This window comes from Salmo salar, chromosome ssa09 (genome assembly GCF_905237065.1).
Source record: "Salmo salar chromosome ssa09, Ssal_v3.1, whole genome shotgun sequence".
In the NCBI taxonomy this organism is placed as follows: domain Eukaryota; kingdom Metazoa; phylum Chordata; class Actinopteri; order Salmoniformes; family Salmonidae; genus Salmo; species Salmo salar.
Window position 1 is genome coordinate 21,752,629 of NC_059450.1, and position 71,185 is coordinate 21,823,813.

General features: G+C 42.6%; 4 protein-coding genes and 1 pseudogene across 6 annotated transcripts; 4 read left to right on the plus strand and 1 right to left on the minus strand.

Moving 5' to 3' along the window:
* The window catches only part of LOC106610924 (methylmalonate-semialdehyde dehydrogenase [acylating], mitochondrial-like), a 4,803-nt pseudogene extending 1,806 nt beyond the window's left edge, over positions 1–2,997 (plus strand).
* Positions 2,998–17,669: 14,672 nt separating this feature from the next.
* On the plus strand, positions 17,670–29,641 carry entpd5a (ectonucleoside triphosphate diphosphohydrolase 5a). The gene is made up of 13 exons (XM_014210843.2): positions 17,670–18,514; positions 18,989–19,068; positions 19,380–19,523; positions 19,899–19,974; positions 20,559–20,594; positions 24,067–24,155; positions 24,253–24,332; positions 25,115–25,176; positions 25,369–25,470; positions 26,246–26,389; positions 26,612–26,668; positions 27,770–27,885; positions 27,984–29,641. Exons 1-13 carry the CDS (start codon positions 18,220–18,222, stop codon positions 28,065–28,067), a joined length of 1,365 nt encoding a protein of 454 aa, XP_014066318.1. The 5' UTR covers positions 17,670–18,219; the 3' UTR covers positions 28,068–29,641.
* Positions 29,642–30,671: 1,030 nt separating this feature from the next.
* coq6 (coenzyme Q6 monooxygenase) lies at positions 30,672–41,347 on the minus strand. 2 transcript variants are annotated; one of them, XM_014210590.2, is made up of 12 exons: positions 40,977–41,347; positions 40,481–40,615; positions 37,498–37,556; positions 35,710–35,836; positions 34,338–34,468; positions 34,125–34,232; positions 33,982–34,044; positions 33,778–33,885; positions 32,417–32,619; positions 31,997–32,112; positions 31,475–31,641; positions 30,672–30,813 (listed from the first exon to the last, which is right to left on the minus strand). In XM_014210590.2, the coding sequence occupies exons 1-12, from the start codon at positions 41,173–41,175 to the stop codon at positions 30,784–30,786; spliced, it is 1,446 nt and encodes a 481-aa protein (XP_014066065.1). In that variant the 5' UTR covers positions 41,176–41,347; the 3' UTR covers positions 30,672–30,783.
* Positions 41,348–41,571: 224 nt separating this feature from the next.
* On the plus strand, positions 41,572–45,293 carry fam161b (FAM161 centrosomal protein B). Of its 2 annotated transcripts, none has more exons than XM_014210841.2 (9): positions 41,572–41,774; positions 42,202–42,493; positions 42,600–43,108; positions 43,231–43,568; positions 43,667–43,788; positions 43,896–44,063; positions 44,173–44,272; positions 44,415–44,587; positions 44,854–45,293. In XM_014210841.2, the coding sequence occupies exons 2-9, from the start codon at positions 42,213–42,215 to the stop codon at positions 44,924–44,926; spliced, it is 1,764 nt and encodes a 587-aa protein (XP_014066316.1). In that variant the 5' UTR covers positions 41,572–41,774; positions 42,202–42,212; the 3' UTR covers positions 44,927–45,293. The 2 variants fall into 2 exon arrangements, with proteins under 2 accessions (XP_014066316.1, XP_014066315.1); XM_014210840.2 differs by having other exon boundaries at positions 41,573–41,807.
* A 9,501-nt stretch (positions 45,294–54,794) lies between these two features.
* ngb (neuroglobin) lies at positions 54,795–58,072 on the plus strand. Its single transcript, XM_014210959.2, has 5 exons — positions 54,795–55,037; positions 55,141–55,365; positions 56,338–56,446; positions 56,620–56,739; positions 57,405–58,072. Exons 2-5 carry the CDS (start codon positions 55,268–55,270, stop codon positions 57,555–57,557), a joined length of 480 nt encoding a protein of 159 aa, XP_014066434.1. The 5' UTR covers positions 54,795–55,037; positions 55,141–55,267; the 3' UTR covers positions 57,558–58,072.
* The last annotated feature ends 13,113 nt before the right edge of the window (positions 58,073–71,185 follow it).

Sequence of the window (71,185 nt, forward strand, 5' to 3'; positions counted from 1 at the left end):
AGATTATGAATTGGCCTGTCAGTGCTCAATCTAAAATAAGTCCCTGTCTTTCCCAGCTGTATACCTTAACTGTGATCATCCAGCCATCAGCTTTGTGGGCTCCAACCAAGCTGGAGAGTACATCTATGAGAGGGGATCCAAAAACGGCAAGAGTACAGTCCAACATGGCGAGTCTGACATACATATGGTGTTTCTAGAAATAAACAGAGGGTGGCGGTGTTGGCTTAGAAACGGTTGTTGAAGGATGTCCTCTCTGCTTCTCTTCTCCAATTTGGCTGATTAGCTGTACAGCTGGAACAGGGATTGAGCCAGACAGCCAGTTACACACTTTGTGGAAATTAGTCTAATCTTTTTTAACACATTTCCACAATTATTATCTACAAATGAAATGCACTGATATAATTTAAAACACTTACAATATTGTACTTATTATTGTTTGCTCACTAAAGTTCTTTAAGAGGATGAACTTTCGAGACCATCTCTGTTTGAATCTGCATTCAACCACAATGAAGACATGATGTAATGGGCTTTTACTTGAATTGGATCTCTCTCCTTGGTATTTAGGTCAAGGGACAGGAGGCTAAACATTTCCCCCTTATGCTCTGCTGTAGGGAGCAAAGAACCATGGTGTGGTGATGCCTGATGCCAATAAGGAGAAGACTTTGAACCAGCTGGTGGGTGCAGTGTTCGGGGAACCAGAACAGCGCTGCATGGCCCTCTCCACAGCCATCCTGGTGGGCGAGGCCCTCAGCTGGCTGCCTGAACTGGTGGAACGTGCCAAGGCTCTGCGCGTTAACGCAGGTACCCCACCCTCTCACCCTGCTCACACCTCCCACCCTATCCAGCCCTAATGGGCCCTCTGCTTAGTCCTCTTAAAGCCACCCACGCAGCCCTAACCACGTTTCGTCTCTTTGCTGTACCATAACTTCAGATGGGGCTGAGCTGGGAGAGAGGGCTTGTTGAGTCACTCATGCTGCAAATTTGCGGTGGCATTTGCACCCAACACTTAAGAGTAGCTCAGAGCATCAAGTCTTTGTGAAAGGAAGTTGTTGGGGAGAAGAATGAATGATGCCCCTTATTTGCAATGATATACTCTCTAATTTGTGTGGCTGCATTTAAACAGCCATTTTAGAGGGAGTGCTGCTGGGTGCCCCTCACCCTGGCTGGGCTTTTGAGTGTTTATGTGTGGCTGAAGGGGTATTTGTGTGAATGTGTGTGGCTGTAAGGGAGTTCTCACTGCAGGTTATTTTCGGAAACCCTCTCGGGGGACAAGGTGTGAGTGGACGTGGGGCCCCTGACCTCTCAGGCCAAGGAGAGGGTCAACAGCCTGATCCAGAGTGGGGTGGATGAGGGAGCCCAGCTGCTGCTCGACGGCATGAACGTCAAAGTCGAGGGCTATGAGAACGGCAACTTTTTGGGTCCAACCATCATCGGCATTGTCACAGTAAGTTTTTGTGTGCTTGAAGATGACAAGCTGTAATGCCAAAAATTATGTTCATTTCTGTGCAAATCCTGAATCTGTCATTTTCATTTTCTCTTAGCCCCAGATGAAGTGCTATACTGAGGAGGTCTCTGGACCTGTTCTGGTGGTCCTGGAGGCTGAGTCTTTAGATGATGCCATCAGCCTGGTCAACAGTAACCCCTATGGCAACAGCACAGCTATCTTCACCACAAACGCAGCCACAGCATGCAAATACACTCACGAGGTGGACGTAGGCCAGGTGAGTGGCTGTGGACCCCTGTGTGTGTCCCTATGTCCTGGGAAAATGGAGCCATTCATATCCCTCTGCCATGTCTATACCTTAAACAAGGAGGACATCGCACCTCTGTTCTAAAACATACACTCAACAATAATTATTTTCCATGAAAAGTATAGCCTTGTTTGCTTCTGCTCTAAAACCAACTCTTCTGCCCCTCACCACCTGGCCCCATGTGGACTACAAATAGCTATAGCAAATATGTGCCTTTTTAATCAAAACAGGGGGACATAGAAAGACATTTTCCTGGTAGGATTATAGGAGAGAATCTTAAATTAAACTCAAAAGGGATTCCTTAGGACCTGTTAAATATTTAAAGCATAAATATGGCCCGACTTTACCCTATTTGTTTGCGGGCCTCAGCTATACTCAGTGTTTTCTCTTCACATGACGGAGGATGCCGTGTAGGGCAGGCCATGTGCTGTAATCGCCTACAAACCTTGCTGTAACAAAAGCCTCATCTTTTTTCGCTCCTTCAGCCAAAAGGCTTGACTCCAGTGTCCAAAATTACTCCTGCTTTTTCAAACATTGTCGACCAACCATGCGTTTCCAGTGGCCTCAAAAACAACATGTTTTGTTTAGTACTTCTGTCCCTCTGGCACGCAACTTTTTCAACACTGAACACAAGCAATGGTTTTCGGTTTGATGTAACTAATTTCATGCATTTGGTACACCTTCCTCTCCCAGAGTTACTCATCCAGTTGCTCTGATCCTGTTTGAGTCAACAGCTTGCATTTCCAGTGCAGTAATGAAAGTTTGTGTTTTTCAGATTGGGATAAATGTTCCTATCCCTGTTCCTCTGCCCATGTTCTCCTTCGCTGGCTCACGAGGTTCTTTCAGAGGAGACACAAACTTCTACGGCAAACGAGTATCAGTTGACGTAAGGTAGACAAACAGGAATTTATGCTGGGCAATTTCCACATGAAGGTTGGAGTTTCTGTGGCTGACTAGTGATGTAAACCACTCGGTCCTCTTAACTAATGATAACTGGTCAAAGCCAACTGTCTTCAGTCTAGATTTTCAGCTTCGTTTAATGTTCTCAGTGATGTAATATGGTCATGATGCCACATATATAGTTACAGAGCAGCATATTATAGTTGTCTTCTCTACTTTACATTTACATTACATTACATTTAAGTCATTTAGCAGACGCTCTTATCCAGAGCGACTTACAAATTGGTGCATTCACCTTATGATATCCAGTGGAACAACCACTTTACAATAGTGCATCTAAATCTTTTAAGGGGGGGGTTAGAAGGATTACTTTATCCTATCCTAGGTATTCCTTAAAGAGGTGGGGTTTCAGGTGTCTCCGGAAGGTGGTGATTGACTCCGCTGTCCTGGCGTCGTGAGGGAGCTTGTTCCACCATTGGGGTGCCAGAGCAGCGAACAGTTTTGACTGGGCTGAGCGGGAACTGTGCTTCCTCAGAGGTAGGGGGGCCAGCAGGCCAGAGGTGGATGAACGCAGTGCCCTTGTTTGGGTGTAGGGCCTGATCATAGCCTGAAGGTATGGAGGTGCCGTTCCCTTCACAGCTCCGTAGGCAATCACCATGGTCTTGTAGCGGATGCGAGCTTCAACTGGAAGCCAGTGGAGAGAGCGGAGGAGCGGGGTGACGTGAGAGAACTTGGGAAGGTTGAACACCAGACGGGCTGCGGCGTTCTGGATGAGTTGTAGGGGTTTTTCTACTGGGCATCCAGGTTTACACACAGATCAAAACTGTTCTTCACAATGGAAGGCAGAAGACGCCACTGTGCAAACTCCTTCAGTTTCCATGCCAACCATGGGACGCTAACTGGTCTGGAGGAAAACATTTCCTATGTCTTTTGTGACGCAAAATGTCAAAACTACTGTGCAGTCCCGTCGCCATTAGTTGCTAATTACCCACAGACGTGTGTTTTTTTTCTTCAATGCTATCTCAAGATTCATTCACTCACTAGCTTTTCTTCTATGCAACGTCAGTGTTCAAAATATGATGCCTCAACAGCATTATGATATTGATGAATGTGTAGCTGCTGAATGTGATGCCACTATTAATCATGGATTCAGTTCATCTGGATCTTACAAATGTGTGTTATGCACACATCCTGTGGTGCAGTTATTCCTGCATGTGTCAATATTTCATTACGTTCAGTACAGGTTACATTTTAATAAAAATAAATCCGTTTAAATTTAACCCTTTATCGTTTCTCTGTCCTGAATCCATTAAAAAAGTTAAAGTATGCCTTTTGTAAGCTTTAAATTATGACGATCAGAAAATAACACACAAGTTTTTCACAAAACCATCAACATAATTCTGGAGACTTCATTTGGAGCAGCAAAATTCTCAGCCCGACCGTGACACTAACACCACAGGGGACTGTGGGGGAGCTCATGTGTTCTGGGTATCCGACAGGGCACTGGGGTTGGAGGGCAGGGTATACACAGGCGCCTGGGTGATGGTCGCAAGGGACGGCTCCTCTGTAATTCTGCAAAGCATATGTCATTATGTAACAAAAAATCTACAAGGTCTGATAAATCACTGTCTCACTGCCGGTGTTTAAACATGCTCTATGGGACAAATAAATCTACTGAAGCTTTGTAATTACAAAGAGAAACCAGGACATTCAAGTATTGTTTTTGGTGTCTTACCCGGGATCTGTGTCATTCTGGTTCCTATCTGGGGATGCCAACAACGCCAAAGGTTGGCTCAGATTCCTGCAAAAGGAAGAGTAGATTGAAATGCTGTAGATTTTAAAAAGGACCGGTTTCCCATACTGTGGCAGCTGCTCTCTCTAGCTGTATACTGCAGAAATGCCTTGTAAGAGTCATTATGATTCATACTCTACTGGGTCTCTGTAAATTCATCCTAGGTCGCCAAATGCTCTGTTTGCAAGGCTAGACGCCAGGACAATGTGGACATTGTCATTAACGTACATCTCTGCCCTCCAATACACCCTATACATTCAGATCCCCTGCACTCAACTTGACAATCATGTTGCCAGCTGTTCCCTAACCACAGGCGTTCAAAGAACTAAATAAACTCCTTGTGCACGTGAAGTGGGGCCAAGAGGCTGAAGGCAAATCGGCGTGGCCAGATGTTTGTTTCCAAGCACAGGACTCTGTGGCCGGCCCTATTTTTACTATTGTGCCCAGGCTCTTTCTTCCTTCTTTTTAAGCAGCTGGACGGAAAAGAAAATTGGTTTAAACCTAACTGATGTTTTATGGTATCCTCTTCTGCTGACAAAAGAGCTGTTTAAGACATTTAAAAAGGAGTCACAAATAAAGGCCCTCAAACTGCAGCACGGCTCGTGCTTCTTATGGTATCACTGCGTTTTGATCTCAACTCTTTATTGTGCCAGGGGTTTTGTTTTCATGTTTAATGATTCCAAATTGATGGTATCATCTAAACTGAATGCAGTAGAAATAGAAAAGAGGGAAGCTAACAATGAGCATGTCTGCTGGCAGACAACACAGGACCCACACGTTGTAGTAGCTAGCTGTTACCTTGCTTTCTGTCTGTTCATTTTGGCAGTCTAAGCACTTTCTCCCTCTCCCACGTGAGTTCAGAGATGTCAACCTTGTTGTTCTGGAGATTTGTCCTGAAACACAAGTGTGGTGGAAAAATAGATTTTCTAGTAGGAACAGTCTAGACATTATTTGTCAACTTTTGAACAGTGTACAATGTTTGTTTTGAATAGATGACTGCTGAATCATATACAGCTGACAAGGAGTTGCTAACAGAGAAATGGGGAAATGTACGGTAAGTGGTGGTGATGACCGCAGGCAGGCCTCACCACTTCTCAGCTTCCTCCAGGTCGGTGTAGACACTGTTGGTGCTGTGAGGGGTTTTGGGGAAGGTGTGGATTCAGGAGTACTCCTGCTTGCCTGACCAGGCCTTACTCATCCTCCTACGGGGGGGCTCCTGCCTGTACTGCAGCCGGCAGGCCTGGATCTCATGCTTCACCTTGCCCAGGACCTCCTGGAAGAATCATTCTAGCTCTGTGCGTTGCTACACAATGCTCTGGCTGCCGCTTCACTCGCCCCATCTCCTTCTCCCGCATGGCCAGCAGCTTCTGCAACTTGTCCAACTCCACTTGGCCGGCCTGGATGCTGTCCAGGGCCCGGTGCTGTCTCTCTCAAACTCCCCCACCATGAGCCCTAGGGCCGGCTCCAGGGTCCCCACCTTCCCCCTCAGCGCTGCTATCTCCTGGGCCCTCACCTGGGACACATTCTCCATCAGCTCACTGGTCTTCTAGGGGTGGGAAATATAGGAATGGTTGAGGGGTTAGTCTTAAAATAGGGCTGCGATCATCATGAAAATATACATATGGCTTTCTCCAAAGTAACGTAATTGATTAAAGCCACTAAATGGCATGTTGATGAATGGATAATGTTTTGGGGGGGGGGCTTAATTGCCAAATGGAAGGAATGAGTGTGGGAATGGAAGAAGGTTTGAGCATGGAAGGGAATGGAAGAAGGTTTGAGCATGGAAGAAGGATGGAGCATGGAAGGAGGGTGGAGCATGGAAGGGAATGGATGGAGCATGGAAGGAAATGGAAGGAGGCTGGAACATGGAAGAAGGACTGAGCTGGGGTGACTTCATCCTGTCCTCGCTTTATCATCCTGCATCACTACTCTGGACGGTTCTGACTTAGAATATGTGGACAACTACAAATACTTAGGTGTCTGGTTAGACTGTAAACTCTCCTTCCAGTCTCACATCAAACATCTCCAATCCAAAGTTAAATCAAGAATTGGCTTCCTATTTCGCAACAAAGCACCCTTCACTCATGCTGCCAAATATACCCTAGTAAAACTGACCATCCTACCGATCCTCGACTTCGGCGATGTCATTTACAAACTAGCCTCCAATACCCTACTCAACAAACTGGATGCAGTCTATCACAGTGGCATCCGTTTTGTCACCAAAGCCCCATATACTACCCACCACTGCGACCTGTACGCTCTCGTTGGCTGGCCTTCGCTTCATAATCGTCGCCAAACCCACTGGCTCCAGGTCATCTACAAGACCCTGCTAGGTAAAGTCCCCCCTTATCTCCGCTCACTGGTCACCATAGCAGCACCCACCTGTAGCACGCTCTCCAGCAGGTATATCTCTCTGGTCACCCCCAAAGCCAATTCCTCCTTTGGCCGTCTCTCTTTCCAGTTCTCTGCTGCCAATGACTGGAATGAACTACAAAAATCTCTGAAACTGGAAACACTCATCTCCCTCACTAGCTTTAAGCACCAGCTGTCAGAGCAGCTCACAGATTACTGCACCTGTACATAGCCCATCTATAATTAGCCCAAACAACTACCTCTTCCCCTACTGTATTTATTTTATTTTGCTCCTTTGCACCCCATTATCTCTTTCTACTTTGCACTTTCTTCTACTACAAATCTACCATTCCAGTGTTTTACTTGCTATATTGTATTTACTTTGCCACCATGGACTTTTTTGCCTTTACCTCCCTTATCTCACCTCATTTGCTCACATTGTACATATACTTATTTTTCTACTGTATTATTGACTGTATATTTGTTTTACTCCATGTGTAACTCTGTTGTTGTATGTTGTCGAACTGCTTTGCTTTATCTTGGCCAGGTCACAATTGTAAATGAGAACTTGTTCTCAACTTGCCTACCTGGTTAAATAAAGGTTAAATAAAAAAATAAAATAAAAATTTATCAAAATAATGGGTGAGATTATGGTTTTGCTTTAGAGAAACAGTGCCTGAAAATGCTGGGGGGGGAAGCCACTGACTTGTAACCCAGAAGCCAGTGGAAACTTGCCACAACCACCAGCCACCAGCTCGCACTGTGGAGGTGAGGGGTATGAGGGGCCGCAAGCAAAACAAACATGGGGTCAGCAAATATAAATAAAGGGGAAACACCATCTGAAATATGTCCACTGGAGATCTGCCACGTGTTTAACCATTTAAAAAAGACATGTTATTGAGATAATTCTTCGTCCAGGCACTGCCAGTGCATGAAAATGCCTACAGTTCTGTTTGTGGCGCCATTGGGGCTGGTGTACCTTATACAGTGCCAGGGAGGCGTTTTCCTCAGCCAATGACAGTCATCTTCCTCAGGTTCTCCACTTAGTCTCAGCCAGGCACTAGGCTACCAACGTTGTTCTTGAACATGAAGTGCGATGCATTGTCTAGCTGCCTGACAGTTTTACCTGTCAAGTGCCAAACTCTCCGAGGTATAAATGGCATAAAGGCGGTGCACTGGGTTTGGTGATGGGACAGGGAGTGGTCTGGTGATGTAGTAGAGAAAATCATGAGTGACATCAAATTCCAAGCTTAGAATGCTGGGGAAGATTTTGGTTTTAATTTGCCTTAAGTCACCAAATTGGTCTGAAAACACAGGTTATATTTCTTTCTACAATATAAATCACCAAGAACTGAAGTATAGAAATGGCAATAAAATCTATGAAAAATGCCACCTTCAGTATCAATGTTGAAGATCATTTATAGACTATAAAAGAACAGACTTCAAAGTGTGTGTGTGTATGTATGTGTTATATATATATATATATATATATATATATATAGTACCTAGTCTGTCCTCAGAGGTCTTTCGAACTATACAGTACACAGAGCGGTCTTCCCCACTGTTCCAAACCAGGACCCTCTTCCCTGCAAGGCATTCTGGAACTGCTTGGGATGTCATCATTGGCTTAGGTGATGTACACTATCTTAAGGAAGACAAACTGGTGTGGTCAAGATAATAACCTTGTTTTCCCTCCCATGTTATTTATTTTGCCTCTTTTTTTTTTTCTCCTGGCCTGAAGGTGCAGTTTGAACAGTAAAATTAGCCTGTAATTGGCCAGCGGAGACACTCGCACAACGGCTTCATTGTGGGCCCTCAGGCAGTTGGGCGATCCTCTGCTCTGCCGCCTCCTCTAGGCCAACCTGCAGCGAACACAGTACTCACTGTTCCCCTCGCCCCCCTCTCTATTGCTCAGTAAGGCTTTTCACACCTTAACGTCTTTACCCATTAAATCCAATACTTTTTGATTAGCTCAAGGCTAGTTTTCCCTAAAGTGTATTTGTCATGTACAAAATAATTTGTCCATTTTAAAGTCATCATACCTTTTTCACAGAAGAATGCGTGCTCCATTCTAGCTAGGCTTTACTTGTGCTCCCTCTCTGCAATGTACATGCTTGCTTTAATCTAGAAAATAGAGAGTTGATGATCACTGATAGAACTGTGAAATCATTCACAATCAAGAGTGGTACTTCAGGGTATGAAACAAGGTTTCTGTCCGTCTTGTTTTCACACTACTGAGCTCCTATCCATTCGGGCCTTATTTCTCCCAAACTCCTTGATAGCTGAAATAGCAGCTGCTATTTCAGAAATATAATTGATGCAGATTTTCTGAGAAAAAATTACCATAGCTTCCAGGAACAGGAGGAGAACAACCACTTATAATAGCTGGGAATAAAATCTAAAAGTTCAGATGAAGTATGGCCTTTGCAACCAAACCCAAATTAGTCAAACTGAGGCTGAAATCAGAGCTTAAATGCTGCTGTGTACACTCCAGTCAGAAATGACCAAAGTGGACAAAGTTATGGAAGGCAATCAAAACATTCACCCACAATCAGGTACATGATGACTAAATGATAGGTTAGCAACCATTTGGTTATAATGTTATGCCTAATTGTTATTCTTTAGATTACTTTATGAATGCCATGCTACTTTAGATGCCACTTATTTTGCTATGTGACTGTGTATTCTATAAACTTAGGACAGGGATCAATTCAATTAGCCACAGCTTTCTTTAGAAAGCTTTCATTCTTTCATCAAATGGCCAGATTTGTGCTTAAGAAGTTTAGCATTTCTCTCTTCTCTGTTATCCCCAATGCTGTGTTTTAGTTGCAAAGAAAATATGGCACTGACCCAGTGGAATGACTGGGAAAATGAAAACGGCTAAATATCTTGATGATATTATTGTTTGGTGGCTGACTTTTTCAACATTGTCAGACTACTTTGAAACGAAGGCCATGGAGCTCATGTTCTCTGAGTGCTTTTATGCGATGATTGCCATTAGCTAAGTCAATTTTCAAAATGAACCATTTTATCACTTTACAATGAGCAAAGGGGGTTGAGGGGCATGTCGTGAAATCGCATCATTAGGGTCAACCACAAAAATAGTTTTCCAGAATTAGTGCTACATGAACATATGTGACAATGCCATGCATGTCTAAAATGGGGATGTTTTAAGTTGGTTCAGACCGAGCGTCTTTTATTTCTCAAAAGCTTATTGGGTCCCATTTTTACCAGCATGGATTAGCAAAAGTGGCACATTTCTGCACATTTTGTTGTTTGACCATTCCAATGGCAGTTAGATATTTCAATGATCTTTACTCCAATCAATGTAATGTATTTTTCTCTGTAGAGATCAACTGTCAAAATTAACCCGTAAATAAAGTTGCACACCAGCACAAACAATCCATACGACACATGAGGGAAAGATGCCTTCTTAGGCTATATAAAAACTAGTTTGTATGTTTGAGACCATGCACATTTTAATTACTTTTTTCTTCTGTATCCAAAGGGCATTACCAAAACACAATTTCAGACTATATGGCTGAATGTGTATGGGGTAGGTTCTTAGTTCTGTTTTTCTTTTTTGTTTTCTTTCTTGTACATAAGTTAGCATAGGGACTGCCTAATTAAAAAGAACACTGTTGTTCAGACACAACACAGCACATGTTTTTGATGCAGTACAAACAATGTATACACTTGGTGCTTACAGGACAATTAATATGAATTATTAGGTAGACTACATGCAAATGTTCCTGGTCCATTTCTGCCCTGTAAGATGTAAACTGTCTAGTCACTCCTTGTTCTTTTGAATGTGGCTGTTAGGTAAAAATGATGGAAGACTTACCTGGGAGGTTAGTTACCCAAACTTAATTCACAAAGACTAAATACTTACCAGCTGTTCATTTTCCTCAAGGGCCTGTTTATTTTATTTATTTTTTTAACTTTTTAAATTGGCCCTCCATCCTTGTAATCTGCAAAAAAAAAGTTAGGAAACAGGGGCGTTATGGATATAATTTTTTTGTAATAAAAAAAAAAAATGTTTGTATATCGTTGTATTTTACATTTGATAGTCCCACAAGTGTACCAGTGTTTTGTGTTTTTTTTTTTTTTGTGGACACCAGGAAGAACAGCTGCTGCTTTTGCAAAAGATAAAGAAGAGCAGCATTGACCTTTTCCTTCTCAATGTCACTCTTTATTGGCTTTTGACTCCTGTTTCCTTTTGTAGACACAATTTGGACAAAGAGTTGTAGTAGCTATACCTACACAGACCTTGCCTAACAATAGCTACCTAAAGTTAGCTACCCCCAGTGCGATAGCTAAGTTAGCTGCTGCTAACCTAATTCAAGCCATGACATCAATGCAAAGAAAACATGTCTTACCCTTTAACATGACCATTATTTCCCTTTTTTCACTTCTTCGTGGGCATTGTTTTGGATACGATAATTGAACTGATATGAATGAATGGAGCACTTATAGGCTAGCTAGGTAAGCTTCACTTCAAGCCACTCAGGAACCTGTGTTTTACAATTTTGATGCCATGGAAACCATATGTGGCACGGGCTGTGGACATGCTAGCAGTCTACTTCACAATCACCTGAAGCAGGTAATGTCATATGCACAGTATTCAAAACTAGTCCAGGTAAATTTGACTTAGAATGCAATCACACAAAAACATATTCAAATGAAACAACATAATCATCCTTTGATGGAGATAGGCTACACGCCATAAAGTTAGGCTAGCTACATAATATAACAAATAGGATCTCTGTGCTACAAACAATCAGACCAATAAAATATGGAAACTTACCATCAACATGCATGAATATCAAGAAAGACATGTTCATTTTCTGCTTCTTGATCCTCTTGAAATGTGAATGTGTTAAATATAGCACACGTGACACATTGACACAGATCTGTTTATAGGCCTACATGTGGAATGAGGTGCACCCCCTGGTATGTAACATCATTTGCACCCCTTCTAAGAGGAATATTGTTCTGCGTGTCCTGGGAAGAACCTTGGACCGCTGACACGTTACACAGCCACCAGGATCACACTGTTTTGTTGGATTACACAAATTGCGGCGAAGCCACAAAAGTTCAACAAATTGCAGTTGACTTTGCAGGTTCTGAGTACCTGAACCAACTGAAATAAACAAATGTAAAGTTATTGCGGGTCATTTGAATCCAAAAGCCACTGTCACATTACATGCCCTCACTCAACTGGCTTCCAAATTGTGCTTTATGGAGAAACTGGAAGGTGCCCAAGGAACATTCTTCAACCAAAAGTTGAACAAAAAAGTATATCACAGATGTCAGGGTGTAGTTACTGTGAATTTAAGCATATAGCTTTTTGCACTAGCATCAAGCCTCGAGTTTGGGGACTACATTTAAAGCTAATTGCTATGACAGGGAGTAAAGAAAACTGAAATAACCCTGAGCGTTTTGAAGCTGTCATTATCATTGGAATTGTAATGACATGGTTTAGGTCTCTTCAATAGAGTTTTGTGGTAGGACACCCGCAAACATGAAATTCCTGAGAGTAACATTGCAGCATATTAATAATAGATTGCAAGGCTTGGATAACAAAGCTTGGGTTACCTCTCATGCTTTAAAGCTTTTGGTTAAGATGCAACAAAAGATCAAAAGTTGTATCTAAGATACCACTGAGGATTTATTTTTGGACCTTTGACTAGTATTTGCTGTGTCTTACTGCCACCTAATTTCTATAGGTCTATGCCTCCCTCTGTAAAGCCCTATAGACTAACACAACCTTTCATATATACACTGCTCAAAAAAATAAAGGGAACACTTAAACAACACAATGTAACTCCAAGTCAATCACACTTCTGTGAAATCAAACTGTCCACTTAGGAAGCAACACTGATTGACAATAAATTTCACATGCTGTTGTGCAAATGGAATAGACAACAGGTGGAAATTATAGGCAATTAGCAAGACACCCCCAATAAAGGAGTGGTTCTGCAGGTGGTGACCACAGACCACTTCTCAGTTCCTATGCTTCCTGGCTGATGTTTTTGTCACTTTTGAATGCTGGCGGTGCTTTCACTCTAGTGGTAGCATGAGACGGAGTCTACAACCCACACAAGTGGCTCAGGTAGTGCAGCTCATCCAGGATGGCACATCAATGCGAGCTGTGGCAAGAAGGTTTGCTGTGTCTGTCAGCATAGTGTCCAGAGCATGGAGGCGCTACCAGGAGACAGGCCAGTACATCAGGAGACGTGGAGGAGGCCGTAGGAGGGCAACAACCCGGCAGCAGGACCGCTACCTCCGCCTTTGTGCAAGGAGGAGCAGGAGGAGCACTGCCAGAGCCCTGCAAAATGACCTCCAGCAGGCCACAAATGTGCATGTGTCTGCTCAAATGGTCAGAAACAGACTCCATGAGGGTGGTATGAGGGTCCGACGTCCACAGGTGGGGGTTGTGCTTACAGCCCAACACCGTGCAGGACGTTTGGCATTTGCCAGAGAACACCAAGATTGGCAAATTCGCCACTGGCGCCCTGTGCTCTTCACAGATGAAAGCAGGTTCACACTGAGCACGTGACAGATGTGACAGAGTCTGGAGACGCCGTGGAGAACGTTCTGCTGCCTGCAACATCCTCCAGCATGACCGGTTTGGCGGTGGGTGAGTCATGGTGTGGGGTGGGATTTCTTTGGGGGGCCACACAGCCCTCCATGTGCTCGCCAGAGGTAGCCTGACTGCCATTAGGTACCGAGATGCGATCCTCAGACCCCTTGTGAGACCATATGCTGGTGCGGTTGGCCCTGGGTTCCTCCTAATGCAAGACAATGCTAGACCTCATGTGGCTGGAGTGTGTCAGCAGTTCCTGCAAGAGGAAGGCATTGATGCTATGGACTGGCCCGCCCGTTCCCCAGACCTGAATCCAATTGAGCACATCTGGGACATCATGTCTCGCTCCATCCACCAACGCCACGTTGCACCACAGACTGTCCAGGAGTTGGCGGATGCTTTAGTCCAGGTCTGGGAAGAGATCCCTCAGGAGACCATCCGCCACCTCATCAGGAGCATGCCCAGGCGTTGTAGGGAGGTCATACAGGCACGTGGAGCCTCATTTTGACTTGTTTTAAGGACATTACATCAAAGTTGGATCAGCCTGTAGTGTGGTTTTCCACTTTAATTTTGAGTGTGACTCCAAATCCAGACCTCCATGGGTTGATAAATTGGATTTCCATTGATTATTTTTGTGTGATTTTGTTGTCAGCACATTCAACTATGTAAAGAAAAAAGTATTTAATAAGATTATTTCATTCATTCAGATCTAGGATGTGTTATTTTAGTGTTCCCTTTATTATTTTGAGCAGTGTATATATATGTGTATATATATATTATATTATATTACTTACCAACTAGCTTACATATTCTGAAACGAAGTATGGCTGTGTACAATAAGCAATTACCTTGCTTTACAAAGTTACTTTTGATCTAAACTATTTTCATTTTCAAACTAAACATACTTTTATCATAGTATTCAACCACGACCACTGAACAATATAGTTTGTCTAGTTTCACAGTTTTTAGCTCAGCTCAGAAATTGTCAGACCATGGCAATCTCTAAAATCTTTTTAATCTGATCATGAAGGTTTGGCATGTTTTGACACAATAGGGACTAGTAGTATGATTTGTCCCTTGGAATCTATCAGAACACTGCACATGATCCAAATACATCATTTTCTATAGTAGTACTTACTGTAAGTCATTGTATGTCTGAACGCCAAACTTTAATTATGCAGTAGAATACATTTGTCTTTGTCAGAGCACGATTCTTCTTCTCACAAAGAACCTTGGAGATAGCAGCTGGGGGAAAAGCAGACACGACATCATGGCTTTTGCAAGGACTGGAGTTAGTAACTGTAATATAACATCTTGTGTTTTTTTTGAGTGTGAACAGCCAGCAACCTGTTCAATTGGCTCATATAGCTTCGCTGTTGTCAGATGTCTGTCAATGTGATTTTCCTGTGTTTTATATGCAGTATCAGTCAAAAGTTGACACCTACTCATTCAAGGGTTTTCTTATTTTTTTTAACGATTTTCAACATTGTAGAATAATAGTGAAGACATCAAAACTATGAAATAACACATGGAATCATGTAGTAACCAAAAAAGTGTTCAACAAATCAAAATAGATTTGAGATTCTTCAAAGTAGCCACCCTTTGCCTTGATGAGAGTGTTGCACACTCTTAGCATTCTCTCAACCAGCTTCATAAGGAATGCTTTTTCAACAGTCTTGAAGGAGTTCACAAATATGCTGAGCACTTGTTGGCTGCTTTTCGTTTGCTCTGCGGTCCAACTCATCCTAAACCATTGCAATTGAGTTGAGGTCTGGTGATTGTGGAGGCCAGGTCATCTGATGCAGCACTCCATCACTCTCCTTCCTGGTCAAATAGCCCTTACACAGCCTGGAGGTGTGTTTTGGGTCATTGTCCTGTTGAAAAACAAATGATAGTCCCACTAAGCGCAAACCAGATGGGATGTTGTATCGCTGCAGAATGCGTGGTAGCCATGCTGGTTAAGTGTGCCTTGAATTCTAAATAAATCCCCAACAGTATCACCAGCAAAGCACCCTACATCACGCCTCCTCCATACTTCTCAGTGGGAACCACACATGCAGAGATCATCCGTTCACCAAAATCTCAAATTTGGACTCATCAGACCAAAGGACAGATTTCCACCGAACAGTTTATGTTGAGATGTGTCTATTACTTGAACTCTGTGAAACATTTATTTGGGCTGCAATCTGAGGTGCAGTTAACTCGAATGAACTTATCCTCTGCAGCAGAGGTAACTCTGGGTCTTCCTTTCCTGTGGCGGTCCCCATGAGAACCAGTTTCGTCATAGCGCTTGATTGTTTTTGCGACTGCACTTTAAGAAACTTTCAAAGTTCTTGAAATGTTCCTGATTGACTGACCTTCATGTCTTAAAGTAATGATGGACTGTCATTTCACTTTGCTTATTTAAGCTATTCTTGCCATAACATGGACTTGGTCTTTTACCAAATAGTGCTATCTTCTATATACCACCCCAACCTTGTCACAACATAACTGATTTGTCTCAAACACATTAAGAAGGAAAGAAATTCCACAAATTAACTTTTAACAAGGCACTCCTGTTAATTGAAATGCATTCCAGGTGGCTACCTCATGAAGCTGGTTGAGAGAATGCCAAGAGTGTGCAAAGCTGTCATCAAGGCAAAGGATGGCTACTTTGAAGAATCTAAAATCTAAAATTTGTTTTGATTTGTTGAACACTTTTTTTGGTTACTACATGATTCCATATGTGTTATTTCATAGTTTTGATGTCTTCACTATTATTCTACAATGTAGAAAATAGTCAAAATAAGAAAAATCCTTGAATGATTAGGTATGTCCAAACTTTTGACTGGTAATGTATATATTTCCACACACTGGAATAATACTGTGAAATTGTGAAAATTATGATGCTCTTTTAGTGTAGCAGTTTTAAAAAGACTGCCTGAAATTTCAGCCTGTTTTAGTGGGATGGAGTTTTGGCCCTCCATAGTGACATCACCATGCAGTGAATGAGTTAATAAACCAATAAAGAGTTCCAAACCTCTCTGCCAATAACAGCAAATGTTCAGTTTTCCCCTCCCCCACTGACATTATTTTTCTTTGCTAAGAAGGTATTTTGTTTGTTTTCAATTAAAATTGTCAAAAATAATCACAGTAAGGTACTTAATTGTTACCCAGAAATTATTTAATATTGAGATAAAACAGCTGCATTGGAGGTCCTGCACACGCATGCTTTAATAGGGGAAATGGACCATAATGGTGAACCACAGTATTTAGACAAAAAGGAAGGAGGAAAGAAAGTGCAATATTTTTAGTCCAAATTACAGTGTTAGAACAGTGCGCTGCACAGCGGAGTGTCCTGGGATTGGAATGGCATGCTAGTGCCAAGCCCCATCCTTTCCTCATGCCCTCTTTGTGGACCTTCTCTCTGCCCTTCTCAAGTCCTGCTGCAGGACCGCTGGCCGCCCCCATTCCGGCTTAATCACACCCCCTCAGCTGAGCTGGGTGACACATGCCACCACAGTTTGTGCTTCACTCACCCTGTGTGTGACTGTGTGGTGAACCTGTTAGCAGGAGCAGAGTTGGGTGATACCAGTTCAGCAAGTCTGCAGTCTCTAGAAATATACAAATTCTACCTGTTTCAGCCCTGTCTTTGTTTACTGTTGCTGCAGCTTCTCGTGGGGACTGAGTGAAGGAAATCCCACTCTGGTGCAAAGCTCAGTTCATATGAGGTCTGAGTTAGCAGGGCCTCTTTGCTGAGCTGCAGTAGCACATTGTTATTGCCTCCCTCCCTCCTAGAAACCAGAAACTCTGAACATTACAGTACATTAGAATATTTTTGCTGATAGACTGGTTAAAGACACCTTGCCAACCACCCAGCTAAAACTGAAAGCAGCTACTCATGCTTCTCATGGTTTGTCCTGTGAAACGTGCCTTTAAATATTCTTTCCTAGGAAAGCTTGTGGTTAGCACAGGGATGAGTGGGAGTGAGATTATTGCTTTCATTCTTTCAGCATTTATGCCAGTTGGAGTGCAAGTTGCATCAGCACATCTCTTGTGAAAGGTTGGTTGGGTTTAAAGGTCTGCAGCATATGTTTTTATGTGGTAATTTTCACACATGTCATTATTGGTTCGGAATGTGATACACACAAAAAAGTACTTGTTCATATCCAGAGAAAGGTGTATTGCCTGTCTTGCCTTGGGCTGTCAGGTTACTACCTACTACCTGACAGCCCAAGTCAAGACGGGCAATACAACAAATTAAGACGAATATGAGTAATAGGCTACTTGTGCAGGGAAGGAATTGTAGTAATCGACAAGCTTGCCTGTAAGTCTTAATTAAATACACCAATAAAATGTATTTTAAGACAATTGCTTCAAATTTCTACAAGCCAGTCATTTTGATGTCTTGACATATCCTCTTTCTTTCTTCACTTGGGGGATTTTTGGCTCCAGTTTGCCCACGAAAGATGAAAAGAGAGAAAAATAATTGCTGCCTGTAAGCAGATATTCAGTATCCAGCTCTTTCAGAAGGGGGACTCTTGAAGGAACCTAGATGGAACGCAACAGGATTGGTGGATGACCTGTCATGGTATGGCCCAGCGCCAAGCCCTTATGTCTTTATATACTGTAAACAGATGACCAGACAGTCCTGAATGTGCATTGCTACCCACACTGTCTCTGCCTCTCCGGTTCTCACTCATCACCTCTGCAAGCTGCTGCCACTGCATTTTGGGCTGCTCCTCTGAAGAAGACTATCTTGAATAGGGCACAGTTTGACTCTTACTGTATATCCATAGAGTAAAGTGTTTTAGCTTTTACAAAAGCATCAGTGTTTCTTTGGGTGTTAAAAAAAGATGGCTCTTCAGATGCTTCTCCTGACAGTAATGTCCATGTCAGTTCTGGCTTGGAACTTCCAAGCGGAGGCAACCTACCATCCCCGCCAGACAGTCCACCACGAACACTCTGCTAACATGGAAAACCTCCTGCCCGAAAACCTCCTGCTCGAAGTCGTGCCCAAAGTCTTGCCTGAGGTCTTGCTTGAGGTCTCCCATCCTGTCAACCTCAGCCGTACTTTCTATGGGATCATGTTCGATGCTGGGAGCACAGGCACCCGGATCCACATCTACACATTTATCCAGAAAGACCCAGGTGAGTGTTTTCTCTCTCTTTTTCTGTGTATCTCATTCAGTATCTCTCAGCCTTAGCTTAGTCCCAGGAGCCAAACGGGGTTTACATTCAGCTGTCTCCCAGAGAGTATATGTTTGCTGTTGGGTCATTCGCTCTGTGGTGTAAAGACAAACATGTGCCGTCAGCGTGGGGAGAGAGCAATCATGAGCAAGACCGAACCAAGAGGCAGCTGAGTTGTAGTTTTAATCATCTGTTAGTGTGGCCGAAATCCCGAAAAACGAACCTCTAATAATGGACTTTGATTTGCTGTTTTTGTATTTACTTTACTTTAAACATCAGTGATTGTAAAGCCTAGCAATGGAGTGATTGAGGCAACAAAGCAAGTTTTAAAGCACACATTAATGCAACAGAGTTCTGTTATTTCACACATTTCATATATTTATATCTTGTTTGATAATTGAATGCATTCTCCCCATCTACTTTTTGTCTTTTTAGTTGAGCTGCCAGTTCTGGACAATGAGATGTATCATGCGGTGAAGCCTGGTCTGTCTGCCTATAAAGATAAGCCTGAAGAGGTATGTATCATGTCTATCATTTTCTCATTTAGGCATTGCGATGTAGACCATGTAATTACATGAACTGATTCTGCTGAAGCTGTCACTAAGTCAGATCTTTACTGTCTTGGAATCTACATCTTAAAAACCAGACCATGTGAAGTCCTATGTGGACAAACATATCAACCCTTTAATCAACTGAATACGTTAATGCCGGTATATACTTCATTCACTGTTGAAATATCTATATCAGCCCTTTTGGTCACGGCTGTGCTTTGAGAGTGTTCCAGTGGAGACCATGCTCATCTGTTAATGCCTGTTATCCCATTCAGGGTGGGAACACGATCAGAGCGCTGCTGAAGGTTGCCAAGAAGACGGTGCCAGAGGTCGAGTGGAAGCAGACCCCGGTGGTCCTGAAAGCCACGGCCGGGCTCCGCCTCCTGCCCAAGGAGAAGGCTAATGCTCTGCTGGATGAGGTGAGGCACGTTTTCTCTCCACTCAGTTAGTTTGGCACAGGGATGACCCGTCCTGCCAAGGATCAGGACGTGAAACTGCTAAGGGCTTTACAAGTGTTCTTGAAAAAACTGGGGGGGAAGTCTACCCACTTCGGGGTGGCGATCACTGTGCAAAAAACTGCTGTTTTGGGGTTGTCTGGAGTAGTGGAATATGTCATTTGAATGATTCAATTCATGCGGCTACTCTAGCCATGCTTGTGGTTTTGCATTCCGTCATTCTCAGACAAATATGCCTCGTAACAATTCCTGAGTCTTGAGATAAGAGATATAATAAGTATCTATTTTTATTTTCTTATTGTCTTTATTCAGCACTGTCATCATAAATTGTCTCCATAGGTTCGGGAAGTCTTTGACGAGTCCCCCTTCTTTGTACCGAACAACAGTGTCTCCATAATGAATGGAACAAATGAAGGTATGTCACTTTGTTGGTGTCACAAACATTTGTCTTACATTTACTTTTATGGTACTGTGGTATTGTGGGTATGTTGGTAAAGAGGAAAACTGTAGACATTGGTTAGATCAGCTAAACGCGGTGGTTGGTATCTCCCAACACTGTCCTCGTAACATGTGTTTATAAGAGCTCTATCGCTACCTCATAGAGCAATTAAATAACCTTGTCTGGGTTGTCCTTCCCACACTCAATATTAAGTGATCCTCCACATCACTCACTAAGACACCCGCACCAACTCCTGTTTCATCAGATGTGCAATTCATTAGCCTCACTTTATGAGAGCCATAACATGAGCTCTGAGACAGTACTAATGACCTGGGTTGGTCTATCCATGTCAGACAAATATTGCTAATGTAACAGCTGCTAAATGAATGAAAACTAGTATAACCTCCAATATCTTAACTGACAGTCTCTGAACTGCATGTGTTCAAATGGCAGTATGTATCAGTAACTTCCAACAACACGATTACAAAGGCAACAATTGCATATGATTTGGTTCAAGTGAATGTTTTACTCATACACTCTCCATCTACTCTCTCTTGTAGGAGTCCTGGCCTGGGTAACAGTGAACTTTTTGACAGGTAATACATTGCTCATGTTTTGTTAAGGTGGTGTTAATGGTCAGGGGGTTCATTTCTGAGGTTTAAACACTGTACACAGTTGCAGAGCAGTGAAAGACTCCTGTCTCCTGTCTGACTGTCTTGAATGTTGGCCACCATCTGGTCACGATGGGATGCAATATTCCCTCACTTTTTACACAGAGTTAGTGTAACATTTCTTTTAAAACCCATCCTATGGCCAAAATGATAGCCGCCGCCTTTCTCTTGGTGGCCACAGACCTACAGTACCAGTCAAAAGTTTGGACATACCTACTCATTCAAGGGTTTTTGTTTATTTGTACTACTTTCTATATTGTAGAATAATAGTGAAGACATCAAAACTATGAAATAACACATGGAAACATGTACTAACCAAAAAAGTCTTAAACAAATCTAAATATATTTTAGATTCTTCAAAGTAGCCAGCCTTTGCCTTGATGACAGCTTTGCACACTCTTGGCATTCTCTCAACCAGCTTCATGATGTAGTCACCTGGAATGCATTTTAATGAACAGGTGTGCCTTGTTAAAAGTACATTTGTGGAATTTCTTTCCTTCTTAATGCGTTTGAGCCAATCAGTTGTGTTGTGACAAGGTTGGGGTGGTATACAGAAGATAGCCCTATTTGGTGAAAGACCAAGTCCATATTATTGCAAGACCAGCTCAAATAAGCAAAGAGAAACGACAGTCCATCATTACTTTAAGACATGGAGGTCAATCAATGTGAAATATTTCAAGAACTTTGAAAGTTTGAAATTTTCTTCAAGTGCAGTCACAAAAACCATCAAGCGCTATAATGAAACTTGCGCTTATGAGGACCGCCACAAGAAAGGAAGACCCAGAGTTACCTCTGCTGCAGAGGATAAGTTGATTAGAGTTTCCAGCCTCAGAAATTGCAGCCCAAATACATCTTTCACAGAGTTCAAGTAACAGACACATCTCAACATCAACTGTTCAGAGGTGACTGCGTGAATCAGACCTTCATGGTCGAATTGCTGCAAAGAAACCACTACTAAAAGGACACCAATAAGAAGAACAGACTTGATGGGGCCAAGAAACACGAGCAATGGACATTAGACCAGTGGAAATCTGTAATTTGGTCTGATGAGTACAAATTTGAGATTTTTGGTTCCAACCGCCGTGTCTTTGTGAGACGCAGAGTAGGTGAACAGATGATCTCCACATATGTGGTTCCCACCATGAAGCATGGTGGAGGAGGTGGGATGGTGTGGGGGTTTGTTGCTGGTGACACTGTCTTTATTTATTGAGAATTCAAGGCACACTTAAACATCATGGCTACCACAGCATTCTGCAGCGACACACCATCCCATCTGGTTTGCGCTTAGTGGGACTATCATTTGTTTTTCAACAGGACAATGACCCAACACACCTCCAGGCTGTGTAAGGGCTATTTGACCAAGAAGGAGAGTGATGGAGTGCTGCATCAGATTACCTGGCCTCCACAATCACCCAACTTTAAACCAGTTGAGATGGTTTGGGATGAGTTGGACCGCAGAGTGAAGGAAAAGCAGCCAACAAGTGCTCAGCATATGTGGAAACTCCTACAAGACTGTTGGAAAAGCATTCCAGGTGATGCTGGTTGAGAGAAAGCCAAGAGTGCGCAACGCTGTCATCAAAGCAAAAGGTGGCTACTTTGAAGAATCTCAAATATAAAATATATTTTTATTTGTTTAACACTTTTTTTGTTACTACGTGATTCCATACGTGTTATTTAATAGTTTTCATGTCTTCACTATTTTTCTACAATGTAGAAAATAGGAAAAATAAAGAAAAACCCTTGAATGAGTAGGTGTGTCCAAACTTTTGACTAGTAGTGTATGCAGTTGAAGTCGGAAGTTTACATACACTTAGGTTGGAGTCATTAAAACTCGTTTTTCAACCACTCCACAAATTTCTTGTTAACAAACTATAGTTTTGGCAAGTCGGTTAGGACATCTACTTTGTGCATGACACAAGTGATGTTTCCAACAAATTTTTACAGACAGATTATTTCACTTATAATTCACTGTATCACAATTCCAGTGGGTCAGAAGTTTACTGTGCCTTTAGTTTACTGTGCCTTTAGTTTACTGTGCCTTTAAGTTTACTGTGCCTTTAAGTTTACTGTGCCTTTAAGTTTACTGTGCCTTTAAGTTGACTGTGCCTTTAAGTTTACTGTGCCTTTAGTTTACTGTGCCTTTAGTTTACTGTGCCTTTAAGTTTACTGTGCCTTTAGTTTACTGTGCCTTTAAGTTTACTGTGCCTTTAGTTTACTGTGCCTTTAGTTTACTGTGCCTTTAAGTTTACTGTGCCTTTAGTTTACTGTGCCTTTAAGTTTACTGTGCCTTTAGTTTACTGTGCCTTTAGTTTACTGTGCCTTTAAGTTTACTGTGCCTTTAGTTTACTTTGCCTTTAGTTTACTGTGCCTTTAGTTTACTGTGCCTTTAAGTTTACTGTGCCTTTAAGTTTACTGTGCCTTTAGTTTACTGTGCCTTTAGTTTACTGTGCCTTTAAGTTGACTGTGCCTTTAAACAGCTTGGAAAATTCCAGAAAATGATGTCATGGCTTTAGAAGCTTCTGTTAGGCTAATTTACATAATTTGAGTCAATTGGAGGTGTACCTGTGGATGTATTTCAAGGCCTACCTTCAAACTCAGTGCCTCTTTGCTTGACATCATGGGAAAATCAAAAGAAATCAGCCAAGACCTCAGAAAAAACATTGTAGACCAAGTGGGTCTTCCAAATGGACAATGACACCAAGCATACTTCCAAATTTGTGGCAAAATGGCTTAAGGACAACAAAGTTAGGATATTGGAGTGGCCATCACAAAGCCCTGACCTCAATCCCATAGAAAATTTATGGGCAGAACTAAAAAAGCATGTGCGAGGAAGGAGGCCTACAAACCTGACTCAGTTACACCAGCTCTGTCAGGAGGAATGGGCCAAAATTCACCCAACTTATTGTGGGAAGCTTGTGGAAGGCTACCCGAAACATTTGACCCAAGTTAAACAATTTAAAGGCAATGCTACCAAGTACTAATTGAGTGTATGTAAACTTCTGACCCACTGGGAATGTGATGAAAGAAATAAAAGCTGAAATATATCATTCTCTCTACTATTATTCTGACATTTCACATTCTTAAAATAAAGTGGTGATCCTAACTGACCTAAGACAATTTTTACTAGGATTAAATGTCAGGAATTGTGAAAAACTGAGTTTAAATGTATTTGGCTAAGGTGTATGTAAACTTCCGACTTCAACTGTATCTATTAGAATACCAGTCTTTGTCTCAAGCGGGTGGTTGGAAAGTGAATGAATTCTAAATGCAGTATGTGGTCAATGTTCAATACCTGTATGTTCTACTTTCTGTTTATAATGTCGATGATGGATAGCATCCTGTCTATAGTTTTCTATTTCCAATTCTGTGTGTTTGACTTTCCGTCTGTTTGCTTTAGGTCATTTGTATGCCAAAACCAGGAAGACAGTGGGGATCCTGGACTTGGGTGGAGGATCTACCCAGATCACTTTCCTTCCAAAATCAAAGGTAAATGTTAAACTGAACTCCACTGATGTTTACGAAGATTTAGGTAACCATTGCTATTTAATTAGACATTACTCAACCCCTCTCTCTGTACCCATAGAAAACAGTTTTCACTGCCCCAGCCAGTTACATTGCCAACATCAACATGTTCAACCACACTCTACAACTCTACACTCACAGGTGAGTAAACAACCATTGGTGCAGCATTTATAGTACAGATCTTCATTTTGCAGGAAAATAATCATGCTGCAACAGGAAATGTGAATTATTATATGGATTATAATTAATGGAAATATTTGTAGGGGTTGATAAATTTTTCGTAAAGGAAAATCAAGTCGGAAATTTCAAAGTGTAAATTACAAACTTCAGAAGCCTTTTTAAAACTCAAACACACTACAAGTTATACATTTTTATTTTGCCCCAATTCGTTGGAGCATGGACTCTACAAGGTGTCAAGCGTTCCACAGGGATGCTGGCCCATGTTGACTCCAATGCTTCCCACTGTTGTGTCAAGTTGGCTGGATGCCATTTGGGTGGTGGACCATTCTTGATACACACAGGAAACTGTTGAGCGTGAAAAACACAGCAACGTTGCGGTTCTTGACACACCGTTGCGCTTGGCACCTACTACCATACCCTGTTCAAAGGCACTTAAATCTTTTGTCTTGACCATTCACCCTCTTAATGGCACACATACACAATCCGTGCCTCAAATGTCTCAATGCTTAAAAATCCTTCTTTAACCTGTCTCCTCCCCTTCATCTACACTGACTGAAGTGGATTTAACAAGTGACATCAATAAGGGATCATATCTTTCACCTGGATTCACCTACGTCATGGAAAGAGCACGTGTTCTTAATGTTTTGTATACTCATTGTATATCATGGCATGCAATGAAAACAGCATACTCACATTACTTTGGCATTGTCATGAATGTATTCTGAATATCTGTCCTCATTCAGCTACCTTGGAAATGGACTTGTAGCGGCTCGATTGGCAACTCTTGGGGCTTTGGGGGCTGATGGTAATTTGAATTGTCATACAGTATTTGCTTAGCTATTCAAGCTAGACAACTACAGTCATTCATCTGTTCAGGCTGGATAAATACATTTGTATAATGCTGCAAGACACACTAGATTTCTATAAATCAGACAGGCTATTTAGCTGTCATCCTCGTTGGGGACAACGCAATAACTAATCTGGTTTACTCTTTCAGGTCTGGATTGGAAAGTTTTCACAAGTTCCTGTCTACCCAAGAAGTTCAGAGAGGACTGGACTTTTGGTGGAATCACCTACAAAGTTAGCGGAATTCCTGACGGTAAGCACGAGATAAAACATACAATTTCGATAATATTTAATTTTTTATAATCCTCGAAACTAGAAAAAAATGATTCAGTCTCAGAGCGCAATGTTAGAGTTTTAGTTCAGTCTGAGTTGAGAACATTTTCCCACTGGACAGTGCAGAATGCATGTTTTGTCATTCTTTCTCTCTGCGTGCAGACTTTAAACAGTTATAATAGAGCAAACCTTGTGTTTAAATGAGAGGAAAATTGTCAGTTAATTCCGCAAATAATGCAACACTCCCATACCACGGTCATGTAGCCAAAAGATACTGGGTTAGTCCCCGAGCTGTAATTTTTCTGTGTAAGGAGAGGCTTGATGTTGACCGCTTACAATTATGTGGTAAAAATAGATAACCCAACAGGCGTGTGCTACTCTTGTCAGCACTTGGTTTCCCCGGTTGTAACCAACAAACCAATCCCAGGGTGCTGTGAAAGTATCCTTTTGGGGTTTTTCTAGTGTAGAGAGCCCATAGCCTCAACCCCATTTTGATCTCATAAAGAGGCTCCGGGTTCTCCCAGTGCATTCTACCACAAGCATGCAGCAAACTCAGTTATTTTTACTCTCATTTGAAAATAAACCTTTTATTGTTGGTGCCAATGAAAATGATTCTGACTTAACAATTGACTTGAGTGTTATGTTGTCATGAAGCTGACGTAACTCTATACTTTTATGATACCTGCCTTGAAGATTCAGTACAGTTTGTGATAGATACTAATGATTATTTTGATGTTATCTGTGTGTCTCTCCAGGCTATGCAGGTTACAAGCTGTGTTACTATGAGGTGATGAGGGTGGTGAAAGGCATCGTGCACCAGCCGTTTGAGGTGAAGGGCAGCAGCATCTTCTATGCCTTCTCCTACTACTTTGACAGAGCTGTGGAGTCAGGACTCATCGGTGAGTAGACACACAGACCAGGACAGATACAAAACCACCATTCAGAAAGCATTCAGTTAACCCTCATAATGATATAAAAGGATTAAAGTAAAAAATATATATAATTGTTTAGTTACTTTCTCCTCATATACATTTAACTGCAGTTTTTAGGATTTGCTTGGAAAACTGAATTGACAGCTGTCGTTGCAGATGAGAAACAGTATAAATGTTTTTGTTTTCCAGACGGCAGCCGCGGTGGCATGGTAGAAGTCAGGGATTTCAAGAAGAGAGCCAAAGAAGGTGAGTACTAGGCTTTTCCCCCTCAGAAACATGTTGACTCATATTGATGCAGTACACAGTGTACAAACAAGAAATGTTGGTGCTTATTTGCATGTTACACTCAACAATCTCACAGGCCTTACAAAACATCAGTTCCTCACCACAAAACCTTGCTGTAAAAATACACACTGTTCTAACTCACACAAACACTCAACCTTGTTTGTGCCCAAACATCTTGGCACTACTGTAACCTAACCTGGAACATTGGCACTTTCGTCTGCCATTTCCAATATAACCAAGGACCATCAGATGAAATGTCTGATTCTTAACTGTTCTCAGAGCAGAAACAAATATGTTGATATTTTACATACACATTGACATTTAGCTACTTAACACATTTCCACATCATTTACAGTAACCTGATGTGGAAAGTGCTCTAGCACGTTAGATTGACATATAGCCTTGGTAAAATCTGTTAGAGCGCGTGGCTCAATAAATGCCTGTGCTAGATTTACAGCTAGCAGGAACGAGTTGGTGTGTTATGTAAAGTCTGTTTGCATTGCGAAAACAGTCATATGGTCTCGATGAACACGTCAGGCGTTGGGCAGGTCGCCAGGCGTTGGGCAGGTCGCCAGGCAGTTGACCTGGGCAGCTGTGAGCTCTCTCTCTCGTACCTGACAGCCACACAACACCAACCTGACCTGGGGGCTGAGCCTGAGAAAGACACACTGTGTACAGCTAGTCTGTTGGCTCTGCCACCCATCCCCAGAATCACCAACATGTGCAGACCCTCAGCACTTGACTCTTCTCACACCCCCTTTCTCAGTCAACTAAACAAACCAAATAAACCAAACAAGATGATCAGCTTTCTATTATGTGGTGTACAGGTTAGAGGTTGTCTGCTGCTTGACCCCACATGAGACATGATACAAGATGTCTCAAAATATGCCCACATGTGCTGCTGTCATAAAACTCAGCATTAGCAGGACAGAACTATGTTACTGTTAAGTAAATAATTGTTAAATATCCACCAAATAAGGTGAATACATAATATTTCTATCACAGTGCTCTCTGCCCTTTGTGATTTGTTGTTAACGTAGTGCCTACCTGATTTGTTTTCAGTGTGCAACAAGATGACCAAGTACCGTCCCATCAGTCCCTTCCTCTGCATGGATATGACATATATCACCTGCCTGTTGAAGGAGGGCTTTGGCTTCAAGGACAACACAATGCTGCAGGTGAGATAGGAACAGGTCACTGGGCACAAAAGGTAGGGGACAGGCACCAAGACGTTAATAAGTCAAAACTTAACATCGTTTTTTGTTCTGCTCCACAGCTCGCCAAGAAGGTGAACAACGTTGAGACAAGTTGGGCCTTGGGAGCCACATTCGATCACTTTAACAACCTCAACATCCACTAAGGGCAGTTATCCTAACTGTCTGCAGGTACTGAGAGGGACAGTCTGTTACTGGGGGCATCTCCTCTGCCACTGACCCCTGACTAGCCCCTCCCTCCTGCTCAGCAGCACTGCCACGCTCCTCCAGCCTACCCCTCCCTCCCTCCCTCCTCAGCAATCTCCTGCAAATAATCCATGAACTGTTGACAAAGAAATCACTATATTTTTTATAAGGAAGGACTGCTATTTCTACTGTATGTTTAACCAATAATTAGTGAGTTGACTTTATTTTTGCAAAGCAAGCGTTTACATTTTCGCTTCCTTAGGGCTGTCTGACCTGAAATGCAGTCTTATTTGGCTACCTTTGAGTGTGTAGTGTATTTAAAAGCATTGCGACTAGTAAGGTATTTAGAGAACTTTGGTCATGGAGTGCACTGTACAGTACAGTGGAATATTTGAAAAAATGGGTTTCAGGAATGACAGTGGGGATCCTGGACTTGGGTGGAGAATCTACCCAGATCACTTTCCTTCCAAAATCAAAGGTAAATGTTAAACTGCAACTCATTCTATCTGGAAATGTCTTTCCAGTACATTCTACTGTAGGACAAGTGAATAAGACATTTTCCCTCACAAGGCTTATAACAATAGACGGTTGAAATGACTTAGCCAAAGCTTCCCCCCTCATACTTTGCACAGAACACTTTAACTGCAGATACTGTATTGGAGATCTGTTGCTTGGATGTTGTCTACAGAGTTGTACATATCCATCCATGTTAAAGGGAGGTATCCAATTTGCAACAACTCAGGAGGCAAGTAAAGCTCAGAGAGGGGGGAGACGATAATGTTCTCACTGAGTAAGTCTTGCATTTGATACATGAATACTATTGTATGTATGGTGTTAGTTTAAAAGTGCTGCCTTGGTAGATGTGTGGCCTTGTGTAGGAGGGCCAGTTGTGTTGAATCAGAGTGAGTGACTGTGTGTTTCTGACTGTTGGTGAACTCTGTGTTATTTGTGTTGTCTACGGTGGCGCACTAAATGATCATTGTTCGATCAACCGTGTGCAGGACTACAGGACCCTGTCAGAGGTTTAGCTTGTTGCTGTATTCAGCAACCAGTCATAATGTTATTATTAGAGCGTCTAAGCATGTCAGGTATATCAAAGACCTTCAACCCATTAATCTTTCATTTGTAGGGATATAGCTCTTGGTGCAAGACACACATAATGCTTAATACTGTTTGTAATTTTCTTCTTGTGAACTGTACAAATATTTAAAATGCTGTTGCAATCTGTACAAAATGAAACTTTGCTGTATTACTGCTCCTCGTGCAATCATAGCCGCTATCTGTCCAGTAGCAAACATGTCCAATAACTACTGCTGTATATAAAACTACAAAGTAAACCTGTATTAGTAAAATACTTACCAGTCTGTAACTGCTTTGACTTTGCAGATGAAAACTTTATTTCTGCTGCATAATGTTCACTATGTTTTAAGGTGAACTCTTTGACAGATCATGTCAATATTTTATGAAAACCTGGTGCAAGTAAAATGTGTGTATACATTATACATGTATGTTTCAATAAAATACTAAAAGTGTATTCGTTTTCCCTAACATGTTGTCTTTAAATAGCCCAATATACAGTGTACAAAACATTAAGAACACCTTCCTAATATTGACTTGCACCCCCTTTTCCCCCCAGAACAGCCTCAATTCATCAGGGCATGGACTTTGTATTGAAAGTGTTCCACAGGGATGCTGGTCCATGTTGACTCCAATGCGTCCCACAGTTGTGTCAAGTTGACTGGATGTCCTTTGGGTGGTGGACCATTCTTAATACACACAGGAAACGTTTGAGCATGAAAAACCCAGCAGCATTGCAGTTCTTGACACAAACCAGTGCATCCGGCACAAACAACCATATCCCATTCAAAGGCACTTAACATATTTTGTCTTGATAGTTCACCCTCTGAATGGCACATACACAATCCGTCTCACTTGTCTCAAAGCTTAAAAATCCTTCTTTAACCCGTCTCCTCCCCTTCATCTACACTGATTGAAGCGAATTTAACAAGTGACATCAATAAGGGATGAAAGCTTTCACCTGGTTAGTCTGTCATGGAAAGAGCAGGTGTTCATAATATTTGGTGAAACTGGGATACAGGATTTATTTTTTTACCTTAACTAGGCAAGTCAGTTAAGAACAAATTCTTATTTACAATGACGGCCTACCTGTGAACAGTCGGTTAACTGCCTTGTTCAGGGGCAGAATGACAGATTTTTACCTTGTCAGCTCAGGGATTTGATCCAGCAACCTTTCGGTAGCCTAGTGGTTAGAGCGTTCGGCCTAGTAACCGAAAGGTTACAAGGTTGAATCCCTGAGCCGACTAGGTAGAAATCTGTCATTCTGCCCCTGAACAAGGCAGTTAACCGACTGTTCACAGGTAGGCCGTCATTGGAAATAAGAACTTGTTTTTAACTGACTTGCCTAGTTAAATAAAAGGTAAAATAATTGTAAAAATAAAACTGTCCCAACGCTCTAACCACTAGGCTACCTGCTGCCCCGGAAATGCTTGGAAAACCCCAAAATCATCTTCACACAGAAAGAAAGACACGCAGGAATAACTGTGTTCAAGTAATAACAGAGCATAAAATATAACTTTATTCATTTACACTTTTACATTCCATTCACAAAGTCATTGGGAGTACGATCAAACTGCAACGGCAGGACTCGTGTATGTGTCACTTGCTTGCAAACGCCATGATCTGAGCCTGGAGAGAAAGAACATGATCAACTCACAAATCTAAACATCCATTTTGTCAATCCATCCATACCTATCCACAAATACATGAATCCAACACCCACGCATAGCACTAGCACGTTCTACAAAAAATTATTCCTAGCATCTTTCCCATCTGTGTACGAGATCTGTAAACTCTGAACATTTAATATGGAAAAATGTCAAGCATAACTTTGGGTCTCCAGGGAGAAATGCCTTTACAACCAGTTATGGTTGCTTTGGTCTGAATCACTTAGTAGGGAATAAAGCCATTTCACATCAGCGGTCTGTAATAAAAGGGGTGTGAAAACACAAGCCAACACCACTGTAACGCAGCCCCGGGCCGGCACTGCACCCCACCCACACACTTTCTGTAACACTACATTTGGGGCTAAACTAAGCTGCCGTAGTAGTAAGTTGACAACCATGGAAATTATAGGCAGAGCTGAAGTAAAAAGACATGTAATCAGAAAAAAGGTCAGGATCGGGTGGGGTCATGAGCGAAGCCAAAGTGGGGCTTATTTCTGACATGTGGCCAAACCTTGGGAATGGAAGAAGAGATGGCTTCTACTTGAACAAGTGTTGTGGGTTCACTTTGACAAGGGACATGACATTGGAGAAAGGTGGGGTTAAAGAGGAGACGGCATACTAACTTTCATGGCTGGCAGTGTATTGGTGGCCTGCAGCCCGAAGGTGCGTAGGACAACCATGGGAGCAGCGTTAGTGGAGTACAGTCGTTTCATCAGGTCGATGGCAGCCATCATGGGCAGGTTGTGTCGCTGGCGCTCTGTCTCATATTCCAACAGGTGCTGCATGGCCCCTGCACAACACAACACAGGCAGAGCAAAACACCAGGGGTTAACAAAATCATGGAGAAAAGAGTTTCTGGACCTGTGTACATTGTTAATGCGTTTTCTGCATTGGAGCTATTTAGAACAAATCAAATAAAAGATTCACATAACAGGATTTCCATTTCTGTGAACTGTCTTTTCTGCCAAAAACTGTATGAAAAAAAAAAAACATCAAATAAACTTTGGAAGAAAGACGGTTCTTTTTATAATCAAGATCAACAGCCCAGGCTGGGAGGCTTCCCAGGCTGGGCTGTGGAAAACAGCTTCTGAGAAACCACTGGCTACAGCTACTGTGTTTGGTGTCTGTTTAGGGTAGTCACTAACCCAGATCCTTCCCGTTAAAGGCCGCCTGGCTCAGGAGCTGAGTGAGGCAGGCCACATCCCCAAAGCCCAGGTTGGCTCCCTGGCCAGCTAGAGGGTGGACGCGGTGTGCTGCGTCGCTGCAAAGAAAAATAAAGACCCCCGCCGTGTAAATCTAGTCACCACATCTACAGGGTAGGATCAAAGCAAGCATTCCCTTCAAATAGACAGAAATAATTGAATAGAGGCATTAACCGTATTTTTCTTTTGATGCAGTCGATAAGTATCTTTTTTTTTTATATGATCCTGTTATACCTTCATAGAATAAGGGCATATAATCCTTATATTTACAAAATGCCAGGTCAAATATGAGTCACAGTTTTCGAAAGCAAACCGATGTGAAGTTCAATAACGGCGTGTCCCCAGGGGTGAGTGGGGATTTACCCGATGAGTGCCACCCGGTGCCTGATGTACTCTGACGCATGGCCCATGCCCAGGGGGAACATGACCCGACTCTTTGGGCCGATCCCGGCCACGCTGGGGGGTAGCTGGCGTGCAGAGCCTGCAGACGGCATGAGGACTGACAGGGCAGTGCGGAACAGAGAGCCAGCAGTCTCCACCAGTTCACTGTGGTTCTCATTACTCCACTGGCAGAAAGAGACGAGACACAGAGAGAGAGACACAGAGAGAGAGAGATACACAGAGATACACAGAGAGAGATAGAGAGAGATACACAGAGAGAGAGATACAGAGAGAGAGACAGAGAGAGAGATACAGAGAGAGAGACAGAGAGAGAGATACAGAGAGAGATACAGAGAGAGAGAGAGAGATACAGAGAGAGAGAGAGAGAGAGAGAGATACAGAGAGAGAGAGAGAGAGAGAGATACAGAGATACAGAGAGAGAGAGATACAGAGAGAGAGATACAGAGAGAGAGAGATACAGAGAGAGAGAGAGAGATACAGAGAGAGAGAGAGAGAGAGATACAGAGAGAGAGAGATACAGAGAGAGAGAGATACAGAGAGAGAGAGAGAGAGAGATACAGAGAGAGAGAGAGAGAGAGAGATACAGAGAGAGAGAGAGAGAGAGAGAGAGAGAGAGAGAGATACAGAGAGAGAGAGAGAGAGAGAGAGAGAGAGAGAGAGAGAGAGAGAGAGAGAGAGAGAGAGAGAGAGAGAGAGAGAGAGAGAGAGAGAGAGAGAGAGAGAGGTAGAAACAGCAGGTAGAGAAAGAGACAGAGGTATAGGAGAGATAGAGGGGCATGGTAGACAGAGATAAGAGAGAAGTTAAAGAAACAAACTAGAGCAGAAATGCAGAGTGAGTGTACTTTTCCTCACTTACAAAATGGTTTGGCAGCGTTACAGGACCCTTGCTAATTAAAAGAAGAGGCTGGTCAGGCCTGCTGTTGAATTAGCTTTGTTTAAAAAACATTCCATGCAGTAATGACCAACTGGCAGACCACAGGTTTAATTAGCAAACCAGGCCTGAAACCAAGCATGACAACCGTGGTGACCCCATCGGCAGGACTAGTAAAAATAGTAGGCTTGGGAAAGCGACTTTAGGCTGGCAAAACGTTGGTATTGTCTACATGTATGATGTAGAGGAGACAGAAAACAGTGACAAGTGCACCCATTGGTATTGGCTAACCGGTTCATTGGTGCACTTGCAGCATGTTGGTAACAAAAGGATTTCCGTTCATAAATGTACTATTCATACAAATGTATCAGAAATCCATTTCTTTCTCTGCTGTATAAAGGCACTTGTTCCTCATCATTATCTGATTCGGTTGGGTCAGGCCGGGACTCACGAAGGCAGTGTTGATGGAGTCCACGAAGCTCTCCTCATCCAGCTGCAGTAGCTCCTCAGCATGGCGGTGGCTGGTCGACCACACCAGAGAGCTCTCTGTGTCCGACAACTACAGCCACAAGAGAGAAGGGGACGTTGGTTAAAATTAAGGGACAGAAAAAAGCAAAGAGCTCAGCTGCACTTTGAACCTATGATACAAACTTACTGGTAACATTGCTATGGGGCCTGTTGGAAGGAACCTCTGCCAGGCAACATTGTTCTCTGTTGGCTATAGAAACACATGATAACAATTAATATGGCCTCTATGTGTCTTGATGAAATAGAGAGGTTGTAAGATGTAAATCTCACCTCAGACAGATGCAGGACAGCCACAACAGCTGATTGGTCGTAATTCCACTTGACCGTGGGTATCCCTGCCTCCCGCCTTACCATCGAATTTGGCCCATCTGCTCCAATCTGCAAACCAGCCAATCACAGCGTTTACATCATAGAGCATTATGGTCAAAGGCAAAAAAAACATTCATAAAATAAAAGAGTTACTACTCAGGATGTTGGACTGACCAGTAGTTTGGTTTGAAGAGTCTGTCCGTTGGCCAGGGTGACCTGAACCCAGGGGATGGCGTCAGCTACCTGGTGGGACTTGGGCCAGGTGTATTTCACCACCTTGGACTTGTACTGGACCCTCACCTGATCTGAGAGACCAAACACAGAGAAGAAAAAAATGGTCAAAAGCAGAGCCAAGGGGATTTTGGGTTCACCACAGAGAATCATTTTCACTAAACAAGGAAAGGGCCAGTAAGTATTTTTCATCACAATTGGTCACACTAATCAAGACTTTGCTACTTGTTTCCTCCAAAAAGGAAGAAAATAGAGTAAGGTTTGGCTGTAAGTGACTAAGGCAGTGGAGGATCTACAAACCACCTTGTAAAACAGCACTGGTTTTCCTCTCTGGCAGGGACCAGCTGCCGAAGCTCACATTGACAGTCTTCTCAATGGTCTTGGCATGCTGCATAGCATTGATTAATAGTGTTTATCTACAAGCAGACCATACCACACTTTCTGCTTGCTGCCAGCATGCACCAAAACTCCCACTTTCTTTGAATTATCAGTAGTCGGTCATCCCGAACATGAAAGTATCTGGAATTATACTTGGCGTTGCCCACTTGGAGAGGTTCCCGTCCGCAGATTGACTACTGGTTCCTGAACACGAGCGACAAATATTGGCCTGCAGTGACTGGAGAGCAGAGTTACTACCAAACTAGCTGGCTTAGTGCACGCTTTTCATGTACTGCCTCAGAAGCAGAGAAACATCATGGCCAAAGGAAGAAAGAATTAAGTAGAGGACCAACATGATGCCTTTAAGGAAAACCTGCTGCCTGCAACCACACATCTGTTTAGTGCAAAATGTAGAAAAGCCTGTTTATAAATATGCTGTTTTACAGTCGGACGCAAGGCAGTGCTAAGGTTTCATTTCTGAACCTCCAAAAAGCCGGCCTAATTTCAACAACAATACAGCACAACACACCGTCAGCACTTTAGCATCCTTAATGGCGTGGGAGCACATGTCAATGTGAAATAGGTCATTGGACAACTGCACGTGTCTTTACATGGCACCCGGTCTATGGAGTGTACTAACTGGCACACTGAAAATATGGAGCTTGATTGAAATAGCAGGAAAAACATGGATGCGTCCAAGAGCTGCACTGGTCGTTAAAAACAGACACTGGGGAAAATACAAATAAACAAAACACAGGGACAGGATGGAACAAATATGGTGACATAACATGAGCTGCCAGACCCCGTGCTCATTAACAGGATGTCAATGAAGTCAAGATGTCTTCTCAGGAGAGTCACATCACTACTCGTGCATAGTGAGGGTTTCATGGAAAAATCAGCAATGTAACTGGACTGTGTGTGGCGCTGCGTTTCTTACCAGAGAGATTCTCCAGCTGTTTTGTCAGGGCTGCCACAATGATGTCGTTCTCCACAATGTATGCCATCTCGTCCTGCAGGTTCTCCTTATCGAATGTAATCAGGGCATCCGAGCAGGCATCCCAAACCTAAATGAGAAATCAATTATCCCTGTGGTCAACAACTCTATCCTTAAACGCATCCCCATTCCCTATATTTAGCCGGCCAAAGAGCCACAGCCTAATTGAACTGAACACATCAAATTTGTTCAGCTGCAGCCAGAGCTTGGCAGCCACTACTTAAATGACCAAACTAAGATCTAGAAAGGTCAACAACACCCTTCTAGTTCTATGGTTGACTTAGGGAGCTTACTGATGCATGATAAAATGCCATTTGTGATGTGGATTTATGGAAATATTTTTGGCCCGACAGAACACATTTGTGAACATTACCGAGCGGGTAAATATTGGTTAATGTATCCCAAAAAACTTGAGTGTCAAAATAAAACACATAATTGAGGCACATCATTTCTGAGATGGTAAATGAAGACTTTTCATGTGACGCAGGGAAGTGGTTATGCTTATGTAGGACTCTCTCTCAGACCTTATCATTCAGAAGTAACACAGCTAAACTACTTCCCCCCCAACATGCCATAAAGTAGTGGGTTTTAACCCTACAGAAAACCACTAATGGTGGTGGGTTTGCAACTTGTGACAAGTGGTTGGCTGCTTGAAAGATTTAATGAAACCAAACCGCAAATTCCAAGGAGTTTTTATGTTGGAGAAAAATATACTTCTGTTGATAAGGAATGTGTTGCTATGTACTTATTGTCCTCTTTGCTAGGAGAAATCCCCAAATGGGAGCTTTAAAACCTGCTTATCTTTCCATCTTAACACCCAGACAGGAGAGAGACCATTGGAAACAGCCTACTAATATTCAGGTTATTTTTCCTTTTTCAGCCAGTCGTTAACTATTTAGGATAGTGAATGAAGATTTTTTGGGTTAACCTCAACGCACTGCTCCTCTATCCTTGTAATATGAATCTGCAAACAAACAAGAAAAAAAAAGGAGCAGAGCAGTTATGGTATTATGGAAGAGGTATATCACCATAATCACCATATTACATTTTATGATGACATCCTTGGCCATGAGAGAAACCCTGTGTTTTTTTCTTTGGTATAAACTGACCACATCTTACAGAAGGGACTCAGCCTGCGTCCACAGCTGTAAAACACGGTCACTTTGCTACTGACATCCACACATCCTGTCATCTTACATCTTCTGCCTCCTGCTTGTCACATTCATCTTTATAATTTGTACAGGGGATGAACGCCTAGTTGAAGATGCCAAATAGATGTATTTTTCCTATTAAATATGATCCTAATTAAATACTCTGCAATTGTGGCCAGAGGGGAAAAAAAACTAACATTTCACTAAGCCAGGGAGTTTTGATAATCGTTTTAAATTGACCTCCTGTCCTTTGGGGTTTGAGGCACACTGGCATTTGCATGGCCTCTGAGGATGTATAAATTGGGCAGAGGAATGAACAAAATGCGTGTTTTAAACCGCCATTGGGTTTGCTTTTTCTTTGTGAACAATTACATGCTCGAGGGAAATGGCATTGTAAAGTACATGATTGAGTAGAGGTTAAATGGCAGGGGAGATACAATTTTCCTAAAACTTTATAGCCAAACAAGTTACTGATGCATGGAGAATGAGAGTTAGTATATAGCAGTATAACTCTAACGACCTAAATGGGCTTCTCAATAAAAAAAAAAAACTTTAGGGCTTGCAGTTTCCAAGAACTGACCTGCATCTTCTGATAGGGCTTACATCTCATGTTCATAATGTGATCCCATGCGCCAACACCTGCAAGGCACACACAACATTTTAATAGAATACAAGATCTATAAAAATCTAGGGATGTTATGTATGAGGCATAGAAGCCCCATAATTACTTGCTAGAGGAGTTTGATTAAATGAGACAAGAACTCAAGTGGGCAAAGTCAACAAAAATATAAATGCAACATGTAAAGTGTTGGTTCCATGTTTCATCAGCTGAAGTAAAAGATTCCTGAAATGTTCCATATGCAGAAAAGCTCATTTCTCTCAAAAGTTGGGCACAAATTGGTCTACATCCCTGTTCATGCGTATTTCTCCTTTGCCAAGATAATCCATCCACCTGACAGGTGTGGCATATCAACAAGCTGATTAAACAGCATGATCATTACACAGGTGCATCATGTGCTGGGGACAATAAAAGGCCACTCTAAAATGTGCAGTTATGTCACTGAACACAATGCCACAGACATCTCAAGTTTTGAGGCAGCTTGCGATTGGCATGCTGACTGCAGGAATGTCCACCAGTGATGTTGCCAGAGAATTGAATGTTAATTTCTCTACCATAAGCCACCTCCAATGTCATTTTAGAATATTTGGCAGTACATCCAACCGGCCTCACAACTGCAGATCACATGTATGGCGTTGTGTGGGCAAGCTGTTTGCTGATGTCAACGGCGGTGGGGTTATTGTATAGGCAGGCATAAGCTACGGGCAACGAACAGAATTGTATTTTATCGATGGCAATTTGAATGCACAGAGATACGTGACAAGATCCTGAAGCCCAGTGTCGTGCCATTCATCCGCCGCCATCACCTCATGTTTCAGCATGATAATGCACGGTCTCATGTCGCAAATATCTGTATACAATTCCTGGAAGCTGTAAATGTCCAGGTTCTTCCATGGCCTGCAAACTCACCAGACATATCACCCATTGTTTTGGATGCTCTGGATCGACGTGTACGACAGCATGTTCCAGTTCCCACCAATAACCAGCAACTTTGCACAGCCATTGAAGAGGAGTGGGGCAACATTCCACAGGCCACAATCAACAGCCTGATCAACACTATGAGAAGGAGATGTGTCGCGATGCACAAAGCAAATGGTGGTCACACCAGATACTGACTGGTTCTGATCCACGCCCCTACTTTTATTTTTATTTATTTTTTAAAGGTATCTGTAACCAACAAATGCATATACACTACATGGCCAAAAGTATGTGCACACCCTTTCAAATTAGTGAATTCTGCTATTTTAGCCACACCTGTTGCTGACAGATATATAAAATTGAGCTGCCCCGGTCAACTGTTAGTGCTGTTATTGTGAAGTGGAAACGTCTAGGATCAACAGTGGCTCAGCCGAGAAGTGGTAGGCCACACAAGGTCACAGAATGGGACCCACCGAGTGCTGAAGCGTGTAAAAATAATCTGTCCTCGGTTGCAAAACTCACTACCGAGTTCCAAACTCCCAAACAGCACAAGAACTGTTCCTCGGGAGCTTCATGAAATGGGTTTCCATGGCAGAGCAGCCGCACAACAAGTCTAAGATCACCATGTGCAATGCCAAGCATTGGCTGGAGTGGTGTAAAGCTCGCCACCATTGGACTCTGGAGCAGTGGAAACATGTTCTCTGGAGTGTTGAATCACGCTTCATCATCTAGGAGTCTAACAGACAAATCTGGGATTGGCGGATGCCAGGAGAACGCTATCAGCCCCAATGCATAGTGCCAACTGTAAAGTTTGGTGGTGGAGGAATAATTGTCTGGGGCTGTTTTTCATGGTTCGGACTAGGCTCTTTAGTTCCAGTGAAGGCAAATCTTAATGCAACAGCATACAATTACATTCTAGACAATTCTGTGCTTCGAACTTTGTGGAAGGCCCTTTCCTGTTTCAGCATGATAATGCCCCCGTGCACAAAGCGAGGTCAATACATAAATGGTTTGTCGAGATCGGTGTGGAAGAACTTGACTGGCCTGCAGTGCCCTGACCCCCACCCCATCGAACACCTTTGGAACGCAGACTGCGAGCCAGGCCTAATCGCCCAACATCAGTGTTGCTGAATGGAAGCAAGTCCCCGCAGCAATGTTTCAAAATCTAGTGGAAAGCCTTCCCAGAAGAGTGGGGGATGTTATAGCAGCAAAGGGGGCACCAACTCCATATTAATGCCCATGATTTTGGAAGTAGATGTTCAACCAGCAGCTGTCCACATACTTTTGACCATGTAGTGTATGTATTCCCAATCATGTGAAATCCATAGATTAGGGCCTAATTAATTTATTTCAATTGACTGATTTCCTTGTATGAACTGTAACTCAGTAAAATTTTGGAAATGGTTGCATATTGCGTTAACATTTTTGTTCAGTATACATCCAAGTCAATTTAACTGGGCTTGACATAGCCATGGGTATCCAAATCACTTCCTTCACTTCCTTATTGACATGCAGTACATCATCAGGGTGTCAAGTAAAACCCCAGGTGACATAAATAATAGTTGAGAGGATCCCATCAATGATTGATGTAGACTAGAGGCCAGATATGATCCCTGCTAAGCATGTGTGACTAGACAAGCTGGGCCTGATCACTAACCTACTTCCTGACAACCTTTTATACTGAGCCACACCACAAATAGACTTAATCAGACAGGAAGCTGGCCACTTAAACATGAGCTCTTTTGTCATTGGACAAGATGTACTGTTCTTTTTAAATGGATAAACCAATAAACCAACCCTGACAAATAATAGACAACAACTACCAAACTATCTACACACAAGTCTTCACCCCTACTGTACTTCATGAAGCTCATACTATTGCAGCCATGTGTGTCTGTTTGCAGAGAGGTTCCCTACATTTTTCTGATGCTATTGGCTGCTAATGGAAAACAGAGATTCTAATGCCATTAGAGAGATGACTTTCTCAGGGAACATGATAATAGTGTTTGGTAATATGGTTGTGTACCACTGAGGAGGGTGGCAGAGCCCGGGCTGATGGAGCTGACTCTTGTACTGTAGGCGTCTGGGACCTTGTCCATCACTTTCTTGTTGCCTGCCTCAAGCAAAAGTATCTTCTTCCCCTCCAAGTTTGGATCCAAGCCTGTCAACAATAACGAGGATGCATGAAATTGATTGATGCTCTGTCCAAAATGATAAACATACAGATTAAAAGTTGTGGTGGGAGTAGCATTGATATAGCCTACATTTTATGAGAACAAGAAATTAAAGTTCCTCTGCATGTTTGTCTTAATTATACCTTACTTGTTTAGCAACACAGAACTAAGGCAAATGCTGTATGGTGTAAATCAGCAGCAAAGCCACAACAGCAACTTAGTTGTGAGGATGAAGTCTGAGAATTTGCATCCAGCGGCGGAATGACGGCTCCTCCTCCTTTAGATGGGGGCAAATAGGGGTAGAGGGGCTGTTTGACTGGGCAGCATTAGGAGATCACCTCGACTCACCTAAAGAACAAGCCATAGCGGTCCCAACCATCCCTCCTCCAGATATAATGACATCATAGAGCTCATTTTTATGTTCCCCATGTTCTGCTGCGCACGCGAGTCCTCTGCAAATGATTCTTGTTTCTGAAAAACGGTTCAGAGAAACACACCGCCACCCGATTCCATTGAAAGACAGTGCCGTTTTAGTGAGACTGTGCATCTTTAAAACAACGTAACGACGTGGTACTCGTCTAACCCTTAAAACAACTCCAACTGTATCGTTTAGAATCAGAACTAAATGTTTCCCCTTGAATATGTCCTACTAACAGCAGCTGTGTCCATTCTATAATGCAGCCATGTTGTATATTTTGACATACGTAAGAGGCAAGTACTTCCTGTAGTGCTCAACCAATCAGAAAAAGGAACCGCACTAGTTTCACTTCACAAGTTGTCCGCACTTTGGTGCTATTGATATTTAAACATCATTCTGTTTTATTCAGGAGGACAATGTAGAAGGGATAAAAAAAATGTGTTACAAATGTGTGAACATGATAGTGCCCAATCGAGATCACTGATAGATCGAGATACCGCAAGCGTTTACTTCGGCCAATCAAACATTAGACGGTTCCAGGGGGTGGAGTCAAATATCTTAGCTTTAACAACATGTAGCGAAACATCATCTAGTGATTCGAAGTTAAATTACTTTGTAACAGTGTCAATATATGGTGTCGATACATGACAGTCTTTGTTGTGAAGCAGAGAAGCAAGAAGAGATGGACAATGGACAACAATTATAATAATAATAATCCACTGGAATAAGTATGCTGTAGTTCTAAAGTGCACGAGCATCAGGTTATATTTTCTATTTTGCAATATTCCAAAATTGTCATCTCAATATGTATTGTAGTTATGCATTGTGTAACAATACACATTTTCTGCCCTAAAACAGTTTAGCATGTAGCCTACTATGTTAACATAGACATATATGAAGAATTCTCTGGCAATGTTTTGGAGAAGCAGTTTGGTTACTAGGGCAACCCTTGCGGAGGCTCACATCATGTGCTGCTGGAGTTTTGCATAACTTTTCATGATATTAACTATCATTAATTGATCAAATGTGGGACACAGTTCTGTGGAAATAAAAATGTCTGATCTAAACAAGGGTTTATCTCACTGTGGGAGGTGTTTTTGGAAGAGTTTTGGAATACAATTAAAAATGTCTTCCCCTTTTTCCTTCTTTCCATAGCTGTTTGGTGAATGTTGGGTTCAGGAGGACACACTGCTGCTAGGATGCAAGAGCAGAGGAACATGGCTGACCTGCAGGCTTTCCTGGAGGATGGCCTGAGTTCAGAGCTGCTGCTCCAGCACCAGCTGCAGGAGATGAAGGAGGCCCACAAGCAGCAGCTGCAGGAGACAGAGAGTAGACAGAGAGAGGGCCTTGAGAAAAGGATCCAGCAGAACTCTATGCTGTCAGCAGGTTTCGACAGGAAGTCTAGTGCTGACAGACAACTGGACGAGTTTTTCAGCTCTCAGGCCAGGTATGTCAAGTCACCCAATGATGCAAATAAGTTATCACAATATATTTGTTTTGTAAGTCTCAAATATCCTATTGTTCTATGTTAAATAAAACAATCTCAAACATAGGGGACCGAGGAAATCCAGTTCCATGTCTGAACTGATGTCAGGTAGGAGGTCTACCTTCAGGAAATCCCCACAGCTCAGACAGTCAGGGAGGTTTGTCACATCCTCTGCAGCCTGGGCTTCTGCCACAACTGTTTCACACAGAGGACCACAGCATCTTCAGCACCAAGGACCGACAGAAACAGAGCAGCTCCAACTAAGCAAAGAGGAGAAAGAGGAGGCGGAATGTCAGAGGAAGTTTCGTGCTGTTCCTGTGCCTGGCCATGTGTTTTTGCCCCTCTATGATGAGATGTCGCAGGTGCGGCAGAAAGAGAGGAAGGAAGGCCATGAACAGAGGAGGGACTTCCTGCTCTCCATGCAGAAGCCCTTCAGCTTCCTGGAGAGAGATGAGAAGAAGAGAGAGAAGCTGATGCAAATGATAAGCACGGTGGCACAGAATCAAAAAGCCACCAATGTCAGGAAACCAATACCAAAAGCAATCAAAGACCATGCTGTCTCAGAACATTTAAAAGGTGTGTTGCCTAAATAATATATCTCCAGAGATCTTGCTTAGGTTCAGTAAATTGTATTATAAAAGTATTATAATCCTCCCTAAATCTTTTTTTTTTCTCACTAAATTCTGTATGCTCTGTAGAGGAGGAGCTGCGCAGGAAGGTACGCATCCAGCTGAGGGCCCAGGAGACCTTGAGGAAGTCCACAGCGCCTATAGGGAACCAAACTCATACTGAGAACCCGGAGCCTCGCACCGCCCAACGGACTAAGAAGGAGGTTCTGGCCTTCCTGGATCAGAAGCCTACCTTCCAGCCAAAGACCAACTCCCAGGTCCCTGATTTTGACAGGCTGCACAAGGCCTTTCAGAGGGAATCACTGAAGAGGGCAGAGAGGAAAAATGTTACCAAGTGTCAGCCCTTCCACCTACGGACGTCAACTCTGCCTTCGAGACCAAGCAGAAGCAGCTCTGAAAAAGAACAGGTGAGCTTACTGTAGAACTCAGCAAATAGAACTTGAAATGAAATTTCTCTTTGTATCTTTGGAAACGTTTTGTTTCCTTGTGTTATTTTTGTCCTCAGGAACCCATAGTCAGTGCCGTTTTGAAGAGAAGCAATTCCTTTGGAGGCTTAACATCACTGTCCGCAGATACGCTTCCCACCTACATCACAGATGCAGCAAGGAAACGCTGTATGGCCATTAGGTAAAAGGGAACTGTGAACTTCATTATCAGGTGTGTCTGTCTTAATAAGTAAAGATACAGGACATAGTCATACTCATCGCTGTCCTGTCCTCTCCCTGGTCCATCAGAAAGTCTGTGGAGCAGAAAGAGAGCAAGGAGCAGGAGAGTGCCGAGTGGATGCGGAGACATAGGAAGAGGTCTCAGGCCATGAAGAAGACAGTGGCTGTCCGTGCCAAGGTCATGGACCCTCATTGCAGCCTGAAAGAGGTGTATCATGAGAAGCTGAAACAGCACCGGTGAGTACTGGGAAATTCCTCAGATGAAACAGAAAAGAACAGACTGATTAAAGAGTTGTTGATCTGTCCTTAATGTTTACTTAATGTTTATGTGGCTCTGCACATGTAGGGAGGCTGACCAACAAAGGACGAGAGAGTATAAGAAGGAGCTACAGGATATGAAGGCCAGAGTAACTGTCCGTCCTTACCTGTTTGAACAGGTGTCCCAGGTAAACTATGGGCTTGCATTGACCTGGAAACTCATTTTCTAGAATTGCAAACACTTGAGAAGAGCCTTTAAGCGGTCAACTGTTGTATTATTTATTGTTGTGCACCTTGTCTATTCACTGCCCTTTGATGGAATTGCTCTAGAAAAACGCCAAGGCTGACGCGGAGCGTAAATACAGAGACAAGCTGAGGGAAGCTGGTTTGAATGAGCAGTTTGTCAAAACAAAGGGAGAAGAGTTTGGAACGGCACCAGTCTTCATATTGGATGACAATGACGATGTTGATGACCAAAGTGTTGAGAGTGACATGGAGAAAAGGTACCTACAATGACAACAAGTGTGTGTCACAGTGTTTACCAACTAACAATTCGTTTTAGTCATACAATATCTAATGCCAATAGGAATACCACTGCAGCTGGAAATCCCAGGACGCCATGTGGTATAGTTCTATATACAATGTTGCATTACATAATACTGTGAGACTGTCGTAAAGTCTTTAGTGAAGAGAAGACAAATACTGCAGTCAAGCAAAACTTTGATGCAATTACAATATAGACATTTTCTAACCGACATGTCTGATTTAGGGATGGAAACGTAGACGTCGGGGAGAAAATTGAAGAGGTAGAGGAAGAGAGCGTGAAAACCAGAGTGGAATAAATGCATTGATCAAAAAGGTAGACCTGGCATGTAATGGAACTCCATATAGCTATTCTGCTTCAAAGAGCACTATGTTCTAAAATAATTGTAGTGTAGTTTAACTATGTTGACCCAGTCTTGGACTGTCTGACATGTTTTGTTATGATTTATGCTATTTCTAAAATGGGGACATCTGGCCTCTGGAGCTGTTCAATTTATATTAAATGGAGCAAATGTGAGAAAATGAATGAAGGTTTATGGAACTGTATATGTTTATAAGTAATTTAGAATGTTATATGTTGACATTTTACAATGGTAGGGGATTATGGCATATTAAATGTTTGGCGGCATAATGTTTAAACCTTATTAAAACTGAATATCAAAGGCTTATTTGGTTTTATGAAATTAATTTAACATGGCATTATAGAGGAGAACTACTTGGTAACCAGAAAAAAAGTGTTTGAAAAACAAAAATAGGCCTACAATGCTACGAATTCTGACCGGTCCTGGTGTAGTTAGTATATCATCCCTCACTGAGAAATCAGAGGGCTGACAGTGGTCTCAGTGATATTGCAGTACAGTAGTATATATTCAATCTGTCATGCAGTCTAGTTGTATTCGTCAAACTCTGTTTGAGCAAGCCCATAAATATTTTGTCAATGGACAGGTCCTACAGTGTCTTGCGAAAGTATTCACCCCCCTTGGCATTTTTCCTATTTTGTTGCCTTTCAACCTGGAAATAAAATAGATTTTGGGGGTGTTGTATCATTTGAATTACACAACATGCCTACCACTTTGAAGATGCAAAATATTTTTTATTGTGAAACAAACAAGAAATAAGACAAACTGAAAACTTGAGCGTGCATAACTATTCACCTCCCCCCAAAAAGTTAATGCTTTGTAGAGCCACCTTTTGCAGAAATTACAGCTGCAAAGCTCTTGGGGTACGTCTCTATAAGCTTGGCACTAGCTACTGGGATTTTTGCCCATTCTTCAAGGCAAAACTGCTCCAGCTCTTTCAAGTTGGATGGGTTCCACTGGTGTACAGCAATCTTTAAGTCATACCACAGATTCTCAATTGGATTGAGGTCTGGGCTTTGACTAGGCCATTCCAAGACATTTACATTTCCCCTTAATCCACTCGAGTGTTGCTTTAGCAGTATGCTTAGGGTCATTGTCCTGCTGGAAGGTGAACCTCCATCCCAGTCTCAAATCTCTGGAAGACTGAAATAGGTTTCCCTCAAGAATTTCCCTGTATTTAGCACCATCCATCATTCCTTCAATTCTGACCAGTTTCCCAGTCCCTGCTGATGAAAAACATCCGCACAGCATGATGCTGGATGGTGTTCTCGGGGTGATGAGAGGGGTTGGGTTTGCGCCAGACATAGCGTTTCCCTTGATGGCCAATTTGTTTTATTTTAGTCTCATCTGACCAGAGTACCTTCTTCCATATGTTTGGGGAGTCTCCCACATGCCTTTTGGCAAACACCAAACGTGTTTGCTTATTTTTTTTCTTTAAGCAATGGCGGTTTTCTGGCCACTCTTCCTTAAAGCCCAGCTCCGTGGAGTGTACGGCTTAAAGTGGTCCTATGGACAGATACTCCAATCTCCTCTGTGGAGCTGTGCAGCTCCTTCAGGGTTATCTTTGGTCTCTTTGTGTCACGACACCGACGGATGGTGGCGCCCCTCCTCGACCGGGCGACGTTCGGCGGTCGTCGTCGCCGGCCTACTAGCTGCCATCGATCCTTTGTTTCACTTTCTGTTGGTTAGGTCTAGGTAGGCACGCACCTGTTTTGGTTTAGTTATTAGTAGGGGGGGTTATTTAGTCTAGCGAGGTATGTCTGTGTTTGTGCGTGATTGTTCCTTGTCAGGTTTGGGGAAACGTGTGTTTTTTTTTTCCTCTGCCTGTGATTGTTTGTGTTTTTCATCACAGAGGTATTTATGGGCTGCGTCCCTATTTTTGGACATCTAATAAGGGTTTGGAGCTTGGTATCTGTTTGGCGTCCTGCCCTGCCGTGTTGGGACTTTCCTTGTTTTGTGCATACGGATTAAAAGTGTGTTCAAGAATTTACTGTCTTCTGCGCTTGACTCTACCTCTCCTGCTTCCTTGAACTACATACTGACACTTTGTTGCCTCTTGCCTGGTCCGTGAGTTTTGGTGGCAGGTTTGTTGTGGTGCCATATTCTTTCCAGTTTTTAATAATGGATTTAATGGTGCTTTGTGGGATATTCAAAGTTTCTGATATTTTTTTATAACCCAACCCTGATCTGTACTTCTCCACAACTTTGTCCCTGACCTGTTTAGAGAGCACTTTGGTCTTCATGGTGCCACTTGCTTGGTGGTGTTGCAGACTCTGGGGCCTTTCAGAACAGGTGTATATATACTGAGATCATGTGACAGATCATGTGACACTTAGATTGCACACAGGTGGACTTTATTTAACTAATTATGTGACTTATGAAGTTAATTGGTTGCACCAGATCCTATTTAGGGGCTTCATAGCAAAGGAGGTGAATACATATGCACAAACAACTTTTGAGGATTTTTTTTTTTGTATACTTTTTTCAAACAAGTCATTTTTTTAATTTCACTTCACCAATTTGGACTATTTTGTGTATGTCCATTACATGAAATTCCCCCAAAATCTATTTAAATTACAGGTTGTAATGCAACAAAATAGGAAAAACGGCAAGGGGGATGAATACTTTTGCAAGGCACTGTATAAGGACAGGAATCATTTGAAATGGTACTTTCTTGGATGCTTTGGTTAAAGTCTCTGGCTATTTCATAAACTACAGTGCCAGTTAAGTAAATAGGCCTAGCAGGTCATCTGCCATCACAAAGGGCATGTCAGTGCACTGCTCTCGGCCCAGTCCCACATCAAATGGGGTTTTGTACTGGCCTACACTGTGAGCTGAAGCAGCTTACTGCAAAGAATTGATGGGATTTAGCATTTTACATTTTTACATTTTAGTCATTTAGCAGACGCTCTTATGCAGAGCAACTTACAGTAGTGAATGCATAAATTTCATTTCATGCATTTAAAAAAATAAAAAATAATTTGTACTGGCCCCCCGTGGGAATCGAACCCACAACCCTGGCGTTGCACACACCATGCTGGCGTTGCAGACACCATGCTCTACCAACTGAGCCACAGCTAACCAGATAGAAACATCTGAATATGTACATAACTGGATATCATTTTGGAGTTGGCTGCTGAAAAACACTCAAAGAAGCTGACAGCAGCCATTATTATAGCGGACCCCTGCACACTGTAGCTGGCAGCAGAACATCATTCCAGAGCCATACCTTGCTGTCTCCATGGAGACCAGCTCAGATGGTCATTTGGGGAATACCATCAGAGAAACATGATGTGTTTAAGTCCCCGCTCAAAATGTTTGGATGAGTTCAGATGAAGATGAGTATGGGAGTCATTGACAGCTTATGGTCTTTCCCCTAACTGAGCTCACTCTACAGTGGACCAACAATAAAAGCCGATCAATCAAACCAGCTGTGGGGTTCACATCGGTAGGAGACTCTTGAATGATAGATGCAGTCACCTCCATGAGAGCTCAAAAATCACATGTCAGAGGTTCAAGGGCTCCAGTGAGGTTGTCATGGAAACCATGTTTACCCTCCTTACACCGTCCAGTGGTCCAGCAGGAGACTGCTGTGCACCATCTATGGCATTCCACACAGCAGTTACTATACACACAAAGAATGCCATGGCTAACAGCATAAGATCATAAGAAATGCAACACTATCACCCCTCTGACCCAGAGAATAGTAGAGAAATGCTGTTCAATAGCATCCTTACTTTAAATGTGTGGACAAAAACCTACAGTATCAGTCAAAAGTTTGAACACCTACTCATTCAAGGGTTTTTCTTTATTTTTACTATTTTCTACATTGTAGAATAATAGTGAAGACATCAACACTATGAAATAACACATATGGAATCATGTAGTAACCAAAAAAGTGTTAAACAGATCAAAGTAACCAACCTTCGCCTTGATGACAGCTTTGCACACTCTTGGCATTCTCTCAACCAGCTTAATGAGGAATGCTTTTCCAACAGTCTTGAAGGAGTTCCCACATATGCTGAGCACTTGTTGGCTGCTTTTCCTTCACTCTGCGGTCCAACTCATCTCAAACCATCTCAGTTGGGTTGAGGTTGGGTGATTGTGGAGGCCAGGTCATCTGATGCAGCACTCCATCACTCTCCTTCTTGGTCAAATAGCCCTAACACAGCCTGGAGGTGTGATGGGTCATTGTCCTGTTGAAAAACAAATGATAGTCCCACAAAGCGCAAACCAGATGGGATGGAGTATCGCTGCAGAATGCTGTGGTAGCTATGCTGGTTAAGTGTTGAATTCTAATAAATCATGACAGTGTCACCAGCAAAGCACCATCACACCTTCTCCTCCATGCTTCATGGTGGGAACCACACATGCGGAGATAATCCGTTCGCCTACTCTGAGTCTCACAAAGACACGGCGGTTGGAACCAAAAATCTCAAGTTTGGACTCATCAGACCAAAGGACAGATTTCCACCGGTATAATGTCCATTGCTCGTGTTTCTTGGCCCAAGCAAGTCTCTTCTTATTGTTGTCCTTTAATAGTGATTTCTTTGCAGCAATACGACCATGAAGGCCTGATTCACTCAGTCTCCTCTGAACAGTTGATGTTGAGATGTGTCTGTTACTTGAACTCTGTGAAGCATTTATTTGGGCTGCAATTTCTGAGGCTGGTAACTCTAATGAACCTCTGCAGCAGAGGTAACTCTGAGTTTTCCTTTCCTGTGGAGGTCCTCATGAGAGCCAGTTTCATCCTAACACTTGATGGTTTTTGCGACTGCATTTTCAAAGTTCTTGAAATTTTCTGGATTGACTGACCTTCATGTCTTAAAGTAATGATGGACTGTCATTTCTCTTATTTGAGCTGTTCTTGCCATAATATGGACTTGGTCTTTTACCAAATAGGGCAAATAGGGCTTTTGTATACCACCCCTACCTTGTCACAACACAACTGATTGGTTCAAATGCATTAAGGAAAGACATTCCACAAATTAACAAGGCACACCTGTTAATTGAAATGCATTCCAGGTGACTACCTCATGAAGCTGGTTGAGGGAATGCCAAGAGTGTGCAAAGCTGTCATCAAGGCAAAGGGTGGCTACTTTGAACAATCTCAAATATAAATTATAAACTGGGTGGTTCGAGCCCTGAATGCTTATTGGTTGACAGCCATGGTATATCAGACCGTATGACAAAACAGTTATTTTTACTGCTCTAATTACGTTGGTAACCAGTTTATAATAGCAATAAGGCACCTCGGGGGTTGTTGGTATATGGCCAATATACCACGGCTAAGGGCTGTATCCAGGTACTCCGCGATGCGTGTGCCTAAGAACAGCCCTTAGCCGTGGTATATTGGCCATATACCAACAACCCCCGAGGTGCCTTATTTCTTAAATATAACACTTTTTTGGTTACTACATGATTCCATATGTGTTATTTCATAGTTTCGATGTCTTCACAATTTTTTTACAATGTAGAAAATAGTAAAAATAAAGAAAAGCCCTTGAATGAGAAGGTGTGTCCAAACTTTTGACTGGTACTGTATGTAATGAAAATTTGATCAAGCATTTAAATAAAGCAGGCAATAACATGGTTGAGAAAAACATCTCTTATGTTGGGTAATGACATACTCTAAATTTGGCCATCAGACTTGGTTATCTGAGTGTCTGAGAATACGCCTCTCCAAGCAGTTAAACAATTACCATGTACCATTTTACAAAAGTGGAGCCCTCAGGTCTGTTATTACTTCAGCTACAATATTAACATTCCCACACATTTCATTATGAAATTGCTTCAAGTGCTCCAAATCAAGTGTCTGTGGTTGGTTAGCACTCCACAGTTTCATTCAATGTAGTTTTTGGGCATAAAATAATCTGACGATAGAAAGGTTCATAGCAAGGTTAAAGAGCAATTCCAAAAGGTACATTTGGGGCCCCAAAGGGTCTGAAATGTCCCATAACTCAAGATCATGTATGTGATTACTTTTCTCCCTTTGGTTCATTGACCTCTGACCTTATAGTAGGTGACAGTCCAAGTCATGGTGCTCTGTGTATGAGATTATATATACTGAACAAAAATATAAATACAACATGCAACAATTTCACAGATATTACAGAGTTACAGTTCATATAAGGACATTAGTCAATTGAAATAAATAAATTAGGCCTTAATCTATGGATTCCACATGACAGGGAATACAGATATGAATCTGTTGGTCACAGATACCTTCAAAAAAGGTAGGGGTGGGTGTGGATCAGAAAACCAGTAAGTATCTAGTGTGACCACAATTTGCCTCATGCAGCGTGACACATCTCCTTCTCATAAAGTTGATCAGGCTGTTGATTGTGGCCTGCGGAATGTTGTCCCACTCCTCTTCAATGGCTTTGCGAAGTTTCTGGATATTGGTGGGAACTGGAACTTGCTGTCATACATGTCAATCCAGAACATCACAAACATGCTCAATGGGTGACATGTCTGGTAAGTATGCAAGCCATGGAGAACCTGGACATTTTCAGCTTCCAGGAATTGTGTACAGATCCTTGCGACATGAGGCTGTGCATTATCATGCTGAAAAATGAGGTGGGCCTAAGGATCTCGTCACGTTTTTTCTGCGCATTCAAATTGCCATCAATAAAATGCAATTGTTTTCGTTGTCCGTAGCTTATGCCTGCCCATACCATAACCCTACTGTCACCTAGGGGCACTCTGTTCACAACGTTGACATCAGCAAACCGCTCACGCACACAACGCAATACACGTGATCCTGCAGTCAGCATGCCAATTGCACGCTCCCTTAAAACTTGAGACATCTGTGACATTGTGTTGTGTGACAAAAATGCACATTTTAGAGTGGCCATTTATTGTCCCCAGCACATGGTGCACCTGGGTAATGATCACGTTGTTTAAAACTTAATTGGGATAGGGGGCAGCATTGGGAAGTTTGGAAGAAAAGCGTGCCCAGAGTAAATTGCCTGTTACTCAGGCCCGGAAGCTAGGATATGCATATAATTGGTAGATTTAGATAGAAAACACTCAAAAGTTTCCGAAACTATTAAAATAATGTATGTGAGTATAACAGAACTCATATGGCAGACAAAAACCTGAGAAAGATCCAACCAGGAAGTGGGAAATCTGAGGTTTGTATTTTTTTTAAGTGATTGCCTATCCAATATCCTGTGTCTGTGGGGTCAGATTGCACTTCCTAAGGCTTCCAGTAGATGTCAACAGTCTTTAGAAGTTGTTTCAGGCTTGCATTATGAAAGGGGATCGAATAAGAGCTGTTTCAACAAGTGGTCAAGCAGAAAGACATTAGTTTAGTCTCATGCGTGGCCGTGAGCGCGACGCACGTTCTCTTTCCTTTCTAATGACAACGGAATTGTCCGGTTGGAATATTATTGAAGATTTATGATAAAAACATCCTAAAGACTGATTAAATACACTGCTCAAAAAAATAAAGGGAACACTTAAACAACACAATGTAACTCCAAGTCAATCACACTTCTGTGAAATCAAACTGTCCACTTAGGAAGCAACACTGATTGACAATACATTTCACATGCTGTTGTGCAAATGGAATAGACAACAGGTGGAAATTATAGGCAATTAGCAAGACACCCCCAATAAAGGAGTGGTTCTGCAGGTGGGGACCACAGACCACTTCTCAGTTCCTATGCTTCCTGGCTGATGTTTTGGTCACTTTTGAATGCTGGCGATGCTTTCACTCTAGTGGTAGCATGAGACGGAGTCTACAACCCACACAAGTGGCTCAGGTAGTGCAGCTCATCCAGGATGGCACATCAATGCGAGCTGTGGCAAGAAGGTTTGCTGTGTCTGTCAGCGTAGTGTCCAGAGCATGGAGGCGCTACCAGGAGACAGGCCAGTACATCAGGAGACGTGGAGGAGGCCATAGGAGGGCAACAACCCAGCAGCAGGACCGCTACCTCCGCCTTTGTGCAAGGAGGAGCAGGAGAAGCACTGCCAGAGCCCTGCAAAATGACCTCCAGCAGGCCACAAATGTGCATGTGTCTGCTCAAACGGTCAGAAACAGACTCCATGAGGGTGGTACGAGGGCCCGATGTCCACAGGTGGGGGTTGTGCTTACAGCCCAACACCGTGCAGGACGTTTGGCATTTACCAGAGAACACCAAGATTGGCAAATTCGCCACTGGCGCCCTGTGCTCTTCACAGATGAAAGCAGGTTCACACTGAGCACGTGACAGACGTGACAGAGTCTGGAGACGCCTTGGAGAATGTTCTGCTGCCTGCAACATCCTCCAGCATGACCGGTTTGGCGGTGGGTCAGTCATGGTGTGGGGTGGCATTTCTTTGGGGGGCCGCACAGCCCTCCATGTGCTCGCCAGAGGTAGCCTGACTGCCACTAGGTACCGAGATGAGATCCTCAGACCCCTTGTGAGACCATATGCTGGTGCGGTTGGCCCTGGGTTCCTCCTAATGCAAGACAATGCTAGACCTCATGTGGCTGGAGTGTGTCAGCAGTTCCTGCAAGAGGAAGGCATTGATGCTATGGACTGGCCTGCCCGTTCCCCAGACCTGAATCCAATTGAGCACATCTGGGACATCATGTCTCGCTCCATCCACCAACGCCACGTTGCACCACAGACTGTCCAGGAGTTGGCGGATGCTTTAGTCCAGGTCTGGGAGGAGATCCCTCAGGAGACCATCCGCCACCTCATCAGGAGCATGCCCAGGCATTGTAGGGAGGTCATACAGGCACGTGGGGGCCACACACACTACTGAGCCTCATTTTGACTTGTTTTAAGGACATTACATCAAAGTTGGATCAGCCTGTAGTGTGGTTTTCCACTTTAATTTTGAGTGTGACTCCAAATCCAGACCTCCATGGGTTGATAAATTGGATTTCCATTGATTATTTTTGTGTGATTTTGTTGTCAGCACATTCAACTATGTAAAGAAAAAAGTATTTAATAAGATTATTTCTTTCATTCAGATCTAGGATGTGTTGTTTAAGTGTTCCCTTTATTTTTTTGAGCAGTATACATCGTTTGACATGTTTCTACTAACTTCAATGGAACTTTTTGGACTTTTCGTCTGGACTTTGTGCCCGCGCTTTGTGCATTTGGATTACTGGACTAAACGCGCAAACAAAAAGGAGGTATTTGGACATAAAGATGAACTTTATCGAACAAAACTAACATTTATTGTCTAACATGGAGACCTGGGAGTGCCATCAGATGAAGATCATCAAAGGTAAGTGATTAATTTGAACACTATTTCTGACTTTTGTGACACCTCTCCTTGGTTGGAAAATGGCTGTATGGTTTTCTGTGGCTAGGCGCTGACCTAACATAATCGCATGGTGTGCTTTTGCCGTAAAGCCTTTTTGAAATCGGACATTGTGGCTGGATTAACAAGAAGTATATCTTTAAAATGGTTTATAATACTTGTAGGTTTGAGGAATTTTAATTATGAGATTTCTGTTGTTTGAATTTGGCGCCCTGCAATTTCACTGGCTGTTGGCGAGGTGGGACGCTCACGTCCCGAATGATCCCAGAGAGGTTTTAATCAGCTTCTTGATATGCCACACCTGTAAGATGGATGTTTATCTTGGCAAAGGCGAAATGCCCACTAACAGGGATGTAAACACATTTCTTTTATTTCAGCTCATGAAACCAACACTTTACATGTTGTTTGTATTTTTGTTCAGTGTATCTGGAGGGAGGGTTGATGTTTTGACAGCCCTTGGTTTACCTGTAGGAGGAGCTATAGCTCGTCACATCCTCAAAGGAGAGAAAGAGAGCGATCCCTCCTTTCCTTCTTCAGTGGCGTGAACAGATCCACAGCGCTGGAGAGAGAGTATAGCGGGAGAGAGTGAGAGGGAGAGAGAGAGAGACAGTAGTCAGTTTGACAGATAAGCACGGCGGATGACTTGTCTCTCTCTGAATGCACTGTGAGCAGGAGAGCAAGTAAGTACCAAGAGTACCAGCCAAGGCAGTTCTCCAGATGCACAAACACACTCCACAGCCTGGTACAGACAGGGAGCGTGTGAAGAGAGAAGAGTGTCACAACTAAGGTATGCTGGGATCTAGATTTGCACATGTACAACTATCATGAATTCCTCTTTCTATTGTTTTGGTTTTAATATGTTATGTTTTAGCTCTTGCACTTACACTTAGTTTCCAGGTGGGTCATCAGAGGTTTCCCAAGCAAAGTCTACCAAAAGTGTAATGGGTTGCCCAGACCAGAGACTTTTCCTCTGATCCTGCAAAGAGAGCTAGTCCTCACACTGAGCGACCCCCGGGCATGGAGAAGCTGACGGAGAAAGACAAGGAGCTGATCCGAGGCAGCTGGGAGAGTCTTGGCAAGAACAAAGTTCCACACGGAGTCGTCATGTTCTCCAGGTACAGTCATGATCTAAAGCTTTTTATTTGAGGAGTTAGGTATGGAGGAAATGAAGGAGTTAGGTATGGAGGAAATGAAGGAGTTAGGTATGGAGGAAATTAAGGAGTTAGGAGAAGTTGTGATATTGCTTGTCATACTGTATTATCTATTCTGATCAAATCAAATCAAAATGTATTTTTCCACACTCGCCGAATACAACAAGAGTAGACCTTGCCGTGAAATGCTTACTTTCAAGCCCTTAACCAACAAGGCAGTTCAAGAAATAGAGTTGATCAAATATTTACTAAATAAACTCAAGTAAAACAAATCTAATCAATCAAAAAGTAGCACAATAAATGTACATAACAATAATGAGACTATATACAGGGGGTACCGGTATACAACACTACTTTATAACCAGTGTTTCCCCTACATTCGACTCTGTTACCGCTGCTGAAAAAAGTCCAATGGGAAAACACTGAGAACTATACCATGCATGTGTTCCTCCATGAAGATGTCATGGTGATTAGTGTATCAGCCTTTACTGTTTGTGTACCAAAACAGAGTGTTGGTTGATATCTGCAGCATTTTTTGTAAGAAAGTTTACTGAAACCTAACCATTGACTACAATTTGCAGCTGTATACAATACAAATATGTCAGTATAGTGCAAAGATACTGTAAATAATGTAGTTGTCATAGTAAACAGTACTTGTGTACTTAGAGAGAAAAATACACTTCACTTACATAGATACTGCATCACACACTCCCTATACTGGGACTGGAGGCTTGACTTGTTGCTTGGCGACAGGCTGCAATAGTCTTTATTTTGAAACAGCTTCTGCTAAAACAGACTCTAGAGAAGAACTGTTGCTGACTGTCCTATTTTCTTTAACCAGACATAAAAATCGTAGCTATTGTGGCATTCGAGGGACTTACGACTACATGTACTGTCTGCACCTATAGTACTGAATTGTGTTTTATGGCTGTGCAGACTGTTTGAACTAGAGCCTGCGCTACTCAACCTCTTCCACTACAACACAAACTGTAGCCCCACACAAGACTGCCTCTCCAGCCCTGAGTTCCTGGACCATGTCACAAAGGTAACCCTGCGTAGCCCATCACCGTTAAAACTGACATCTAAATGGCTGATTCTTGGAAACAAATCCACGGCAATAACCTCTTGCTGCGTGTTGGTGTATGTGCACATTTCTTTGTGTATGTGTGTGTGTATGTGCGTACATGATTGTGTGTGTGTGTGTGCGTATGTGTCCAGGTAATGCTGGTGATTGATGCAGCAGTCAGTCACCTGGACGACCTCCATACCTTGGAGGATTTTCTGCTCAATCTGGGGAAGAAGCACCAGGCTGTTGGGGTTAACACCCAGTCTTTCTCTGTAAGAATATTGTCACTCTGGTCACTCACTGTAGTACACTGCTGTCATACTGAGTGTACTGTACACTATACTACACTGTAAAACAAAAAAAGAAAAGTTGATTTTACATACAATTGCAAGTCAATTCCAATTTAATTTGAAATTCCGATTAAAATATTGAATTAACTCATGAAGTGGAGAATTCATGTTGAATTCAATTCAAATTTCAAAAATCTTCAAGTTTTGGAATTTAATTGGAATTTGGACTGTTTGAATTGGAATTGTAAAAACATGTAATATTTGGTATTGAATTGGAATTCAATATTTGTAAATGTCCCAGTTATTGGAATTATTGCACTTAGTATAAAAATGTACTGCAGGATTTGTTCTAAATCTTATCAAGTTCCATCTCTATATTTCCAGTATAACTAGGCTGTCAGGACAGTATAACCAGGCTGTCAGCCTGAAAGTCTGAGAGAATTGAATTCAAATTGGAATTTGACAAAAATGTTGTTGAGCAAACTCACAATCCTATTGAAGGCATTTGCCTTACAATTATACATTGAAATCAACATATTATTTTACAGCTTACTTTTAAGGAAGAAAACTTGCAACAATTTTTAATTGTAGGCCAATATTCATAATATTTGCTTGCATGCATCCATGTGTGCATGTGTATGTTGCAGGTGGTGGGGGAGTCCCTTCTCTACATGTTGCAGTGTAGTCTGGGTCATGGGTACACTGGCCCACTGCGTCAGGCCTGGCTCAACATGTACACCATCGTAGTGGCGGCCATGAGCAGAGGATGGGCCAAGAACGGGGAACACAAGACTGACTGAAACATTTGCTGGGGTCTACTACCAGTTTCTGTCTAATCACCTTCATGGTTGCTACGGAGTAAGTTTGTATAGCTCACAGCCTGAAGGTTTTGATTGCTGTATATTTCCTCAGTGAGTCTAGGGTTACAGTAGGGGGAACGAATAATGTTATCACTCTTGACACCACAAACGATGGTTGAATCACCTGATGTTCACAGAGTTAACTGTTTTTGCTGGGGATGTTGTAGCTGTAGAAAATGCTGCTACAACGTTGTGGGGATGTTATGTGTCAACCAGCTTTGCACGTGCTCTAAGTCTTCAGTTTAAGTTCCTAAAATTAGAGAAAGGGTTAAATTAATGTAATGACTGAATTTGCTTTGTAAATAATTATCTTGAAATACAGTGGCTTGCGAAAGTATTCACCTCCCTTGGCATTTTTCCTATTTTGTTGCCTTACAACCTGGAATTAAAAAATATTTTTGGGGGGGTTTGTATCATTTGATTTACACAACATGCCTTCCACTTTGAAGATGCTAAATATTTTTTCTTGTGAAACAAACAAGAAATAAGGCAAAAAAACGGAAAACTTGATACCCCCCCCAAAGTCAATACTTTGTAGAGCCACCTTTTGCAGCAATTACAGCTGCAAGTCTCTTGGGGTATGTCTCTATAAACTTGGCACATCTAGCCACTGGGATTTTTGCCTGTTCTTCAAGGCAAAATTGCTCCAGCTCCTTCAAGTTGGATGGGTTCTGCTGGTGTACAGCAATCGTTAAGTCATACCACAGATTCTCAATTGGATTGAGGTCTGGGCTTTGACTAGGTCATTCCAAGACATTTAACTGTTTCCCCTTAAACCACTCGAGTGTTGCTTTAGCAGTATGCTTAGGGTCATTTTCCTGCTGGAAGGTGAACCTCCGTCCCAGTCTCAAATCTCTGAAAGACTGAAACAGGTTTCCCTCAAGAATTTCCCTGTACTTAGCGTCATCCATCATTCCTTCAATTCTGACCAGTTTCCCAGTCCCTGCCGATGAAAAACATCCCCACAGCATGGTGCTGCCACCACCATGCTTCACTGTGGGGATGGTATTCTCGGGGTGATGAGAGGTGTGGGATTGCGCCAGACATAGAGTTTTCCTTGATGGCCAAAAAGCTCAATTTTAGTCTCATCTGACCAGAGTACCTTCTTCCATATGTTTGGGGGGTCTCCCACATGCCTCTTGGCAAACACCAAACGTGTTTGCTTATTTGTTTTCTTTAAGTAATGGCGTTTTTCTGGCCACTCTTCCGTAAAGCCCAGCTCCGTGGAGTGTACGGCTTAAAGTGGTCCTATGGACAGATACTCCAATCTCCGCTGTGGATCTTTGCAGCTCCTTCAGGGTTATCTTTGGCCTCTTTGTTGCCTCTCTGATTAATGCCCTTCTTGCCTGGTCCGTGAGATTTGGTGGGCGGCCCTCTCTTGGCAGGTTTGTTGCGGTGCCATATTCTTTCAATTTTTTAATAATGGATTTAATGGTGCTTTGTGGGATATTCAAAGTTTCTGATATATTTTTATAACCCAACCCTGATCTGTACTTCTCCACAACCTTGTCCCTGACCTGTTTGGAGAGCACCTTGGTCTTCATGGTGCCGCTTGCTTGGTGGTGCCGCTTGCTTAGTGGTGTTGCAGACTCTGGGGCCTTTCAGAACAGGTGTGTATATATATACCGAGATCATGTGACAGATCATGTGACACTTAGTTTGCACACAGGTGGACTTTATTTAACTAATTATGTGACTTATGAAGGTAATTGGTTGCACCAGATCTTATTTAGGGGCTTCATAGCAAAGGGGGTGAATACATATGCACGCATCACTTTTATTTTTGTATTTTTTTAATAATTATTTTAAACAAGTAATTTTTTTCATTTCACTTCACCAATTTGGACTATTTGTGTATGCCCATTACATACACAAAAAATCCCCCCAAATTCTATTTAAATTACAGGTTGTAATGCAACAAAATAAGAGAAACGGCAAGGGGGATGAATACTTTTGCAAGGCACTGTATCTACTCTAATAGCAATGATTGTGGGGTTCTTCATGATGTATCTTAAAGAATCACACAACTGCTAAAACATTAGCTGTATTACTTGGCATCACTACCTCTACTGTGATCGTTACTGTAGCTGGAATGGGCAGCTATGATATGGGCCCTTTGGCAAATCAAACCAATGATAACGAAACATTAATCACAAAGTATATACAAGATTATTGTTTCGAGTGATTATCACAAATCTATTTCTATGTCTTTGAGTTAGGCTAGGGATCTGATAATGGCACATACTAATGCTCTCCTTTCTTTGTGTGTGTTCATGACCTGGGGTGTAACAACCCTTAGAGGTGAACATGATTCTTAAAGACATTGATATTATTAAGTAAACAATGTTTTTGGAAAATGCTCAACAGAAAATGACAAGAACTGTTAATGTATGCAAAGCTTTTCTATGGGATCTCTATGACTGTAATGGCACCTTTGTCAGAACAGTGTACAGTCTTAGGAAAAAAAGGGTTCCAAAAGAGTTCTGTGGCTGTCCCCATAGGAGAACCCTTTTTAGTTCCAGGTAGAACCCTTTTAGTTCCAGGTAGAACTCTTTCTAGTTCCATGTTCCCTCTGGGGAAAGGGTTCTACATGGAACCAAAAAGGGTTATACCAGTAACCAAAAGGAGTTCTTCAGAGGGTTCTTCTATGGGGACAGCCAAACATCCCTTTTAGGTTCTAGAGAGCACCTTTTGTTCTTAGAATGTAAGTGGCACTCTCCTCTGACAGTAGAGGTTGTAAAGATCACGTTGCCATATGCGTGTTATCATATTTCAATGGACTTCAACTGACTGTTACTTACTCTAAATAGACTGTTATTCTCCTCTCTTGAGTTCTAGCTAAATGATGGAACCCAACAGTAGATTATTTGCTTGAGTGTCTTTAGGCAATTCGTTTTCACTAATTGTAAATGTGAAGTGGTGTTGAACCACATAATGTATCTACAGTGGGGGAAAAAAGTATTTGATCCCCTGTTGATTTTGTACGTTTGCCCACTGATAAAGAAAGGATCAGTCTATAATTTTAATGGTAGGTTTATTTGAACAGTGAGAGACAGAATAACAACAAAAAAATCCAGAAAAACGCATGTCAAAAATGTTATAAATTGATTTGCATTTTAATGAGGGAAATAAGTATTTGACCCCCTCTCAATCAGAAAGATTTCTGGCTCCCAGGTGTTTTTTTATATAGGTAACGAGCTGAGATTAGGAGCACACTCTTAAATGGAGTGCTCCTAACCGCAGCTTGTTACCTGTAAAAAAGACACATGTCCACAGAAGCAATCAATCAATCAGATTCCAAACTCTCCACCATGGCCAAGACCAAAGAGCTCTCCAAGAATGTCAGGGGCAAGATTGTAGACCAACACAAGGCTGGAATGGGCTACAAGACCATCGCCAAGCAGCTTGGTGAGAAGGTGACAACATTTGGTGAGATTATTCGCAAATGGAAGAAACACAAAAGAACTGTCAATCTCCCTCGGCCTGGGGCTCCATGCAAGATCTCACCTCGTGGGGTTGCAATGATCATGAGAACGGTGAGGAATCAGCCCAGAACTACACGGGAGGATCTTGTCAATGATCGCAAGGCAGCTGGGACCATTGTCACCAAGAAAACAATTGGTAACACACTACGCCGTGAAGGACTGAAATCCTGCAGTGCCCGCAAGGTCCCCCGCTCAAGAATACATATACATGCCCGTCTGAAGTTTGCCAATGAACATTTGAATGATTCAGAGGACAACTGGTGAAAGTGTTGTGGTTAGATGAGACCAAAATGGAGCTCTTTGGCATCAACTCAACTCGCCGTCTTTGGAGGAGGAGGAATGCTGCCTATGACCCCAAGAACACCATCTCCACCATCAAACATGGAGGTGGAAACATTATGCTTTGGGGGTGTTTTTCTGCTAAGGGGACAGGACAACTTCACTGCATCATTTGACGGGGCCATGTACTGTCAAATCTTGGGTGAGAACCTCCTTCCCTCAGCCAGGGCATTGAAAATGGGTCGTGGATGGGTATTCCAGCATGACAATGACCCAAAACACATGGCCAAGGCAACAAAGGAGTGGCTCAAGAAGAAGCACATTAAGGTCCTGGAGTGGCCTAGCCAGTCTCCAGACCTTAATCCCATAGAAAATCTGTGGAGGGAGCTGAAGGTTCGAGTTGCCAAACGTCAGCCTCGAAACCTTAATGACTTGGAGAAGATCTGCAAAGAGGAGTGGGACAAAATCCCTCCTGAGATGTGTGCAAACCTGGTGGCCAACTACAAGAAACGTCTGACCTCTGTGATAGCCAACAAGGGTTTTGCCACCAAGTACTAAGTCATGTTTTGCAGAGGGGTCAAATACTTATTTCCCTCATTAAAATGGAAATCATTTTATAACATTTTTGACATGCGTTTTTCTGGATTTTTTTGTTGTTATTCTGTCTCTCACTGTTCATATAAACCTACCACAAAAATTATAGACTGATCATTTCTTTGTAAGTGGGCAAACGTACAAAATCAGCAGGGGATCAAATACTTTTCCCCCCCACTGTATATCACTATTGTGATGATACTTTATAAACAAGCCACAATTACAGAAGTACTTTGGCTTTTTGGACCCATTAGACAATCAGTCATTGACAAAGCCAGGATTTATTCTTTAGTTTTTACTTCCCTATTGTGTTCATAATACTGCAAAGTTAAGTATTTTTAGAGCTCTGAGTGTCTTTCTGTGGACAACCCTAAAACATTTATGAATAAACAAGTTTCACTACATCCTACCCTAGCCTGCTCAGATAGTAAGAGATGATACTGTAGTTAGAGAGGATAGTTAGAGAGGATAGTTAGAGAGGATAGTTAGAGATGATAGTTAGAGATGTGTACATCCTTTTTGCCGCTATGAACACATTTACCTATATGTTTCTATACAGTGTGTATCAGTGGCATGAAAGACAAAATTCCAAGTTAGCTATAATACGTAAAGTATTTGATAACAACACTACACTACTGTATATCCAAGCTGCTGATATGTGGTGAATATTGCTTTAGTCCGAGATTACTTTTATAAAGTTTATTTTTGTATTCAAGTGTTTTATATGTGTAAATGACTATATACCATTGTGAACACAATTTTTCCTAACATGTTAAATTACCCAAACATATATGTAAAATACATGATGTTCCCTTGAACATGTATCATGACTTAAGATATAACAACCACTCAATGTGGTTAAATTGCCCGAGAGCCTTGTGCTACAAACAAGAGCGCAATTTCTCCTCAATCAGTAAACATAATTGCCATATTATCAGTTTACTGTTGGCATTGGATACAGAATCATTTCATTACTATTTCAATATGAGATCTCACTTTATTGTTCAATTACCTGTGAGCTTTCTTTTCAGGCCATCGCAGCACTTTTCTACTTCAGGGGGTTCCTCTCTCCCACTTTCCAACTAGCATAGTGGGTTTCCCTTACCAGATGAATCCTTCTCCTGGACCAAAAAGCATTATTTATAGAGAATATACATCTAAAGTGCTTTTTATTCCAGGAATAAGCTTCATCTGAGTCTAGGAAACCAGCCCTATGAATTAAACACATTTTGTAATATCTATATAATGCACTATGCAGATTGTTGTGGGTAATGTCTTTATTTTCAATTATCTGAGAGTAGGTCTGTTTAATGTGTATGTGTGGATTGCATTGGTACATGTAAATAACATGATATTTTGATTATGAGTGTCTCCATGTCTACCTCATCAAACTCAGCTGCTATTGAACAGCAATGATTTCACCTATGTAATGTGTTGTGTGCTTACTCAATTAAGATGAAATAAAGGTGATCTTCTGTGGACATACAACTGAAAAAAAGAGGACAATGTTTATTGTTTTTCTTCCACTTTGATGGTTTGTTTGTTTGTGTGAATGGTATTAATGTTGAGTTCAGGGTTTATAATCAGTTACACTATGCCCGATTGTTCTCGCTCCGCTTGGTTATTCCTTGGGATTATGTAACATCAGTGTACTGGCTGGCTCCTTCCCTGGGGGTATAGAGACTGGAGCGACTTCGTCTGAAAACCAGAGAGCTGAGAGAATATCATCCTACTTAATCATGCAAATGCCACATTCATCGCATCTCCAGGATTCCAAGAACTCTTAGCCGCTACACAGCTAATGTGCTTTCTTGATGTTAAAATGCAGACAGCTTTATTTTGTAAGTATTAAGATAAGCTCTAAAGGTGTGTGTGTGTGTGTGTGTGTCTGTGTGTGAAACAGAAAGACAGAGAGATGGCGGCTAAGTTGTTATGTCCCAGATTGCCTGAACTCCATTCAACACATTGGGTTAATCTATCCTACAAAGCATTCACATATTACATTTGCTTGCGTCATTGTAAAAGTCCCATCCATGGGCTGGCTGTCTGCCCTGGTGAGAAAGCAGTAACTGACGTGTCCCAAAATCTGTCTCTCTGCGGTGCTCTTCATCTTCCCCTCTGTCTGAAATGTTGGTTTATTGATGCTAGTAAGTTGCTGGCTGTCCTACTGTAACCCACAGAGTAACACCGAGGCTGGGGTGTGAGTTCAGGGGATTGGGTTGAGAAAATCAGTGGTGTGGTGTGGCCTCCATTAGTTTAACACATGATTCATCCCATAACATGGAGATTATCTGCTGCTGTCACCTCCACTATACCACCACTACAGGTCAGGTATAAAGGTCTAGTGAAGCCTCAGCTGTATAACCTGGCCATTGGCATATGTAGGGATATAGAGATGAGAAAGGTGGATACAGCAGCACTGAAGTGCTGCACATCAACAGAACTGCAGCAGAGTCAGCACTTTTAAGTTCCTCAGTGTTCACATCACCAAGGACTTGACATGGACCAACAACACCACCACTCTTGTCAAGAGGGTGCAACAGGGTTTCTACTACCTAAGGCGGCTGCATAAATTCAAATACTACCGCTGCACCATCGAGAGCATCCTGACCGGTTGCATCACAGCCTGCTATGGGAATTGCTCCATCCACGACCGCAAGGCCCTCCAACCGGAGGTGAAGATGGCCCAGTACATCACTGGGACCGTGCTCCCACCCATCTAGGACATCTACTCGAAACGGTGCCTAAGGAAGGTCCACAGCATCATTAAGGACCCCACACACCCCAGCCGAGAGCTGTTCTCTCCCTTATCGTCGGGCAGACGGCATCGGAGCTTGAGGTCTGATACCAACAGGCTCAGAGACAGTTTCTATCTACAAGCCATCAGACTGCTGAACTGGACTGACCACCTGCACAGACTCTCCGCACCTTAGCACATAATGTACTCACACGCCTACCAGCTCTCACAGTCTCACGTCAGAATTAGGTGTTCATCCATGTTTCTCAAACGTCAAATTTAGAAGTTGTTCCAATTGTACAATTTCATCGTGTTTAAGGCTAAGTTCAGGCATTAACTCCAAAATCTTAAGGTTAAGCATTAACTCTGAATGGTTAAGGTAAGGGTTAAGGTTTGTGATAGTTGTTTTTAATTATTTGGTTTTAAGCCTATCACTGGATTCAAACATGCAACCTGAGGCAGATGCTTACGCTCATCCAACATCCCGTTCACAATGCTGTAGCAAAACGGAAACTTACTTGACTGCTCCCTGTTGCCCCTAGTGGCCGGTTTACATGTCATCTCCCAACATCCTCAGACATGGATGGATGTTAAATACTGACTTGTATCACCGGTGACCTGGATGCGCATGCACAGACACAGACACAGACACACACACACACACACACACACGACACGCACTCGCACATCGCAACTGCAGCTATCAGACTGTTATTGTAATTGGTAAATACTGAGCAATTAAAACACTTGCCCTCAATCCCCTCTTCCCCAAAACACATGTAAATATCGGATTGTAAATGGTGCCTTCTTGTGTTATACTTTTGCTAAAATGTTTATTCTCTTCTACTGAGCCATTTACTTCATGCTCGTATCCTGGTTCAGTCATCGTTGTTTCCATGTCACTTCAACCCCCAAAATCAATGTGATGATGTTGAATCAGCATGAAAACTGATTGGTATTGCAAAAAGTCATCAACGTAAAGGAATTTAGTCTTTTCTTCACCCAACTTTGAACCTAAATCCAATGACATGGTGAAATGTTTTGTTGATTTCACATTAGTTGACAATTCAACCAAATGTAAATGAAAATTGAACATTGAACTGACGTCTGTACACACTGGGTTATCCTTTATGATTTCTTATTATTGTTGTATTGTTGAGAAGGAACCTGCAAGTATGCATTTCGTTGGACGGTGTTCACCTTGTGCATCCCGCACAATTGAATAATAACACTTGAAACTATCTTTACTGCAGAGTAATCAAATGTTGTCCCATGACGCCAATTTTAGATATTGTGCCATACCTGATGGCTGCTGGGGGAGACAAGCCTGTTAGAAAAGACAACAGAAACACATTCTTTTATAGAAAGTCTGCAATGTGCTTTGGAATGAAGGGGGATTGGATGTTGTCATGGAAACTGCTAAGCAAGGGTCCAGAGAGATATTTGTTTTTGGAGGCAGACAGACACTCTTCAGTGGAGCTGGCTGGCGGGCAGGATAGGGTGACTGATGTATGAAATAGAGGAGAGGGAGGTGGAGGGGGCTAGCAAACTGGGGCTGATCAGGTTAACACTCTAAGATCATCCAGCCTGGAGGCAACTGAATACTAATAAGTCTGCCATCTCGCTTCGCCTCAGCTCAACCACTGCAGCACGGCAACCACCATTGCCTTAGCAACAAGAGGAGAAGCACTTCTCTTTTTGTGCTCTTTCATGACAGTTTGATGACAGTGTTAAAATGTCATAAACAGGTGAAGATTTTCAGTTGAAATCTTTGACGGAGTTTGCAACTGACTTCCCAGTTAACTTGAGGTGTCTCAATTGGCAAAGAGTGTTTGTTATACACTGCTCAAAAAAATAAAGGGAACACTTAAACAACACAATGTAACTCCAAGTCAATCACACTTCTGTGAAATCAAACTGTCCACTTAGGAAGCAACACTGATTGACAATACATTTCACATGCTGTTGTGCAAATGGAATAGACAACAGGTGGAAATTATAGGCAATAAGCAAGACACCCCCAATAAAGGAGTGGTTCTGCAGGTGGTGACCACAGACCACTTCTCAGTTCCTATGCTTCCTGGCTGATGTTTTGGTCACTTTTGAATGCTGGCGGTGCTTTCACTCTAGTGGTAGCATGAGACGGAGTCTACAACCCACACAAGTGGCTCAGGTAGTGCAGCTCATCCAGGATGGCACATCAATGCGAGCTGTGGCAAGAAGGTTTGCTGTGTCTGTCAGCGTAGTGTCCAGAGCATGGAGGCGCTACCAGGAGACAGGCCAGTACATCAGGAGACGTGGAGGAGGCTGTAGGAGGGCAACAACCCAGCAGCAGGACCGCTACCTCCGCCTTTGTGCAAGGAGGAGCAGGAGGAGCACTGCCAGAGCCCTGCAAAATGACCTCCAGCAGGCCACAAATGTGCATGTGTCTGCTCAAATGGTCAGAAACAGACTCCATGTTGTGCTTACAGCCCAACACCGTGCAGGACGTTTGGCATTTGCCAGAGAACACCAAGATTGGCAAATTCGCCACTGGTGCCCTGTGCTCTTCACAGATGAAAGCAGGTTCACACTGAGCACGTGACAGACGTGACAGAGTCTGGAGACTCCGTGGAGAACGTTCTGCTGCCTGCAACATCCTCCAGCATGACCGGTTTGGAGGTGGGTCAGTCATGGTGTGGGGTGGCATTTCTTTGGGGGGCCGCACAGCCCTCCATGTGCTCGCCAGAGGTAGCCTGACTGCCATTAGGTACCGAGATGAGATCCTCAGACCCCTTGTGAGACCATATGCTGGTGCGGTTGGCCCTGGGTTCCTCCTAATGCAAGACAATGCTAGACCTCATGTGGCTGGAGTGTGTCAGCAGTTCCTGCAAGAGGAAGGCATTGATGCTATGGACTGGCCCGCCCGTTCCCCAGACCTGAATCCAATTGAGCACATCTGGGACATCATGTCTCGCTCCATCCACCAATGCCACGTTGCACCACAGACTGTCCAGGAGTTGGCGGATGCTTTAGTCCAGGTCTGGGAGGAGATCCCTCAGGAGACCATCCGCCACCTCATCAGGAGCATGCCCAGGCGTTGTAGGGAGGTCATACAGGCACGTGGAGGCCACACACACTACTGAGCCTCATTTTGACTTGTTTTAAGGACATTACATCAAAGTTGGATCAGCCTGTAGTGTGGTTTTCCACTTTAATTTTGAGTGTGACTCCAAATCCAGACCTCCATGGGTTGATAAATTGGATTTCCATTGATTCTTTTCGTGTGATTTTGTTGTCAGCACATTCAACTATGTAAAGAAAAAAGTATTTAATAAGATTATTTATTTCATTCAGATCTAGGATGTGTTGCTTAAGTGTTCTCTTTATTTTTTTGAGCTGTATATTTTCCTCTATGTTGGTACAGACTGTGCCACTAAAAAGTACAGGCAGTGATGCAGAACATCATTCAAGTAAGGTAGTCCCCCTCTCTCTCTCTCGACTACCTTGCAGTCTAAACATTAGAAAGGTTACATTCTTTATTTCTTTACCCCCCTTTTCTCCCCAATTTTGATCTTGTCTCATTGCTGCAACTCCCCAACGGGCTTGGGAGGCAAAGGTCAAAAATGACCCACCAAACCATGCTTTTTAACCCCCGCCCATCAGCCGCACCAGTTTGTCAGAGGAAACAGACGACGCTGGGCCATTTGTGCGCTGCCCTGTAGGACTCCCGATCACAGCCGGTTGTGATACAGCCCGGGATCAAACCCGGGTCTGTAGTGATGCATCTAGCGTTGTGATGCAGTGCCTTAGACTGCTGCACCACTCGGGAGGCCCAGAAAGGTTACATTCTAATTGAAGAATGAAGCCATGGTAACAGAAGAAGCCACCTTCTAATGGCCCTGTTCTCCTGCATTAGATAAGAGATCTTGACACCTTTGCTGGGAGATGGAGACAGTGGCATTTCATGCCGACAACGTTCCTCTAATGAGCTCAACCTTTTGTGACACGCTGCCTGCCAAGACCTTTACAGCGCCACGCTGGATCTCACATCGATCTCCTCCAAGATCTGAGGGCAAGACACTGTCCCCCTGTCTGGCCTTCAAAGCCCTGGCTGGCCTGGAACACAATGATCAACTATAGCCACTCACAACTATAGCCTGCTTCTACAAGTCTTGTAGAAGAGTGAAATGACAACTGCAACTTATACTTTCATTACATTACATTTTTTAACTAAAGATATGTAAATATAAAACAACAGCAACTGATTAAGTTGAATTTGCATGTGAAAATAAGGAGGCAGCATAAGCTGTGGAGGAATGATAATATTATATTCTGAGCATCTGGAGATAAGAGGGAAAAAGTTATGTGCCACACACCCAAAGGAATTCACCTTTCACTAAGAAGCGTGCTCCAAGCAGTTGCCTGTGGTGACAGCAGTGGCGGTTCTAGACCATTTCAACTGGGGGGCCAAGCTGGGGCCAGTTGTACTGTTAGAGGGGCCAACTACATTAGACGTTATTGTTGTCATATCGTTTTCTTCACTGCATTGCAGGCATTAGCAGGCAAAAGACCATGTTCATAATCATTAGTGTTCCGCGTTGCCACTGTCTAATAACGGATGTAAAAAAAGATAGCAAAATATTGTTATGTAAAAATTATTTCATACTCCACATTTAGGGGGGCCACAAGGGGGTCCAAAATTGTTGTCACAGGGGCACTGCCCCCCCCCCCAGAACCGCCCCTGGGTGACAGGGGAAAATGTCAGGCATATTTTTTTTCTCTCTCGCTCAGGATTATGTCATCATGGTAACTAATTTTGAACATAGACAAAATTTGACTAAAAATCGGGAATTTGTACCTTTGAAACAATGTCAGATCGTCAATGTAATATCTACTATAAGAAAAAAAACTTCAGGCTGGGCAGCACCTCATACTGGAGAGTTGATCCATACAGGGGTAAAAATCTGATATCAACTTTGGAGGGGACAATTACATTAAATTTTCTCAAGAGCAATTCCTGAGGGGGACACCAAAAGTAGTGCTGTAACACATAGCCTACATTGTAATATGGTAAATGTATATTGAGGAACCAAAGAAACAAGGTGTTTGCCGTACTCCTAACTACCGGTACCCAAAACTACACAACTAATCACAACAGCAATACCATTGCCTTTAACAAATCTTAGTTCAGTCACCAGTTTAAGTTGAGAGTGGGGGTATCCATGGCATTTTCCAATTATGTTCCTATTTTACAAGTAAAAAAAATGGAGAACCTTTCATAATGTTGCCAAACAAAGACTCAACAAACTTACCTGAGACTCCCTGTCTCTGCCAGTCTGTCCCTGCATATCTGTCCCCAACTCTGCTGTCTGTGTGCGATCTGTTGCCTGCTCTGCCTAATGACATCATTGTGAAACATTTCCATTAGAATTTCATTTCTTTCTTATGAACATTTTATCAACTAGTCTTTGAGATATTAGGCTACTAGGGTTCTTACTTTGCGTTTTGGTGTACTGAAAAATACTCTGATGTCCGTCTTTTATTTTTCTGCCATTTTTCTACCTGGCTGGCTACACACACACACAGTGTGTAGGTTATTTACAGTAGGAGATGGGCTTCTATCATCTTATCTTTTATCATTCTATTTGGGCTTCGATCTAAAAGGTAGCTAGCAAATGTGAAACGGATTAAAATGACAAGAGTTGACAGCTGTATGAGTTCACCATTTACACAACATATGCTGCAACCTTTTGTAATTTTAATAGTTTGTTTCATATTGGCTGGCTTCCAACAATAGCTGAATTTGCAAAGCTAGCGAGCACCAATTCCGTTTCAGTGGTGTTTGCTATAATCTTTGCTACCCGGGTTAAATAAAGGTGAAATAAAATAAATAAATAAAAGTTCCCTTGCGACAATTTAGCTTTTGCAACGAGACCATTAAATATATTTAAGACAATGGTAGAAGAGAGTGTAGTTCTGTTCAGTTTGGACTTCAGTTTATCGCTAACCTTATTACAGGGACTTTGAAGCACTAACTTACATCATCTGCATGCTGATCTTGGAATAAATTGACGATAGCAAAGATTCCATCTTTGACGAGGCCACATAAATGGAATAGGTACTAGCTAGCTTAATAGTTCATATTTGCGCGCTAGCTCTGCATATTCAGCTAGTGTGTGTGCGCGATTGACTGGATTAACCTCACGTCAGTTACGTTCATTGAGTGCCTTTCAGACAGTAGATATGACCCCTCTGTTACCTTGCCAACTAAGGAACTGGCAGTGGATCAAAACATTGTGAGGCAAAGGGTGGGGGGGGTAGCAATCTTTTGAAACTTAAAAACGCGCTATTAAGTGTCTATAATCAGCACAATTGCTTTCATTGCGTATTATTAATATTATTTAAATTACATAGTTATGTTTCAGTGATATATCGGGGGGGACAAATCATATTTTTCCAAGGATGGGGGGGTCGTGTCCCCCGGGATTTCC

Bases quoted from the DNA above. Each gene is read 5' to 3' on its own strand.
- ngb (XM_014210959.2), top strand. From the start codon at position 55,268: ATGGAGAAGCTGACGGAGAAAGACAAGGAGCTGATCCGAGGCAGCTGG. The intron at 56,447-56,619 runs GTAACCCTGCGT...GTATGTGTCCAG, and splicing joins TCCTGGACCATGTCACAAAG to GTAATGCTGGTGATTGATGC. The intron at 56,740-57,404 runs GTAAGAATATTG...TGTATGTTGCAG, and splicing joins TTAACACCCAGTCTTTCTCT to GTGGTGGGGGAGTCCCTTCT.
- fam161b (XM_014210841.2), top strand. From the start codon at position 42,213: ATGTTGGGTTCAGGAGGACACACTGCTGCTAGGATGCAAGAGCAGAGG. The intron at 42,494-42,599 runs GTATGTCAAGTC...TCTCAAACATAG, and splicing joins TTTTTCAGCTCTCAGGCCAG to GGGACCGAGGAAATCCAGTT. The intron at 44,588-44,853 runs GTACCTACAATG...TGTCTGATTTAG, and splicing joins GAGAGTGACATGGAGAAAAG to GGATGGAAACGTAGACGTCG.
- entpd5a (XM_014210843.2), top strand. From the start codon at position 18,220: ATGGCTCTTCAGATGCTTCTCCTGACAGTAATGTCCATGTCAGTTCTG. The intron at 18,515-18,988 runs GTGAGTGTTTTC...TTGTCTTTTTAG, and splicing joins ATTTATCCAGAAAGACCCAG to TTGAGCTGCCAGTTCTGGAC. The intron at 26,669-27,769 runs GTGAGTACTAGG...ATTTGTTTTCAG, and splicing joins CAAGAAGAGAGCCAAAGAAG to TGTGCAACAAGATGACCAAG.
- coq6 (XM_014210590.2), bottom strand. From the start codon at position 41,175: ATGCACAGTCTCACTAAAACGGCACTGTCTTTCAATGGAATCGGGTGG. The intron at 34,045-34,124 runs GTGAGATTTACA...GTGTTTCTATAG, and splicing joins CTGTCCTGCATCTGTCTGAG to CCAACAGAGAACAATGTTGC. The intron at 32,620-33,777 runs GTGAGTCCCGGC...TCTTTCTGCCAG, and splicing joins ACTCCATCAACACTGCCTTC to TGGAGTAATGAGAACCACAG.